The 60,948-nt window shown below is 40.4% G+C and overlaps 2 protein-coding genes across 2 annotated transcripts; one reads left to right on the forward strand and one right to left on the reverse strand.

The window, feature by feature from the left end:
• The first annotated feature begins 18,360 nt into the window (after positions 1-18,360).
• LOC114096693 (ciliary microtubule-associated protein 3-like) lies at positions 18,361-26,145 on the forward strand. Its single transcript, XM_071618638.1, has 6 exons — positions 18,361-18,427; positions 18,614-18,753; positions 19,744-19,842; positions 20,577-20,704; positions 22,754-22,871; positions 23,883-26,145. Exons 1-6 carry the CDS (start codon positions 18,361-18,363, stop codon positions 23,928-23,930), a joined length of 600 nt encoding a protein of 199 aa, XP_071474739.1. The 3' UTR covers positions 23,931-26,145.
• A 23,664-nt stretch (positions 26,146-49,809) lies between these two features.
• On the reverse strand, positions 49,810-60,387 carry Ovgp1 (oviductal glycoprotein 1). Its single transcript, XM_027940243.2, is given in 14 exon segments — positions 49,810-50,090; positions 50,092-50,151; positions 50,153-50,508; positions 50,511-50,635; positions 51,409-51,544; positions 52,743-52,859; positions 53,996-54,181; positions 54,280-54,388; positions 56,141-56,265; positions 56,721-56,886; positions 58,154-58,210; positions 59,178-59,382; positions 59,749-59,778; positions 60,363-60,387. Coding segments are annotated over 14 exon segments (1,773 nt in total). The 3' UTR covers positions 49,810-50,014.
• Positions 60,388-60,948: the final 561 nt, after the last annotated feature.

The following is a 60,948-nucleotide window of genomic DNA, read 5'->3' on the forward strand; positions in this document are numbered from 1 at the left end:
AGGGTGGGCAGGGGCGTGCCAGGGGCGTTGAGCTGAGATCTAGTTCCTTGCCAGGTCCCTCTTAGGCCCTTTTACCTATTTTCAGCCCCTTCCAATTAGGTTGCCCCTCCTACCTTCCTGGGGTGGGAGGAGAAGGAGGTTGGGGATCCAGTGAAGTGAGGTGGGGTGGAGAAGATGGAGACCAGCATGAGTCTTTTTTTTTTAAAGATTGGTGGCTCTGAGTGGAACAGTTAGAGTGCAGTGGAATCATACAAATGCTTAATATTTTTTTTAAAAAATCCTGGGCAGTCCTTTAATTTGAAACCCCCTTTTGCTTATCTCTATTACCTTTTTGTAGGGATACTGAAAGGATTAAGGTAATAGAATCATATCAATGCATTGCCTGGTACTTTGTAGTTGATCACACAAGAGGTGGTCATTACTGAAGATAATGTCCATCTAGCTTATGAGCACACCATCCATCTTAACCCAAGAAAAAACATCAGTCTGTTTGTTGTTGACTTCTTCACCTTGTCTTGGATGTTAACACTAACTTGTTTCACTGGATTTTAAGTTGGCCTTAGGAGTTATCCAGGTGTGGGAGGTAACAGGAGACATAATGTAACCAGTTCATACTGCCCTTTGGCCCCTTAAAGATGACTTGGGATCCACATACACTCTGGGTTAGCAGTATCTTCATTAATTAATTATTTTTAAAAATATTTTTAATTGTAGATGGAGATAATACCTTTATTTTATATATTTATTTTTATGTGGTGCTAAGGATTGAACCCATAGCCTCACACATGGTAGGCGAGCTCTCTACCACTGAGCCACAACCCCAGCCCCTTCATTAATTTATAATCTATAAAATTCTGAATTTTATATATCTAATAAAAATTCCCCCCCAAAGTGATACTGAGGCCTAAAGTATATTTTGGAAAATTGTGGAAGCACTTATTTTTGGTTTGCATTTAAAATATTTTTTTATGTTTTAAATAGGCACATAATAATTCTGCATATTTATGGATTACCATGTGATGTTTCAGCATGTGTTTACATAGTGTAATATGCAAATCAGGGTAAGCATATCTTTGGCCTCAAACATTTATCACCTCTTTATAATTAGAACAGTCAGAATCCTTTCTTTCAACCATGGCATCCACCTTTAATCCCACCAGCTTGGGATGCTGAGGCAGGAAGACTGTGAGTTCAAAGCCAGCCTCAACAACTTAGTGAGGCCCTAAGCAACTTAACAAGACCCTATATCTCTGGGGATGTGGCTCATTGGTTAAGTGCTCCTGGGTTCAATCCCTGGTACAAAAAAAATCATTCCTTCCAGTTGGGGAAAGCATTTTTGTTTAAAAATTATTAAGGTGATGCTTCTGGTCAACTGGTCACAGAGGCTAAACATCCTGCAATGCATTGTCCAGTTATATAATGAATTGTTTCATGTACCATATAACATTCAAATGTCCTGCAAAACTGGAAGTACTTATATTTATTAGTACTAATTTTTTTCCCAAGAGATAATGTAGAAAGCCCAGTAATATAGAAAGTTGTTAGGAGGAGCCAAGCTTAAAAGGAATAAAGATAGAATCTCAAAGTCATTGTTCAGTTTACTCCAAGCATTCTGCTACTCAAATTATGATTATGGCAATACCAATGGTAAATAGAATGTAAAGAGATGTTGATACTGATTTTATAACTTATCACTTTCATTAATATTTTAGGTAATTTTAACATTTGTAAGTTCTCAGATTGAATTTGAATTTGGATGAAAGAGTGTTTTTTAAAAATAGCATTTGCATTAGTATGAGATGTCAAGAGACATCTCATAAAGTGTGCTGAAGATATGGCAACCAATTTCTACATCGATAGACTGATCTACTTCAGACTAATCTCCTAGCCAAGAAAACCTGGGTAGAAAAGCTGGACATAATAAATAAATATGTTTCAAGTTATCAGAGATATTAAGGAAGAAAAAAAAATGCAGGGACTAAATCCCAGAGATTTACAAAAACAAGATCAAACTCCACCGAGGGGTGAGTCCAACAGTTGGTGTGTTGTTCTCTTTGGACATTTGCTAATTAAAAAGCTGGCTGAGAAGTAGAGTATTTGAGCAGAGCTTTAGACAGATGGTTTGAGAACTGGGGAAAAATTAGGCTGGCTATGAAGAGGGGGAGATTGGAAAACACCCTAGAATTCTAGTTAGGTCTCTAAAGAGATAAACCCTGGAAATGAGAGTAAAGATGAGCTCTCAAAAGCCTCTGAAATCCAACTTTGCATCAACTCAATTCCCAATTGCACTAAAATAATTTGCTTCTCCCCTTATTGCATGCAAGAGACAGAAGTAAATTATCTTTGAAGATAATAACATTGAGACCCTGAACTGATATTTTTCCATGCACATGTTTGACTTTCAATATAAAATAACTGCTCATACTAAAATAAATCAGTAAGAGTAGTAGAAATAGACCCCAAGGAAATTCAAATTCCATTAAATGTGGAATTTAAAATAACCATGCTTGGCTTGAGATTTTGGAGACAGCAACAGGACTAGTCGCCTGGCAAACATTTGGAAGCAAAAGAAAACAAGGAAATGTGTGACCATGAAGTAAATGCATGGCTTCTGAGGTAAGAGGCTAAAAGAAAATAAACCAGACCCTAAAAACAAAGTCAATAAAATTTCCATTGTATTAAAAGGAAAGAGAAATTCCTCATTAATTTCCTGTTCACGTGTCAAAATGGGCCCACCTACATCCAGATTGATGGCAAATTTATCAATTGTTCATTAGTGTTGGCGAGGATATAGGGAAAAAGGCATACTCATACATTGCTGGTGGGACTGCAGATTGGTGCAGCCAATATGGAAAGCAGTATGGAGATTTCTTGGAAAACTGGGAATGGAACCTCCATTTGACCCAGCTATTCCTTTTAAAGGACTTAAAAACAGCAATCTACAGGGACACAGCCACATCAATGTTTATAGCAGCACAATTCACAATAGCTAAACTGTGGAACCAAACTAGACGCCCTTCACTAGATAAATGGATTTTTAAAATGTGGCATATATATATACACAATGGAATATTACTCAGCAATAAAACAGAATAAAATCATGGCATTTGCAGGCAAATGGATGGAGTTGGAGAAGAGAATGCTAAGTGAAGTTAGCCAATCCCAAAAAATCAAATGCCAAATGTTTTCTCTGATATAAGGAGGCTGATTCATAATGGGATAGGGAGAGGGAGTATGGGACAAATAGATGAACTCTAGATAGGGCAGAGGGGTGGGAGGGGAAGGAAGGGGGCAGGCTAGCAATGATGTTGGAATGTGATGTACATCATTATCCAAAGTACATATATGAAGACAAGAATTGGTGTGAACATACTTATGAAAAATTGTGCTCTAATGTGTAATAAGAATTGTGATGCATTCTCCTCTCATGTATTTAAAAAATAAAATCAATTAAAAAAAGAATAAATGAAATGGATAATGGATCCGACAAAAGTATCCACACTTAAGCTTGGAGAAGCAAAAGGGTAGAAAATACATAAAATAGTGTAAGAGTAAGTACAATGATAGTACGATGAGTAACAATGAAAAGTTTGGATACATTTTTATTTGGAATTCCATAAAAGATGGAGACAGAGAGTGTGGTAGATGCAAGAGTTGAAGAGATAATGGCAGATAATGAAATTGAATGAATTTCAGCAAATATAGACCTTTACGAAGGTGAAAATCAATATACGATGAAAAAAATCATAAAAATCAAAAGTCAAGTGTGGACTATTATTTGAGCAGTCCCAGCTACTCAAGAGGCAGAGGCAGAAACTGATGAAGAAATCGGAAACAAAAATGCCTATAAACAATAGAATGGAAAGAACAAATTGTGGAATACTTATATAAATGACTATTTTATAGCAATGAACTTGAACAAAATCCTGCACAGGCAGTAATATGATCTCACAATGTTGTATGGAGTAATTCAGACATGGACGTCTGCACACTGCATAAATCAATTTATATAAAATTTAAAGATATATTAAAAATAATCTATGAATTAGAAAGCAACATGGGGAGACATTTGGTGGAGCAGGCTGATAATGAATACGAATAGGACTCTTTTGCCTGGAATATTTCACCAATGTGTTCAGTTATGATTTAGACTCTTTTGATATATATTATAAAACAATAAAATAATTTATTTTTTAAAATTTGGCAGGCCTAGCCAATTCACAGTTTCCTCAAGAATAATAAGTTCACATCCCTCCTCTCCTTTTTGACTTCAGTGGTTTATGATTTGTCTAGGTACTGTCCCTGTTTCTGCTAAAGCTTCAGTTAAAGCTTTTGGCTTTTTTTCTGTTATCAGAAACCAGTAAGTCGAAGGGTTCTTGTTCTTTAACTCTAGCTTTTGTTTTGGTGTCCACTGAAAACTAGGCTCTTCTATTTCCTTGAACAGCTTGTGTGAAATGACTTTGGATCTTCTTAATTGTAGACATAGTCATTGTGCAGTATGTTGGGCAGCAGCCTGATGACTTCACTGTCCTCCACAGTTGGTATGTCTGAGCACTGATAAGCTGAAACACATAGTGTCTTCTGAGTTTTTCTCCTCTATATTACAATCATGGCATCCCATTGGGTTGTGTGTGAAATTATGTGAGGTAGGTTACATTCTCTATGAAGTCAATTATAGATTAACAAAGGCTGTATTATATCATATTTTTTCCACCTTAAAACAGGCCTTGGATCTGAATAAGGCTGAGAACACTTGGTCCAGGGAATACAAACCCTGGATAGGTGGGTCTGGACAAGGGAGACAGAGGGAAGAAAAATTGACTTGCTCAATCCCACCTTCCAGACCTTCTTACATCCCAGACTCTCCCACCTGGGGGTAGAGTGAACTTTGAAGCCCCTTGAACTGAGTACTAATAAGTTGGTCTGTTGTTTACTAGCTGTCTGATCTTTTGAAAGTTACTTAAGCTACCTAAGCCTTGGTCTGTCTATAAAATGGCACCACTCATTTCTTTCTTCCTCTGGCTGCCTTGAGAATTGAGGAGTGAACTCAGGGCCAAAGCTGGCACAACAGATGATTGACCTATAATTGTCACCTCACCAACGTTAATGCACTTCCCGTCTCCCACCCCTGTGCCAGGCCTGCAACACCTCTAAGGGTCTCTTCATTCAAATAATAATAAAAACATGCTTCCTCCTGTCCCAACCCGGACCAGGCTCCTTGGGGAATCCTGCGTATGTGCCACCTCTTTCCAATTAGACCCCAATACTGAAGGGATGAATTTTCATTAAGGTACTAGACAAAAATGAGATTACCATGACCAAATTTCCAACCGAATGGCGGGCTGGTCTGTAGCAGGGATTTGAATATCACATTCCCAGGTTGCTCCTCTAACTTAAAATTTGTTGATTTCCGAGGTCTGGAAAAGAAAAAATCATCTGGGAGATTTTCAAGAAGCGTGGCTCTGTCATACTCTATCTCCATGAATTCACCCTCTCCTGGGTAGACTTTAACCAAGAAAATGAGGGTGTGTCAGACTGGCTGCTAGGCAACAGCCCCACCCTGGAAGTTCCCCTTCCAGGCATTGTGACATGGCTTTCTACAGGGCAGCCCTGTGGTATAAAGGGAGCTGGAAAGGCAAGTTATTATCTCTGCAAAATCTTGTTTCTTTACTCTGCAGCAGAGGGACCATATTCACCATGTAGGAGATGGCCTATTAAGTACCTTGTCCATGGCTTGGAACACTCAGCTGGCTAATTCCTAACTACCTTCAAACAGTCATTCCTGTAGTCGTTCAGTAAGTACTTATTAAACTCTTAATGATGTGCCAGGCACTACTGTGGGACATTGCATTAACAGTGGGAATCCACCGGTGAACAGCCATTCTTGTCCTTGTGGAGCTTAATTTTGGTGGGAGATATAGACACACACACACACACACACACACATAAGCCAGATAGCACTGAGAGGGTTCAGAGGATGTTGGGGCTGTGGCCTGGTGAACAAAGGACAGGAATGCAGCTGTTGCTTTGGAGGAGCATCTTGGAACAACAGTATGAACTCACAGACCTTTTTATTATGAGCCAGGCGTCCTTCTAGTAATTGAAGCCACAGTGGTAGAAAAGATAAAAACTCCCCTTCCGTGGGAATTAGATTTTGCTAGTGGCAGTGCTAGACAAAAATTAAACAGGGAAACCAGTTAGATAAAACTGCCGGAAAGTGCCCAGGGGAAGACCCTACTTTGGTTCAGGAAGTCACAGATGGACCCTCTGGGGAGGACCTGTATGTGATGACCTTGCCCAGCAAGGAGAGCCCCCCATTTTGAGATCTGGGAAAAGTGCTTTTCAGGCAGAGGACCAGCAAGGGCAGAGTCCTTGGAATCTGAGATAAAAGAAGACGGAGTTGCCGTGAGATAGTGTGCATGCACAGGGAGGAAATGGGCAGGAATCAAATCATGCAAGGTCTCGGAACACGGTTAGGAGTGTGGCTTTGTTGTCAGTAAGCTGGGAAGCCACTGGAAGGTGATAGTAGGGACAGTGGTGACATGATCTTCATTCATCATTCGTGAGCGGGGGCTGGAATATGGAATATAGCCCTCGTGGTGACTAGAGGATGGATTAGTCCTGAGGCTTATGCAACAAGCCTTGGAAATCAAAAGACACAGAGCAGGTGAAGGGGAAAATGGGTAAGAGTGTGTATTGTTATTAAAAGAATGACATTTCTATTCAAAAAGTGAAATTTGTCAGAAAATAGAGCATAGGAATTTGTGCAAGCCATTTTAGAAGGAATTTCCTGTTTAGGTCGCTAATAAGCCAAATAGCACTGAGAGGGTTCAGAGGACTTGGGGGCTGTGGCCTTGTGAACCAGGACAGGAATGCAGCTGTTGCCTTGGAGGAGCATCTTTAAACAATATAGTAGCCATGTGCTTCCACATGAACACCTTTCCTAGTAACATCATTCCCCCACAATTTATAGAATGAGGACTGAAAACTAAATCCCTTTATTTTCCTCCTATTTTACAAAACAATTCTGGTTTAAACAAATGACTCTGTGTAAATCTACTGTGTGCAAGAAGAAGATGAGTATGATCTAGCCACCATGACGGATCTGACATCATCCCCTGCAATTCTCTCTCACTTTATTTCAACTGAGTCACTTCTTTGCTGTTTCTTAAGTATTCCAGTTAACTTACCACCTCAGGGCCTTTGCATGAGCTAGAACACTCTTTCCTCAGGTTTTCATTTGACTCTCTCTCAAACTTCTTTCAAACCTCCCTTGAAGTTACCTTCTCAGTGAGGATTTTGCTGGTTTCTCAACCTAAGACTGAAATGCCCTTTATTGTTCTCTCCCTGCCATGCTTACTTTGTCCTTCTGAACACTTGTCACTACCTGACATACCGTGTGTGTGTGTGTGTGTGTGTGTGTGTGTGTGTGTCTGTCGGTCTGTCTGTCTGTCTGTCTATATTTCCCACCAAAATTAAGCTCCACAAGGACAAGAATGGCTGTTCACCGGTGGATTCCCACTGTTAATGCAATGTCCCACAGTAGTGCCTGGCACATCATTAAGAGTTTAATAAGTACTTACTGAACGACTACAGGAATGACTGTTTGAAGGTAGTTAGGAATTAGCCAGCTGAGTGTTCCAAGCCATGGACAAGGTACTTAATAGGCCATCTCCTACATGGTGAATATGGTCCCTCTGCTGCAGAGTAAAGAAACAAGATTTTGCAGAGATAATAACTTGCCTTTCCAGCTCCCTTTATACCACAGGGCTGCCCTGTAGAAAGCCATGTCACAATGCCTGGAAGGGGAACTTCCAGGGTGGGGCTGTTGCCTAGCAGCCAGTCTGACACACACTCATTTTCATGGTTAAAGTCCGCCCAGGAGGGTGAGAACTCATGGAGATAGAGTATGAGAGAGCCACGCTTCTTGAAAATCTCCCAGATGATTTTTTCTTTTCCAGACCTCGGAAATCAACAAATTTTAAGTTAGAGGAGCAACCTGGGAATGTGATATTCAAATCCCTGCTACAGACCAGCCCACCATTCGGTTGGAAATTTGGTCATGGTAATCTCATTTTTGTCTAGTACATTAATGAAAATTCATCCCTTCAGTATTGGGGTCTAATTGGAAAGAGGTGGCACATACGCAGGATTCCCCAAGGAGCCTGGTCCGGGCAGGGACCGGAGGAAGCATGTTTTTATTATTATTATTTGAATGAAGAGACCCTTAGAGGTGTTGCAGGCCTGGCACAGGGGTGGGAGACGGGAAGTGCATTAACGTTGGTGAGGTGACAATTATAGGTCAATCATCTGTTGTGCCAGCTTTGGCCCTGAGTTCACTCCCCAATTCTCAAGGCAGCCAGAGGAAGAAAGAAATGAGTGGTGCCATTTTATAGACAGACCAAGGCTTAGGTAGCTTAAGTAACTTTCAAAAGATCAGACGGCTAGTAAACAACAGACCAACTTATTAGTACTCAGTTCAAGGGGCTTCAAAGTTCACTCTACCCCCAGGTGGGAGAGTCTGGGATGTAAGAAGGTCTGGAAGGTGGGATTGAGCAAGTCAATTTTTCTTCCCTCTGTCTCCCTTGTCCAGACCCACCTATCCAGGGTTTGTATTCCCTGGACCAGGTGTTCTCAGCCTTATTCAGATCCAAAGCATGTTTTAAGGTGGAAAAAATATGATATAATACAGCCTTTGTTAATCTATAATTGACTTCATAGAGAATGTAACCTACCTCACATAATTTCACACACAACCCAATGGGATGCCATGATTGTAATATAGAGGAGAAGAACTCAGAAGACACTATGTGTTTCAGCTTATCAGTGCTCAGACATACCAACTGTGGAGGACAGTGAAGTCGTCAGGCTGCTGCCCAACATACTGCACAATGACTATGTCTACAATTAAGAAGATCCAAAGTCATTTCACACAAGCTGTTCAAGGAAATAGAAGAGCCTAGTTTTCAGTGGACACCAAAACAAAAGCTAGAGTTAAAGAACAAGAACCCTTCCGGCTTACTGGTTTCTGATAACAGAAAACAAGCCAACAGCTTTAACTGAAGCTTTAGCAGAAACAGGGACAGTACCTAGACAAATCATAAACCACTGAAGTCAAAAAGGAGAGGAGGGATGTGAACTTATTGTTCTTGAGGAAACTGTGAATTGGCTAGGCCTGCCAAATTTTAAAAAATAAATTATTGTTTTATAATGTATATATACCAAAAGAGTCTAAATCATAACTGAACACATTGGTGAAATATTCCAGGCAAAAGAGTCCTATTCGTATTCATTATCAGCCTGCTCCACCAAATGTCTCCCCATGTTGCTTTCTAATTCATAGATTATTTTTAATATATCTTTAAATTTTATATAAATTGATTTATGCAGTGTGCAGACGTCCATGTCTGAATTACTCCATACAACATTGTGAGATTATATTACTACCTGTGCAGGATTTTGTTCAAGTTCATTGCTATAAAATAGTCATTTATATAAGTAGTCCACAATTTGTTTTTTCCATTCTATTGTTTACAGGCATTTTTGTTTTTAATTAAGGGGTATTTTGATTAATGTTCCTTTTAATATTCTTGTACATCTCTTTTGGGACACAGTGTATGCTTTCCTGCTGAGGAAATACCAAGGGTAGAACTTAGTAGGTCACAGAGATGTTTATGTTCAGCCCTAATAAAGACTGCCAGACAGATTTCCAAAGTGAGCACATTGATTGATTTACAATTCCATTGCTATGGTTTGGATCTGGAATATTCCCCAAAGGCTCATGTGTTGAAGGCTTTGTCCCCAGTGCAGCAATGTTTAGAGGTGGGGCTTTTGGAAAGTGGATCGTGAAGGTTCTAACCTCATCCAAATTACCATTCTGAAACATTCAAGCCCAAGGAAAAGTGGTAAAAAGAATGAAAAGAAAATTCTTATCCTCTTCACCCAAATTCCTCTATTGAAAAACATTGCTTTGAACTCTATTTCTCTCTTCCTTTTTATATACTTTTTCTGACATGTTGCCTCATTTTTCCTAACAACTTCAATGTCGCCCTCTGTGACACTCTCCTGCATTGTACCCACAGAACTCTACCAAGTGAAATTCAGCATCAATACAATTGTGCCATTAATCGCTCTGTTTCAAATGCCAATAGTGGGGGTTTCCTGTCTCATCTAGGATGCCACCCAGGAGTAATGCCACTTTCTATTATCGTGTTCCATCCATATCCTTTAATACTGTTTCAATCAGCTTTTTCTCTGCAATGACTAAAAGATCCGACTAGAGCAATTGTAGAGGAGGAAAAGTTTATTGGGAGGCTTGTGGTTTCCATAGACAGCTAGGTCCATTCCTCAGGGCTCAAGGTGAGGTTGAACATCATGGCAGAAGAGTATGGCAGAGAGAAGCAGTTCACATGAGGGTCAGAAAGGGGAGGGAGGGAGGGAGAGGGAGAGGGAGAGAGAGAGGTCTCCTCTTGCCACATACAAACATATACCCCAAAGCCACACCCTAATTCCCACCTCCTCCAACCACATTCACTCTATCACTTAGTTACTACTCAGTTAATCCCTAGTAGGGGATTAATTCACTGATTGGGTTAAGACTCTCACAACCCAATCATTTCTCCTCTGAACCTTCTTGCATTGTCTCACACGTGAGCTTTTGGGGGACACCTCACATCCACACCATAACAGATACAAAGTATTTTCTCAGCCTTTCTTTTCCTTCCTATCTTAAAGAACTATCAGTAGAAGGATCAGATTGTGGGGCCTGGCTGAATCAATCCAAAATCCAGGCAGGCAACCAGAAAGGGAAGACCAAGGGTAGGCTGAGTCCCTCCACAGGCTAAAATTGTAGTCAAGGGTGGAACCTATTCTTCTCCACCTCTGCTGTCTCTTCAGCACTAGTTTGAAAGCCTTCCTATTGTTGAAATCATGCCATCCAGATTGTATACAAAGTAATATCCTTAAAGTCAAGTAACGAAGTTACTTGATTATGTACACAGAAATCTCTTCACAGTAAGACCTGGATCAGTGTTTGAATAATTAGCCTAGCTAGCTCAACACATCAAAAAAGCTATCACAGAAAATGTCCCTATATTACACCAATGACACAGTAATGTCCCTCATTACATCCCTACTCAGCTACCTTGGTAGCTCTCCATAACTTCTTTTTGTCCCAACAACCAATATATTAGCTTCGAAATGATTAGCTAATTATATTTCTTAATTATTAGCTCTGTATGTAATTTCCCTTCTTATTTTTTAAAATATTAGCATGGACTTGTTTATTCCTGTTTTATTCAATGGGTTATTTTATAGAGATAGTGGCCATCCTTCTCTTGACTTCAATCTCAGAAAATTTTTCCGCTTTTCGTCATTAAGCATATTCTGCATAAGTTTTTCATAGATAATATTTATTAGGGGCAGGAAGATATTCCTAGTTCACTAAGAGATGCATTTTTTAAATTATGAGTGGATATTGTAGGCTTTTTTAATCCATTGAGATAATCCCTTTTTTCTTTGTTGGTATAGGAAATTATATTAATTTTATTTTCAAATGTTATATCAACCTTCTATTCCTGCTTTAAATACAACTTCATCTTGAAATTACAACCTGTATTTAGTTTGCTAAATTTTGTTTAGGATTTTTTCCCTTTATATCATAAGACAGATTCTTGTTTCTTGTAATATCCCTTATTTTTCTAGTCTTACATAATAAAGTGGTTATGGCATCTCTCTTTATTTATTTATTTACTAGTTTGTACTTATGGAATTTGTATTCCATTCTTTTTTTAAAAAAATGTTCTTTTCAGTTACACATGACAGTAGTATGTATTTTAACATATTATATATTTATGGAGTATAACTTCCTATTCTTGTGGTTGTGCCGCAGTCCAGCTGCAGCAAAATAACCGGGGGGTGACGAACAACTTGTGTACGTTGATACAGCAGGAATGGGAGCCGTTTATTGCAGGACAGGAGCAGTATTTATACATTCCACACAGCTTATCTAATTAGCATAAACTAGATACATCAGTCAACCAATAAGGAATCTCCACACTTAATGGCTCCCTGGTGTCACTTCACAAACCACTCCCTCTGGCATTTTGCCAGGCACCATCCAGACTTGTTTACAGACTCTAACATTCCCCTGGCAAAATGCCAGGAGCCATCCTGACTTGTTTACAGACTCTAACATGGTTGTGCGTGATGTGGAGTTACACTAGTGTATTCCATTCTTTGTTTATCTCAGCACTTAAAGACACTATTCCATTGTCTCCTGGATTCTGTTGTTCCTGTCCAAAAAAGTCAGTTAAATAAGAAGTCTGGCAAGGCCCTTTAATTTTATGATTTTCTTTGTGAGAAAGTCTTAAGTCATAAATTCTATTTCTTAGCTTGGACATGATAATTTCCTGAAAATATATCAATTTTATCTGTTTTTAAAATTGTTAAATATTTTATCATTTCCATCGATTTAAAAATGTCAATTTTTAATGTTTATAAAATCAGTAAAAATGTCTCCCTTGTCCTTTCTTATATTGGAATTTTGTGCTTTCTCTTATTTTCTCCCTAAACATTATTACCAATGATTTATCAATTCTATTTGTGTTATTTTTAAAATGCTTTTATCTATATATCATAGTTATACATAATAGTGGGGCTCATTATGACATATTCATAACTACCCATAACCTTGTTGGCTCAATTTCAGTTCCCATCTATTTGTGTTCTTATAGAACCAACTTTGGGATTTGTTTGTTTGTTTACCTTCTTTGATTTGGGGGTCTCACTATGTTACCCAGGCTGGCCTCAAACTCCTGAAGTCAAGTGATCCTCCTGCCTCTGCCTCTTGAGTAGCTGGGACTACTCAAGTAATAGTCCACACTTGACTTTTGATTTTAATGATTTTTTTGTCATTATATATTTATCTTCACCTTCATGAAGGTCTATACTTACTGAAATTTGTTAAATATTTGTAACCCAGCCCTTGGGCAGTTTTGATAAATGTTTCCAAGGACTTAAAAATAATATGCATTCTTCAGTTATCAAAGCTGTGTCAATTCAGTCAAGTTTGACAGTAGTGTTGATCAAACCTTTCACGTACTTACTGATAGTTTCTGTCTGCTCACATTATCAATTACTGAGAGTAGTGTATTCAAATCCTCTGTTATGAGTGTAGAATGATCTCATTTTCATTGTATTCCGTCAATTTTTCTTTATAGATTCTGAGGGTATGTTGTGAGATGGATGCATAGACATTTTCAAATGTTACAGGTTCTAGGGGTGTTGACTTTTCATTAACTTAAAAATCTCTTTTATCTTTATCAATGCCTCTTGCTTTATTTTGTCTGATACTAGTAGACATACGTTCACTTTTTTTTCCTTTCGGTTGAGGATGAACATAATACCTTTATTTTATCTATTTATTTTTTTAATGTGGTGCTGAGAATGGAACCCAGCCTCACACATGCGAGGCAAGTACTCTATCTCTGAGCTACAACCCCAGCCCTACATTCACTTTTTATTAATTTTCTTATGGAATTTGTATTCCATTCTCCCTCTCTTTTTAAATTTGTTCTTTTCAGTTACACATGACAGTAGTATGTATTTTGACATATTATATATTTATGGAGTATAACTTCCCATTCTTGTGGTTGTGCATGATGTGGAGTTACACTAGTGTATTCCATTCTTTTTTTTGTTTGTTTATCTCAGCACTTAAAGACACGATTCCATTGTCTCCTGGATTCTGTTGTTCCTGTCCAAAAAAGTCAGTTATTAGGCTTACTTTTGCTTCTTTGAAAGTAACATACCTTTTGTATCTGCTTTCAAGGTTTTCTTTTCTTTTTTTTTTTTTTTATATTTTTAGCTGTAGATGGACACAATATCTCTATTTTTTTTATTGGTGCTGAGAATTGAACAGTGTCCTGCACATACTATGCAAGTGCTCTACCACTGAGCCACAACCCCAGCCCTCAAAGTTTTCTCTTTAGTTTTTTTGGCTGTACTATGATATGACGATGCGGTTTGCTTTTTATTTGTTTTACTTGAGGTTGCAACATTTGGTTCAATTTTTTCATCAGTTCCTGCCTCAGCCTCTTGAGTAGCTGGGACTGCTGCTCAATTAATAGTTCACTCTTGACATTTGGTTTTAATGATTTTTTCATCATGTATTTATTGTCACCTTCATAAAGGTCTATATTTGCTGAAATTCATTCAATTTCATTATCTGCCATTATCTCTTCAACTCTTGCATCTACCACACTCTCTGTCTCCATCCCTTGTGGAACTCCAAATAAAAATGTATCCAAACATTTCATTGTTTTTCATTGTACTATCATTGTACTTTCTCTTACAATATTGTATGTATTTTTTACCCTTTTGCTTCTCCAAGCTTAAGTGTAGATACTTTCTTCTGACCCATTTTCCATTTCATTCATTCGCTTGTTCAGTTTTTCTAATCTGCTATTAAACTCATGCATTGAATTCCTACTTTCTTTCATTGATGGTAATTTTTTTTATTTCTACAGTTTTTCCTTTCTTGTTGCTTCTAAAATTCTCCTCTTGTCACTTAATTTCTTGACTACATATCATATAATCATTTTTTTGTACTCTGGGCTGGACTGATTATTGTTTAACTCAATAAATTTTAAAAACATATTTATTATATTTTTTAGGTGTAGATGGACACAACACAATGCCTTTATTTTCATGTGGTGCTGAGGATGGAACCCATGTCCCACCCATGCTAAGCGAGCGTTCTACCGCTGAGCCACAATCCCAGCCCCTCAATAAATTTTTTAATGAGACAATCTATTGAAAATATTATACCAAGGGCTGGGGATGTGGCTCAAGCGGTAGTGCGCTCGCCTGGCATGTGTGCGGCCCGGGTTCGATCCTCAGCACCACATACAAACAAAGATCTTGTGTCCACCGAAAACTAAAAAATAAGTATTTGAAAAAAAAAGAAAGAAAATATTATACCAAAATTTACATCTACTTATTCACATTCTTATTCTTAGACTTATGCAACAAAGCAAGTGATTCCCTGGAATAATAATTCTTATGCTGGCCTCAGAAATATTCAAATGAGGAAAGCAGTAGGCAGTCTCATAAAACTATGACAGAGTCCCCATAAAATATCTGGCATTTTCTTAATGCTCTAACTATAATTAGAAATGTACCTGATGGAACCTGCTTAACCTTAAGGTCTTCATCAAAAGCCGCCACAAAATAGAACTTTGTCTTCTGTATTCCTCAGTACTAAGTAGTCACCTACATAGAAGTTACTTTGTGAATACTTATCATGCAAACATTGGATCCTTGATACTCCTTAGCAATACCTAAAATTCTGCATTAACTTCTCAATTTTGTCATTACTCAGTGGGTTATACAGGGGACAAACAAGGTGCATAGACAGTCCATCCTTGCACTGTGCTCAGATTGGCTCTAATGAACAACTGATAAATTTGGCATCAATCTGGATGTAGGTGAGCCCATATTGACAACATGAATAGGAAATTAATGAGGAAATTCTCTTTCCTAATACCTCAGAATTCCTCTTACCTCAGAAGCCTTGCATTTACTTCATGGTCACACATTTCCTTGTTTTCTTTTGCTTCCAAATGTTTGCCATGTGACTAGTCCTGTTGCTGTCTCCAAAATCTCAAGCCAAGCATGGTTTATTTTAAATTCCACATTTAATGGAATTTGAATTTCCTTGGGGTCTATTTCTACTACTCTTACTGATTTATTTTAGTATGAGCAGTTATTCTGTATTGAAAGTCAAACATTGTGCATGGAAAAATATCAGTTCATGGTCTCAATGTTATTATCTTCAAAGATGATTTACTTCTGTCTCTTGCATGCAATAAGGGGAGAAGCAAATTATTTTAGTGCAATTGGGAATTGATTTGATGCAAAGCTGGATTTCAGAGGCTTTTGAGAGCTCATCTATTTCTTGTTTACTCTCATTTCCAGGGTTTATCTCTTTAGAGTTCTAACTAGAATTCTAGGGTGTTTTCCAATCTCCCCCTCTCCATAGCCAGCCTGATTTTTTTTCCCAAGTCTCAAACCGTCTGTCCAAAGCTCTGCTCAAGTACTCTACTTCTCAGCCAGCTTTTTAATTAGCAAATGTCCAGAGAGAGCAACACACCAACTGTTGGACTCACCCCTCAATGAAGTTTGATATGGTTTTTGATTTAGGCCCTGCATTTTTTTCTTCCTTAATATCTCTGATAACTTGAAACATGTTTATTTATATTGTCCAGCTTTTCTACCCAGGTTTTCTTGGCTAGGACATTAGTCTGAAGTAGATCAGTCTATCAATGTAGAAATTGGTTACCATATATATCTTCAGAATACTTTATGTCTCCTGTCATTAATAATGAAAACACTACTTTTAAGAAACACTGAGAACCTAGAAATGTTAATATTACTTAAAATATTAATGAAAGTGAAAATTATAAAATCAATATAAACATCTCTTTACATTCTATTTACCATTGGTATTGCCATAATCATAATTTGAGTAGCAGAATGCTTGGAGTAAACTGAACAACGGCTTTGAGATTCTATCTTTATTCCTTTTAAGCTTGGCTCCTCCTAACAATTTTCTATATTACTGGTCTCTCTATATTATCTCTTGAAAAAATTGTGTACTAATATATATAAGTACTTCCCAAAGGTTTTGTAGAGACCAGCAGGACATTTTAAATGTTATATGGTATATGAAACAATTCATATATATAACTAGACTGTGCATTGCAGGATGTTTAGCTCCTTGACCTTGATAATTCTTAAACAAAAATTCTTTCTCCAACTGGAAGAAATGTTTTTTTTTTTTTTTTTTTTTTTGTACCAGGGATTGAACCCAGGAGCATTCAACCACTGAGCCACATACCCAGAGAGATAGGGTCTTGTTAAGTTGTTTAGGGCCTCACTAAGTTGCTGAGGCTGGATCTGAACTCACAGTCTTCCTGCTTCAGCCTCCCACTGCTAGGATTAAAGGTGGATATCATGGTTGAAAGAAAGGATTTTGACTGTTCTAATTACAAAGAGATGATAAATGTTTGAGGCCAAAGATATGCTTATTCTGATTTGCATATTACACTATGTAAAAATGTACTGAAACATCACATGGTAATCCATAAATATGCAGAATTATTTTTTGCCTATTTAAAACTTAAAAAAAATATTTTAAATGCAAACCATAAATTAGTGCTTCCACAATTTTCCAAAATATACTTTAGGTATCACTTTGGGGGGGAACCTTTATTAGATCTATAAAATTCAGAATTTTATAGATTATAAATTAATGAAGATACTGCTAACCCAGAGTGTGTGTGGATCCCAGGTCATCCTTAAGGGGCCAAAGGGCAGTATGAACTGGTTACATTATGTCTCCTGTTACCTCCCACACCTGGATAACTCCTAAGGCCAACTTAAAATCCACTGAAACAAGTTAGTGTTAATATCCAAGACAAGATAAAGAAGTCAACAACAAACAGACTGAGTTTTTTCTTGGGTTAGGATGGATGGTGTGCTCATAAGCTAGATGGACATTATCTTCAGTAATGACCACCTCTTGTGTGATCAACTACAAAGTACCAGGCAATGCATTGTTTTGATCCTATCACCTTAATCCTTTCAGTATCCCTACAAAAAGGTAATATCAGTCCCAATTTAGAGATAAGCAAAGGGGGTTTCAAATTAAAGGAATGCCCAAGATTTTTAAAAAAATATTAAGCATTTCTATGATTCCACTGCACTCTAACTGTTCCACTCAAAGCCACCAGTCTTTAAAAAAAGACTCATGCTGGTCTCCATCTTCTCCACCCCACCTCACTTCACAGGATCCCCAACCTCCTCCTCTCCTCCCACCCCAGGAAGGTAGGAGGGGCAACCTGATTGGAAAGGGCTGAAAATAGGAAAAAGGGCCTAAGAGGGACCTGGCAAGGAACTATATCTCAGCTCAACTCCCCCGGGCACGCCCCTGCCCACCCTCCTACCCCAACCTTGAACTTCCTTCCATCCTTGAAGTTCAGACTTCAGGTACTGAACCCCCTCTCTACCTCTTCAGCAGTGCATTCCTCCTGGTGGTTTCCAAACCCTTTGCCACCCCCCTTGCGCACTCAGCCCCTCCAGCTGGGCGTCTAACAGACCTCCTACCCCTGGCCCAGCTGCTGAACTCACTGCCCTCTGGGTTCTCTGCCCAGAGGTGAGGACTCTCACCTCCTGCTCAGCACTGCCACTTGCTGGCAGCCAGGATCCTGCACCTCCCCTCAACTCCCCCAGCTGGGGCCAGGCAAGAGCCTCTGTTCCCTTGACTACACAGTACACAGAGCTACAGGAGTGTGGGAGATGTGCTCCAGCAGAGCTGGTGAGGAGGCATGCAGAGGAGTCCAGAGCACAGGGAAGGAAAAGGCTGGTGAGGCTGGGAAGGCTGGAGGGGAGGGAAGTGCAGTTGGCCCCTAGGCGGAGTTTGGTCTGTTTTTTGTGAGAACTCCTTGGGGCCCAGGCCTCTGTTCTACCTGTGTGGACTCTCCTCTCCTCCAACAGCTTGCAGAGATCCAGTGCCTTCCCTAACCTGGAGTTTGTCTTTCTTGATTTTCAGAGAGGCCCAATAAAAACTCCTTTGGATCATGCCAACCCAGGAGGCTCTTTCCTGACTTCTATCCCTCAAACCGGATGGGGAACAACTTTCTCCCTCTTAGGGGATTTCCTCATACAGGGCCTGGAAGTTACATGACAGATGTGAGTATTCACTTTACCTTACAAGGATCTGTTTTCTGGATGTGGAAGGGAGACCCAAGTCCCCTGGAAAACAAACGCTAGGCTTTCTGATCTTCTGGGTCAGAGCATGAGAAAGTGCCCAGTGGGCAACCAGCTGTCCCAGCCAATACAGAGAGTAAAGGACCATGTTTCCACCCAAGGCAAGCAAGCCTTGTCTCCATATGGTCCCACTCCATTCCCACCTCAAAGGCTCTGAGACAAGGCCAGCACCTTCCCACTGGGCCTACCTTCAGGCTGCCAGGTGCAACTGGAACAAGTTCAGACCTATGAGATTCAGAGGATGGAATTTATTAGAATGCACAAAGATGTCATTTATTCTACCTGTCCAACCACATCCCTCTTTTAATCAGCTTTTGCCTTGCTGCTACCAAAAGACTTGATAAGAACAATTTTAAGGAGGAAAAGTTTATTTCAGGGGTCATGGTTCAGAGGTCTCAGTCCATCGATGGCCAGCTTCATTCCTTGGGGCCTGAGGGGAGGCAGAACATCTGGTGCAAGAAAGCAGCTCAGAACATGAGGGTCAGGAAGCAGAGAGAAAGCTCTGCTCATAAGAACATAACATGAACCCCAAAGCACATCCCAGGGACCCACTTCCTCTAGGCACACCCTATCTGCCTAGAGTTATCACAAGTTAATCTCTATGCTGGGGAGGGGAATTTAAGCGCTGATTAATCAGCTCAAAGATGTTGGAATAAAATCATTTCACCTCTCAACTTTCTTGCATTGTCTCATACATGAGCTTTTGGGGGACATCTCACATCTAAACTACGACACAACCCCTTGCAAAATTACATGTATTATTTATGTGATTATTGTGTGGTATTGACCTTGAAGGAGTCAAGAGAGAAAGAGCAATGTCTTACAGAGTAGTTCAGATGAAGGCTATTCACTGTGGTATTGATGTTTTTCTTTACTCCTTCTCTCTTTTTATTCATATATTACTACTTGAAGTCCTATGGCTTGGCATACAACTTAACCAAGATTCCAACCAGTACAAAAGGATATACTCTTGGAGCCAGAACAGCTATGAGGTTTAAGCCAGTCAACAAGGTAAAATGCTGGGATTTTATGATGATCCATATGACTGCATGAAATGTTTGGGCATTAGCTTTGCAGAAATGTGTGTATATTGGGAAGAGCAAAAACAGTTCACTGAGAAAACAGTCCCAACAAAGGATTTTAGTGCTGAGATGCATGAGGTCAAAATACATTTATATATATCATATTATCCTGTCAGTTAAAAAAACAGGTTCCAACTTTTCTATCCTTTTGTGAGATTGGATTTTAAGTCTGGATTTTTAGTAAAGGATCCTAATCAATCTCTCTCTCTCTTTCTCTCTCTCTCTCTCTCTCTCTCTCTCTCTCTCTCTCTCTCAGTGGGTGGGGATGGAATCCAGGGACTCACTAGGCAAGTACACCACCACTGAGCTACATCCTTGGACCAAGGATCCTAATCTATGATTGGATGTTTACTTCCATGGAAACTCAAGGGACACTGGCTCTCAAAATTTCTCAGTGGTCCAGACCATGGGCATAGTGACTGCAAAAGTTGTCTTGGTTCTCTGCTCATCCTAGGTTTATTACTATAACCTATACATCCAGCATGACAGACTCACATCTATAGGTTGGTTTTCTATCCACATAAGCCTATTTGTATATCTTGAAATGGCTGAACCATAGCTGATTTATAAATAGGAAAAGGACAGTTGAGACTTTTTGAAACGGAAGCATTTGTATGTAGGTATGTCTCCTTTTAACACATTGAATTTTTTTCTTGGTAATAGGAATCGACACTGCACCCAGGCAAGTACCAGAGAGTAGAGAATTGGAAGGAAAAAACAAAGCAAAGTTTTGTTCCATTTAATGCCTTGATGCCTCGATCTCAGAGCTATTCAAAAGACAATTTCCCTGGGTATGTCTCCTCTTTTCTCTAGTATAGTTCATCAATAAGCAATAGGAAAAGAAGTCCATAAATCAGTGATTATAACAAAACCATCCCACTAAATATAAAACCACCCAACTTTAAAGATTTACCCTCTTAACTCCTAGGTCTCTGGCCTTGTGTAATTGCAAAATCACAGTTATTCATTAGTCAATATTTACTAATATACCAAAGAGTTTGGGTTCGTTTGTTTGTTTATTTTTGTTTGTTTTGTTTTCCCAGTACTGGAGCCCCATTTACTTTTTTATTTTGAGACAGAATTTCACTAAGTCACCTAGGCTGTCCTCAGACCCGCAGTCCTCCTGCCTCAGCCTCCTGAGTCCCTGATAGGACAGATCTGTGCCATGACACCTGGCTACTTTGTTGGTTGTACTTTGTAGGTTGCAGAGTTCTTGCAGTAAACCCACCTCACGAGGCTCTGAGCTTGGACTCTAGAGTTCAAATAGATGAGAAGTAAATACACAAGGAAATACCAATAGTAGTAAAGATGGTGACCATGTAATTTATCTGTCCAACTGTGACACTTCTGAGAGTGAAAGGGAAGCAACCATGAATTGGGGCTGTTGTGGACAAACCAGGAAGTAGAGTGACCGGGAAAGGTGTTATGAGGAAACTTTAAACAGGACCATGATGTGAAGGCAGTGGGTGGTTAAGAAAGGACGCTCTGAGCACATCCACTTGATCTGATTTTTGAGTGACAAGATTGAGCCAGCCCTGGGAAGATCTGGAGACAGAGCACTCCAGGCAGAAGAGGTCGGAAGTACAATGGCTGTAAATTGGGAAAGAACTTGGTGTGAGGGAAAGAAGAAGAAGGCTCCTATGGCGAGAGGGCAGTGAGCAAGAAGGAAGAGAAGAGAGGGAGGGGCAGGTAGAGTAGAGAGGACTTTGGGGGTCAAGGGGCTTATTCTTAAAGTGTTCGGAAACGACTGGGAATGTATGAAATTGCACAGCAAAGGGTCAGGGTCTTTCTTTTACTGATGAGAAGTCCAAAGATCATACAGTGAAAGTAACTTTTTCAAGTTTGTGTTAAGAAAGTTGAAGTGTTGAATCTTGACCCCCATGTCCACTACAGTAGAATTAACACCCGAAGATAATTTTTTTTAAATTTTGTATTTGTTCTTTTCAGTTATACATAACTGTAGAATATATTTTGACATATCATAGATACATGGAGCATAACTTCCCATTCTTGTGGTTGTACATGATATGGAGTTACAAAAGTTCATTCTTCTTGATGGCTGAGACATATTACATATGTATATATACCAGATTTTCTTTATCCATTCATCCGGTGAAGGGCATCTAGGTTGGCTGCATAGCTTAGTTATTGTGAAGTGAGCTGCTATAAACATTGATGAGTCCATGTCACTATATTATGCTGATTTTAAGTCTTTGAGGTATATGCCATGAGTGGGATAACTGGGTCGAATGGTGTTCCATTCCAAGTTTTCTGAGAAATCTCCATACTGCTTTCCAACTTTCAGTGCCACCAGCAATGTATGAGTGTACCTTTCCCCCCACATCCTCGCCAATATTTATTATTACTTGTATTCTTGATAATTGCCATTCTGACTAGAGCGAGAAGAAATCTCAGTGTAGTTTTCAAAAGACAAAGTTTGAGGAACCAAGGCAATTCTAAAATAATCCATGGCCAAGAAATTTAATTGGTTCTGCTTTGATATCCCTAGATTGCAGATAGATTGTTTCAGCATTTTAACCACCAGCTTCAAATCAAAGAACTAATTTACCATTATCATGGATCTCTTCTATCAACACCTCTTTTGAGATCTTCTGGTGTCCCGGCTCAGAACACTGAATTGTAGAAATATTACCTTAGCTAATAAGAAATACATTAACAAGCAAAAGAACCCACGCTTGCCCAGCATTAAAAAGTTAATCAGTCCATGCCTTCTCCCAAGAGGTTAAACCTACTTCAGTGATGGCCATGCTACCTACTAGTGGAGTTCGTCCTATGCCACTGACTCATTAGACATGATGTATGTATTTTTTTATTTCTAGCCCTGGTGCATACAACCCAGAGAAGAAACCACTTCCAAAAATTACTTGGCCAATGAAATTTGGATCTCCAGACTGGGCTCAGGTTCCAAGTCTACAGAAAAGAACTCTAAAAGCTGAGGTAATAAGATTGGATTTCTGTAGATCGCTCTGTCCAATATGTTCATATATATCAAGGGTTAGTAACCAGAAGCTTGTAAATGAAGTTCATGGTCCCCTGAAATTATATGCACAATTTTGTGTGCATAGAAATATGAGGATCCTTTTGAGAGAGTTACATAGTTTCATTAGATTTTTAACAGTGTATAGGACTGATTTAAAGTCATGTTATCTTATTTGTTCCTCAAGTCATCTTTTGGAGTAGGTTAAATATCCCTTTAAGACAATGGATGATACTGGAACCCAGGAAGATTGATTCATACAGGTCCTACAACTGGAATCCAGATCTTTTGACTCCTAATGCAGTGCTCTTTCTGACATAAAGTTGAGTGTTAAATGATTGGAGGGTTATAGAGCACTCTGGTTAAGAGCACAGACTCTGGGGATAATACTGCCTGAGTTCAAATACCAGCTCCTGTGTAGACTTGCTATGTGATCTTAGGCAAGTCCTTGAACTTTTCTAAGCATCTGTTTTTCCTACCTTTAAAATGAAATAACAACAGAGTTGATCTGATATGGTTGTAAAGATTAATAATGGAGAGAATGTATAAAAGCATTTAACACAGTAATGATAACAAAGGCTTTTGTCCATGCTAGCTATCATACTTCTTGAAATATACTTCTTTCCTAGTGGAATTTAGGATTAATTCCACAAATATTTACTAAATGCCTAACATATTAATACAATTGTGCTAAGGCATATAGGTAACATTCAAGAATTAGACATATAATCTGTGTCTTCAAGAAGCCAAGCAACTTTTTTTTTTATCATAGTGAGATGATAAATGTAGATGTGCACAAATGTTGAAAAAAATGACTAAGGCTGGATTACTAGAAACTGGGGTTTACCTGGGCCGCACAGCTAGAATGTATGCTTCTATTTTGCATGCAAGGTCCTGGGTTCAATTCCCAGTGCCACACACAGACACAGGAAGGCAGAGGATTCTCATTAGAACATTGTCTTTCATTGCAGCTGTCCACAAAGAATTTAGAAAGCATCGGAACCGAGTTGCTTACTTAAGCCTGTTTTACGATTGAGAAGTGATCACTTCCTTCACATGCTTCTCCTGATCACAGACTCTTCAGAATAGAGGACAGACCTGCTCTTGGTCTACATCACCATGGCCCTCATGTCTTTCAGCCCCGGATCCAGAACGTGTTAAGGGGCTCACAACTGAGATTTGTGAGCATAATAACTGGTTCCAAGTGTTCTGTCTCCTGCTGCTGGTTTATGATCTGGGGGTTCCTGGTGGGTGTTCAGGTGGATGGTCTCATTTGAGTGAAATACTCTTGGGCCCTTGCCCTTTACTCACAATTCCCAGGGACCAGCCTTATATGTTCTACAACTAGCTCTGGTAATATATAGCTGTTGGCCTACATGTATTAAGATTTTGGATGGGATGTGGGCTTGCTAGACATGGAGGATGCTTAAAAGTGGGTTAAAACATTCCTGATTTAAGAGCTCTTTCAAACTTTAGTATGGAGTTGGAAGGCCCTGAGTTGGTTGCCTTTCCCAGACTAACATAAAACACAGAGAACCAAAAATTCCCCCCTCCGACTACATCATCTATTTAATCTGCTAGTCAACATATATATTGAGGTCATGACTCCATGTCAGTCAGTGTTAGGCACTAGAACATATTGGGATTCAACTTACACTAAGTTGATTATACAGTGAAAGTAACTTTTCAAGTTTGTGTTGAGAAAGTTGAAGTGTTGAAACTTGATGCCCCTAGTTCCTTGAGGCTGGCCAGAAGTCTGAGACCTCCCCAGGTTGACTGCCCTTCAGTCTGAATGACCTCTGGAACCTTATAGCTAGCCCAAGGGTATAAAGATCACAAAGCAGCAGCCATGTATAAAGTACTTACCCAGACACTCTGGTCTGGTAGATAGCCTTCTTAATTTTCAACATTAACTCTCAAGAATGTAATTTTTTCATGATTGGCCTTAAGTGTGGCCTATTTTATCTTTTATTTTTCTGCAGTGTACAGTGCTGGGGATTGAACCTATGGACACTTTACCAGTGAGCTACATCCCCCGCCCTTTTTGTTTTTATTTTGAGACAAGTTCTCACAAAGTTGCTGAGGCTGGCCTTGAACTTGCAATCTTCCTGCCTCAGCCCTCCCAAGTCACTGGGATTACAGATGTGTGCCACCATACACCCAGATTTCTAGCTTATTTTTTAATGTGTAGGTCCTTTTGTACCCACTTAGACCTCTTAGTAATTATCCCCAAAACTCTGAAAGGGTCTGGATTTCAAAGAGTGAGAAGCTGATAGTGGCCACCGAAAAGTTCCAGCCCACTACAACCCTGAGAGCCACCCCACAGCAAGGGTTAGCTGGAGAAAAGGATAGACAAAAACCTCCTGGATGAATGACCTTGGATAAGACTAATTCCAGAAGTGTGGGAGACCAACCTTACAGGTGACTTAGTCACACTCCCTGGCTGGGTGCTGAGGCACTCAGTTGCAGAAATGTGGCAGATCTTTCCCCACCCTTCTTGGGTCCCAGGATTGGTGTCTCATGTATGGGTGTGTCTTGCTACAGCCCCATGGGTGGAGCTATGCTCACCTGTTCCTTTGTAATATAACCCCTTGCCCTGTTTAGGATATAATCTTCCATGGAAGTGCCTTATGTGTGTCCCCTTCTCTTATTGTGCCATTGGGTGTGGCCTACCCAGGTGTCAGTCAACCTGCTGACAGTGGACATCATGAAGATAGACTCAGCCCCCTGAAACCTGACCCCTTGCCTCATTTAAATAACTTCTCCTCAATAGCTATTCCCCTTCTCGGACTATACCCAAAAGACCTAAAAAGAGCATACTATAGGGACATAGTCTCATCAATGTTTATAGCAGCATAATTCACAATAGCTAGACTGTGGAACCAACCTAGATGCTCTTCAATAGATGAATGTATAAGAAAAATGTGGCATTTATACCCTAAAAAGTAACAAGATCATGGCATTTGCAGGGAAATGGATGGCATTAGAGCAGATTACACTAAGTGAAGTTAGCCACTCCCTAAAAAACAAATGCTGAATGTCTTCTCTGATATAAGGGGGGTGACTCAAGATGGGATAGGGAGGAAGAGCATGAGAAGAAGATTACCACTAAATAAGGAAGTGAGGTGGGAGGGAAAAGGAGGGAGAAGGGGAATTGCACAGAAGATGGAAGGAGACCCTCATCGTTATACAGAATACATGTATGATGTTGTGAGGAGGGAAAAAAAAAAGAAGTGTGTCACATTACATTGGGTAGAGAGAGGGGAGGGGAGGGGCAGGGGGGATAGGAAGGGCAACAGAATAAAATAGACATTATTATGGCTGTATGTATATAGGTGACTGTATGATCAATGTGATTCTGCAACCTGTACAATCAGAAAAATGAGAAATTATACCCCATTTGATTCAAATGTATGAATTGTCAAGATCATTGTATTGTCATGTGTAGCTAATAAATAAATAAATAAATAAATAAATAAAAGGGGTCAGTGCGTGCTCTCGCTCTCTCTCTTCCTGCGGAACCTTAAGGTCAGAGGAGCTGTCACAGCGACCCCAAAGAAAAAGGTATTTGTGTCTCTTGTGTGGTTATTTAAAGCAGCCCAATTAGCCCAGTTTAACTGGAGTGACCCCTGAGCCTTTTAGTCACAAGAACAGAAACCTGGCAATTGGTGTCCAAGGTGGGCAGAAAGGTCTGTGTCTAAGCTGCCAGGACAAAAGCGACAAATGCTGGCTCTTAAGGGGACTCCAATTTAAATATTAAAAGTTTAATGAAGTTGAAAGTTCTCTCCAGAAGTTAAGCATGCTTAGGATTGCAGAGTATTGTGGGCTGAATTGTAGAAAGTAAGTGAATTAGACAAAAGGAAAATTTTAATATTGGGGTATAATTCTAGAGACTCTAAATTCAGATGATTAATGGGCTGTGTTGTTGAGTTGAGTCCTCTCCATGGAAAGAGTGCTTTTGTGGATTTTTTAAAATTGTTTTTATAAATCTTTATAAAATATTTTGGGGGGGCTGGGATTGTGGCTCAGCGGTAATGCTCGCCTAGCACGGGCAGGACCCAAGTTCAATCCTCAGCACCACATAAAAATAAAGGCATTGTGTTATGTCCATCTACACCTAAAAAATAAATATTAAAAAAAATGCTTTTTTAAAAAAAAAAAAAAAAGATTTTTTAGCCCTTATGTTCTAGAAGTTTGCACTAGGAGAATGAGAAAAAGGGAGAGAAAATGTTGTGATGTTTACCTGGAAAGAAATAAATTTCAGTCTTCTATTGTTTTTGTCAATACTCAGAAAGTTTGTACTGACTTCTTTGCTACATGATTGTTCTATGAATCAGAATGGCTGTGACTCAGTCGCTGGGGATGAGACTTGAGCTTGCTGCTTGCTATGGGGTCCTAGCCCCAGCGGCCAGCAGTGCTCTTAACCCTTAAATGACTTGACCTTAATGCTGAACACAGACTAGCTTAAAATCTGATGGTAACACTGGCATCTGCCGCTAAAAAATTTTGGAGCACCCATGAGCCACAAAAAAAAGTGCAGGATGCAGGAGTACATGCTCTGCAACTGCAGGTCGCAGAGACAAAGCAAGCTGCTACCCTAGTAGGATCTTGGCCAGGCGGGGAAAAATGCAGACAAAATCAAACGAAATACAATCGGCTAGGAAAACTCAGAAAACTTTTGACCCAACAATGGGCAGCAGACTCCATGTTGTTTGCGTCACCATGGTAACCATGTGGTACCTGGCCAGAGGAGCGGGCTTCCTGGTCCCACCTCCCGCACTTTCGCAGGCTTCCGATTGGTTCTTCCACAGTCACTCAGACAGGACTTCTAGTCCCGCCTTCTAGCCACTAACCTGTACTTGCTGATTCAGATTGCTATGGGAGCTGCTGGAGCCTGTATTTTTAAGAATGCCTACTTGTAAATGCTAACAAAAGATATCTTTTTCAGACAAAATTTAATTCCACAGGTTTCTATGTTGCAGCCCTAAATTTAAGTTAGTTCTGAGTTAAATAACCTGACTTTTCTTATAGTTGTGTTACTAAATAATGTTCTAATAATAAGAGATATCAAACATGCTTCTTTATATTTAACTTTAATTTTGGAGGTTATGAGGATGCATTTGCTCGCCACAGGAACAAAGCCGGCAATGTTCCTGTGATGACCAAAAAATCCTTATTCTCATTCCTGACTATAAGAAATAAATATGTATACACAAAAATCTTATTTCAGTTACATCAAGTGACGTTACATAAAAGAGTGCACTCCTAGGTAAAAATAAATTAAAATGGATCCAAGTATTATAAGAACCACATAGTTACATAAAGTTAATACAATTATAAGTTATGTCCTTATTCTTTTTTTTTTTAAGAGAGAGAGAGAGAATTTTTAATATTTAGTTTTCAGTGGACACAACATCTTTGTTTGTATGTGGTGCTGAGGATAGAACCTGGGCCGCACGCATGCCAGGTAAGCGCCCTACCGCTTGAGCCACATCCCCAGCCCATGTCCTTATTCTTAATATATATATTTTCTAGGTATTCAGATAACCTATATTTGTTAATCTATAAAATAATTAGCACATGTCTAATTGTTTAGTTAATATATATTTGTCTAATTGTTTTTTTTCAACAGAAAACCCATAATTTATGTTTTATATGTACATTTTTCGGATACTCTGCCTTTTCAGTTACAGATATTTGAGATAAATATATTTACTATAAATTTGCTTTTAAGTGAAAATACAATCTTCAAGTAGTTTCTAATTCTCAAAGTTATTGTTCAAACTCATAAGATAATAAAAAATTATAATTATGTCTACAAAATATCTAAGGATTTTAACTATATTTTCATTGATATTTGTTATCAAAGTACAATAATTTGTTTATAAATTCTAAGTTTTTCAGAAATTGTTCCAAAGTATAACCAGAAAAAAATTCTAAAAGAAAAAGATGCTTCAACAAATAGAAAACACACATTGGATGCTGAAAAGAAGAAAAAAATCATCCTTGGGTAAAACAAGGTCTTTATATTCTAGATTTTAATGATAAAAATATTTTCCTAAATAAAAAGATTTTTATATTATTATCTAAACAGATGATGTAAAAAGTTAGAACAATTTAAAAAGATATTTATATATACTGGACTGACTATAAAAATTTTAACTGATTAATTCAAGGATATTTCAGGCTATTTTCCTAATTTAACTATACTGATGTGAGCTAAGATTTTGTCCATATTTTGACATGATAAGCACCTATTAAAATGTTAAGTTTATTTCCTTAAAAAACGATCTTTATTGCCTAATAATTCTTGCTGCTTAAGACAAAGATTAATTTTGGTAAATAAATTCACATTGTTGATTAAACATTAAGTATATTAAACTGCTAACTTAGATCCCAATTTTGACAATTGTCCTTTAAGATTAAATTTGATTGATTCTAGACACTAAGATACTGTTACTTTTTACATATTTGTTTACTAAATAATTATAAAAATTAAAAAATATATATTTTATTAGAACTGAGGTTCTCCAAATTAAAGTCATTTGTTAATTTTAAACAATAAAGGTTACAAACTTTAAAAGTTCATTGATATTATGTAAGTTCTCTGACTGGACCTATTATCTATGAAAATATGTTAAGATTTATAAAATGCTCCCTACACTAAAAAATAACCTTAATCATACTTTTTTAAATGCAATTAAGAGATACCTATTTAAGGGATAATATTCTAAAATATAGAGATATTTTGAGACCTTCTTTCAAAGAGATTGAGGGTTCTTTCTAAATTGTTAGGATGGATCGACTAGTCTATACTGGAAAATTATAATAATCAATAAAAAGTAAATCTATTCTTATCATTTAAATACTTGGACTATTATCTATAACTTAAACTAATGATACTATGACCGACGCCAAACCTTTACTCAATTTTATTAAATAAAGAAAAGGGCGAATACAGGGCCCCAGAGACACACACTAGATTTTACAAATATTTTAAAGTTTTTTCTTAAATTGTAATATTGAGAGTCTTAATGTTACTGAACATGATTCAGTAAATTAAGTCAGATATCAAAGGAGAGTTTAAACCAGTCATCATGATAATGACTGAGAAACCTGGCCCAGGAAGGTCAATTTCCAGCTACAGAGTTTATAGCCATGCAGCTTCACGAGCTTGTCAGGTAAATAAAAATTATGAAAAGACTTCTATGGACCCATTTCCCAGGTCCACCTTTAATGTGTCTTGCTTTGTGGACTGGAAAGTCTACCCATGAAACTAGATTAATTGTCCTGACAGTAATGGTCAGTTATACCTATATATTGATTCTATGGTAAAAGGCTGTCTGTTGAAATAACGGATTCTTCTGCATCCATATGGATGGCGGCTATGGATATAAGTAACACCAAGAGCCAGTTCTCTATGAGGGATCGAGTCTTAGCACTGCTCTCCTCTTCATCTATCTGTGTCTCTTGGCTTTGTCACAATATTACTGTTTGTCTGTCTATGGCCTTTCTCCTTCCTTCCTGAACACAGCCTCACCAGCCCAGTGCTGTGAGCTGGGCCCTCCACGGAGAAGAAACCTGAGTTTGCTGATCTTAAGGTAAATGCTGGTGTGAAGGCCACAGGGGCATTATCTACCAAGGAGACAGAGAGCCCTCTTGGGGACAATGCCTTGCACACTCCACATCACCCTGTTTGGCCCCGGAGGATGGCTGATCAGTCAATAATGGGTAACATTCCTCAAGGGAGGGACAACCTAAGACAGGCACAGTTGCAGAGGGGCCATCAGGAGAAAACTTGGGGGCCAACAGAGGTGAGGCACAGAATCTCACCCCCCCCCCCAACTGTGCAAAGGCCTAATTCTTCTCCCCTTCTGAGAGAGGTCTCCTGCCCCATGACTGCTTTGCTCCCCACATCCAGCTCAGATCAGAACCCAAGTGAATGACAGGCCTAGTCAACAGAGACTGCCTGCTCACCACAGCAGGAAACAACTGCAGCTACAAAAATGGGCCATGTCTGGATGCTTTTCTCTTTCTTGTTTTTTTCTACTCTTTTTTTTCCTATGCTTTTCCCTTTTCCTTTCTTCTATCATCAGGGTTCTCCTTTGACAATAAATTTAATAAAGGGGAGGAAATGTTAGAATAGCCTTCAGTTGCAACTAACAGCTACGAGCATTTAGAGTTTCCTCACAGTGTGATTACATTAGGCAGAAGATGATTGGCTTATGGATATTATCTTGCTTATGAATGATTGACAGGCACGCCCACTTGTGTGCATTCCAAAACGAAACTGAGCTACTGAACATTGACTTGAGGTTTGTCACCTCAGCTCCCGTGACTGAGGTAGCCAAAGTAGCCGAGCAACAAATTGACCACACCAGTGACAGAAACATATGCGAGACAGCAGATAAAAAAAACCCAAGCCAGCCAATTATGCTGGACTTTAGTGACTAAGACTACATTTACCTATATGGACAATTGTTGCAAAGATTATTAAAATAGATTTTTCCAAGAGTATTTATATTTCTGACAGACCTAATTAACTCATTAAATGTGAGAGTTAAGAAAAAAATGATAAATACCCTGTAGCCTGTAAGAATACAACTTATTGCATCATTAGTTATTGCCAGCTAATATTTCAGAACTATAATATGCAAAAGTTAATATTCAGGCTTTAAAACAGGTGTATGTCAATTAACCAGACCTAGGCAAACTGCTGGTCTCATAATCCCTGAAGTGACTACTTTAAATATTATTCCTTGCTTATTCAATTGCAGCCTTTGTGGCTATGTCTTAAAACTTACAATGTATGGATTTTCTTAATGTTTGACTTAAATTACTTCCAAAATCCTTCATGGTCAGATAAGTTGTTGATGGAAGGATGAGAACTAAGTAATGATGTTCTAGAAGACAATGTAATAAAAATGTGAGTGACCCTTTGCTCTATGGTTTATAGAGAGACAAATAGATAATGTGAGTGATCCCTTTGCTCTATGGTTTATGGAGAGGCCTAAATACCATGGCAATGAAAATGTCTGTTACTATAGCCAAACATAATGCATCCCAATAAAATTGGGAAAAGATTAAAAATCTTCTGATGAGTGTTTGGCAAAGAAATAATATTCCGGATTACTATGTTGATTGTGTTATGAAGATGATATGTTTTCTACTAATTGTGTGGTGAAGATGATATGTTTTCTACTAATTCTTTTTGTGTTTCAATAGCAGATCGTGATGACCTTGGACCAAGAGTCAAGTGACTGAAAGATAGAATTTCCCAGTTGTATTCTTTATATATATATATATATATATATATATATATATATATATAGAGAGAGAGAGAGAGAGAGAGAGAGAGAGAGAGAGAGAGAGAGAGATATTCTATATATATTCTAATATATATATTAGAATATATATATTAATATATATATATATATATAGAAAGGGGGAATATGTGGGAGGCCAACCTTACATGTGACTGAGTCACACTCCCTGGCTGGGTGCTGAGGCACTCAGTTGCAGAAATGTGGCAGAGGTTTCCCCACCCTTCTTGGGTGCAAGGGTCTGTGTCTCCTGCATGGGTGTGAGCTATGCTCACCTGTTCCTTTGTAGTATAACCCCTTGCCTTGTTTAGGATAGAATCTTCCATGTAAGTGCCTTGTGTGTGTCCCCTTCTCTTATTATGCCCTTGGGTGTGGCCTACCCAGGTATCAGTCAACCTGCTGACAGTGGACATCATGAAGATAGACTCAGCCCCCTGAAACCTGACCCCTTGCCTCATTTAAATAACTTCTCCTCAATAAAAGGGGTCACCGTGTGCTCTCAAGCTCTCTCTTCCTGCAGACCCTTAAGGTCAGAGGAGCCGTCACAGCAACCCCAAAGAAAAAGGCATTTGTGTTTCTTGTGTGGTTATTTCATGCAGCCCAATTAGCCCAGTTTAACTGGAGTGACCCCTAAGCCTTTTGGTCTCCAGAACAGAAACCCGGCACAGAAGAGCCAAGGTCTTCTGAAATCATAATGGTAAGAGTCAGAAAAGTATCTATAGGAAACCAAATTGGAATGTTAAGGATACCTGAGGCTTAGAACTTACCCAGTACTTAGACATCTTTCAATCTGATGGTTGAATGGTTTCTGTTAACCTGTGGAGAAGAGTTGATGACTTGAGAGTCAGGATGAACTCTTACCACCCCTCCCACATACTTCCCTCCCTTTTCTCCTGTGCATCCATATATTTACATGCAGGTGGATTCAGAGACAATAATTTAGCACTTGTCATTGTTTCTGATCCAAGATCTTTTGCCCCTTCTTAGGAATTGATTGACAGCAGGATGGAACATCTTTCCCACTGCTTGGTCCATATGCTCAAAGTTTTTCCCAGGGAAGGAAACTCTCATTCCTAAAATAGTAATCTAGGGCTGGGGGTGTAGTTCAGTGGTGGAGCACTTGCCTAGCATGGCAAGGCCCTGGGTTTAATCCCCAGCACCACACACACATACAAAGAAAGAAAGAAAGTAGGAAACACATCCTATTAAATAATAAAATAGTAATCTGACTTGATCAAAAATAAATTGTAATAGAACCTCAGTTAATATTCAGGGTCTTCTAAAATGCTAAACTGTTAACAAGTGGAACAAATACTTAAGGAAAAATATCATGAGACCTGGAAGTGTAGCTCAGTAGGAGAGTGCTTACCTAGCATGTGCAAGTGTGGGGATCTCCAGGACCCCAAAAGGAAATAAATAAATAAATAAAACCAGTACCAAAGACAAAACGTAGTGGGCCATATGCATTTTATACCTGGATTTGTTCAAGAGGCTTACAAGATTTTGGGGGGTTCATTTAGTAAAATCATAGTACTTAGTGAAGTAGGGTTTCCAATATAACAGAGATTGATATAACATTGAGACTGCATGAAATCCTGGAGGATGTAGCTTGATGTGCAGCACAAGAGAATCTGTGACAAAGTGCAGTTTAATGGCCAATTGCAGCAGGATTATAACCATGCACATGTACTAGGAGAGATTCATACTCAGCAAAAATTTGGAAATTGATTTAAATCACATTAAAGTCTTCCAGTGTGTTTCACTGTGCTCCGTGACATTTTAAACAGTATATTATTAAATAATAAATTACATTTAATCATATTTTTGTGGCTTGAGGAAAAAGTAAGTAATAATGAGGTTAGTCTGCCCTTCTTCTGTGCATATTTAAAAGCTCAAAACCGCAGGTCTTATCCCTGCGGAATGCAGGCGTCAGAGCCAGAATTGTAATTTATTCAGTCTTCGTACCTCATAGTGTAGTCCTCTGCATTGTCCTGGCCAAGCCACTCAGTGCCTTCATCAGCCTGGGGGACTTTTGGTCTTCCATCCAGGCATTTGTGTTCCACTTCAGAATGTGTGGCTCTGTAGGTGTGGGGTGAAGAAGGGAAAGAGCACGTCACCGACCAATGTCACATTGGAAGAGAAAGAACTGAAATGGGCGGAAAACTAGGAAGAAATGGGAAGGAGATGGAGAAGAGGACATCATGGAAACGACATTAATCTCACATGTTCTTTAGAGAAAATCTCGTCTCATAAAGTGAAGAGACAAATTTATGAGACAAGACAAATTTACAAATTGATGTCAGGCTACAGATGTGTGCCATTCTGGCTAACCTGTACCCAGAGGTTATTTGGGGAAAACAGCGCACCCAGATGCGCTCAGGTGGTTCTTCCCTCTGGGCCTTTGGCAAACACTGCTTGCCAGTCATTCTGCTTTCAGCACAGGATTCAAGTAAGCACAATCAATTCAAGTTGGAAGGGAGATCAGATTATTTGAAATTCTTCTCTAGCTATTTATGAGAGCTGAATAGAATTTAGTATTACTTTGCAAGTATGGAAAAGATGATGTTTTAAAACCTGAAAGGGAAATGCAGATCATTTTTTATTTCCTAAGTAAATATTCTATAGACATCGATCTGCTTATGCTCCCAGCAATGAGAAACCAGGGTTTAGGGGCTCCAGAGAAGAGTAGCACAGTGACTTAGAGCATGAAAGAATCTCCCCTGGGGATATAGCTCAGTTGGTACAGTACCTGCCTCACATGTACAAGGACCTGGGTTTGATCCCCAGCACCAAAAAAATAAAATAATTTCCCCTGATGCATTTTAAGCCCCATTAGTTAATTTATGGTAAGCCTAGGAGTTGCCTCACACGTGAAAGGGCCAGATGACTCTGCTTCAGAGACTGGGGCACCAGCTGAGGTGTTAGAACCACTTAGGTGAAAGGCTCTCCACAGGTGGGGAAGCCCATAACCAACCTTTCTGCAGGGACCCCCTTGTCTTTCCAGTGGTCCATGGCACATTCCTGGGGAAGGCAACACACCTTGGTGCATCAACAGTGTCTGATGCATTTGATGACCAAAGTCTAGCAATTGTCCCCCCAAAGAAAGCCTTAATCCATAAGCAAGACTCTCCCCAAACCCTACCACCTCCCCTCTGCCTAAGACTCAAGGCTTTCCTTTCTTACATGATTGAACTAATGCTTGTCACCTTGATCTGTGAATCCTAAGTGCAGTCATTCACCTATCAGCACAGGATTCAAGTAAACACAGTCAATTCAGGTTGTAAGGGAGATCCAATTATTTGAAATCCTAGACTATTGAATTCCTTCTCTAGATATTATAAGAGTATAATAGAATTTACTATTGCTTTGGGGCTATGTGCAGAGGACTGTTGTGTCCTGTGGATGAGTCCCAGCTACCAAGGTAGTTATAGGTGACATGCTAGTGAAGTTGAGGAGCCCAGAACAAGAGCCAACAGAATCACCAGGGCATTTCCTCATGGATAACTAAGGAATAAGATATGATAACGGTGGGAAATCCATGATGCCAAGTAGAGCCATATGGTCCTGCTTCCTGGAGAAAAAGACTAACTGTGGGTTGTTAGATCATGAGGGTCTCAGAAACAGGGACCTGTAGGACCACAGGAATCAGGTGAGTAGTTCTGCTGTTTTGTCAATAATAGTTTCCATGATCATACAGTTTTATTTTTTTCAAAATAAATTGCTAATAATGAGGTTGCCATTATAAGGATTTTCTATGGTCTTGAGTCTCATTCTTCCCCACAGTGACCATAGTCTCACCATAGTGACAATTTAAAGGGACCATAACCATATGCCAGGACCACCAAGTTCCCAAACCTCTTTGTCATTGAAGGTTAACTTCCCTAATGTTATATCCACTTAACTATTTGGGATGCTCTTCACCAAATAGTCTAGGAATCTCTGCTCTAGGACTTGGAGATTCCAAGGGACCCAGTGCACTCCCCAGTGTCTATAGTTTCATGGGCTGTAGTGCTCCCTCTGCTGGCAGATGCTATGAGAAGCATCCTGGGGTGTCCTATTTTTTAGCTGCTTCTTCAAACCCCTCCAGCATTTCCTGGTAGATTCCAGTGGTTGTCTTCATTGTCTGTTTCCTATAGTAAGTAACTTTTGCACTATTTTCAGCACCCAGAAATCCTCCCTATTTTATAAAAATACCCCCCGGTATACAAATATTACAGGTTTTGATAAAGCATAACTTGGAACAAAGAGGTACCAAGAGTCAAGTCAGAATTAATGGTAATCCCCAAAGAAGAGGGGACCAGGAACTTCAGGCAGAATTCCTTTTCCTGCTAAGCCCTTGTGTGTAGCAGGACTAAGGTCTTTCCTGCCTCAGGGCCTTTGCTGATGTGGTTTCAACTTCCTCAGAACACCCTTCTCCTTGCTGTCTGTGTGGTTGGTTCCTTTTCATTCATATCACAACTTAAATATCACTTCCCCTGTTGGGAGTCGCCCTGGCTCCAAAGACTAACTTCCCCATCCCCCAAGACGAGCCGTCCAATGGTGAGCCCTATGGCTCACATGATCCTTACCCACCAATCAGACTACCCTGCTGGCTCACATGATCCTTACCCACCAATCAGAAAGCACCCCATGCCAACTGTCAAACTGTTCAACCATTAAACTCTCATAATTGTCAAACCGCCCCGGGCTCTATAAATATGCAGAGCTGTTCCTCAATAAACGGGCATTTTCTCCTGTGGCAAGCCTTGTTCGTTTTTTCATCCCCTGAGAAGACGTCCCTGACCATCTTATTTGCTTCCATCCTAGCTCTTATCACAATTTGAAAATACTTGAGACTCTTTTGAGGTTTTTTTGGTCTGTATCCTTGTTATACTGTAAGGTCCATAAGGGTAGAGAGCACGTTTGTCTAGTTCACTGTTCTGTCTACAGTGTGTGCACAGTTCTTGGACTGGATCATGGTAGGTACTCAGGAAGGACTTTCTCCAGGGATTGATTAACATAATGAATGGTTTCTTCTTTCCAACCCAAGGATATCTTCCTTGGTGTTATGCTTTAGATGTGAGGTGTCCCCCAAAAGCTCCTATGTGAGACAATGCAAGAAGGTTTAGAGGTGAAATGATTGGGTTATGAGGGCTTTAATCCAGTCAGTGCATTAATCTCCTGATAGGGATTAACTGGGTGGTAACTGTAGGCAGGTAGGGTGTGGCTAGAGGAACTGGGTTCCTGGGGGCATGGCTTTTGGGTTTATATTTGTCCTTGTTGAGTAGAGCACATGCTTGTGCTCGCTCTCTCTCTCTCTCTCTCTCCTTCTCCCCACCCCCTTCCTGGTGCCACGTCCCCAACTGCTTTCCTCTGCCACATTCTTCCACCACAATGTTCTGCCTCACCTCTGGCCCTAAGATTGGAGTCAGCCATCTATGGGCTAAGACCTCTGAAACTGTGAGCTTCCAAATAACTTTTCCTCTTTTAATTGTTCTTGTCAGGTCTTTTAGTCACTGCAGCAACATAGCGGACTAAAATACTTGGGTGCCTGCAGATACTTGTGTACTTCCAATAAATTCTCCTGGGACTTAGAGCTAAGAGAGTGAGTTTCTGTTGCTAGCAACTTCCATATACGTTAACCAGTGCGCTGTCTGAAGGCAACACCCTTCACCATCACCAGGAAACTCACCTCTCAGAAAATCCACTAAGCCTCAAGCTTCTCAACACATCTCACAGAGCTGGGGCTCCATCCTCAAGTTACTCAGGATGGCAAATTGCTGCTTGTCTTCAGTTGGACTTCCCCAGAACTCTGAATGTTCAATGTCCAGGTTCATGCCATCAAATCCATCTTGATGAAGGAAGTCAATGGCAGAGCTGATGACAGTCTTGCAGTCGGCAGTGATGGAGACTATGCTGGTGAATCCAGGCAAAGGTGGTCTGTGTTAACATCAGCAAACCCCAGAATCCTCCCACACCAGGTCTGATATTCATTTTTATTATGTATTTTATAGTCCCTCCTGGATTTTTGCAGTTAAAATAAAGGAATTCAAAAGTATTAATGTAAATCAATCTATATGTGGTTATAGTTTTAAAATTTTAGCAGTATTTTTGACATTTATTTATAGCATCAAAGAATCATGTACTAAAGTCAATACATCCCTAAAAGTGATATGTGTCAGGGGCCCATGAGTCAGGTATTGTATTTCTTTGATTCTTAGTATACATTTTTATACAACTGTTTCCAAAATTAATATGCAACTTGCAACCTATACATACATTTAATGAAGAACTCTTGCCCCCAAAGAATAAACTATTCAATTTATCCTGAATCCTATATCCAAAGGTGTCTTAATATCTAGAAATTTAGTTCCTCTGACATAATCAACAATTTTATAGCCTGCAAACACATATTTAAGCATAGTAAATCTGTGATGGATGTTTTGCAAACTTGGTCACAACCTCCTTAATTTATCCCTTTTTTTATAAGCTCATGTATTTAGTAACTAGTAAGCATTTTCTTTTTACATATAAACAAACTGACCAGTACAAATGGGGTAACTTAAAAAGAGTGGAAAAGATGCTATTTGGAGTTTGGGACAATTAACTGGCAAAGATTTTCTTATGTGATGGAAAAGATGACAAAAAGCTATGCTGATAAAGTAGAGAAGTCTTCAGGTAGAAAAAAATGCAGATACCATAGATGAGAATCAGCTGCTTAGCTTAGTGGGCACTGCCAGGAAGTTCACTTGGCTATTACAGTGAGCCTTTAGAAGACTCAGCTGCAACTTGTTTTAACATCACATTGCTACCTCTGGAGAACTAGGGAGGAGAAGAGGAAGAAGAGCAAGTTAGGTTTTTATATCAAAGAATTTCATGCTCTCTGATTTTAGAATAATTATGGGAATGCATTACTTCAATAATTTTTTAAAATATTTTTTAGTTGTCAATGGGTCTTTTTTACTTATTTATTTATTCATTCATTTATTTATTTATATTTGGTGCTGAAGATTGAACCCAGGCCTCACACATGCCAGGCAAGCACTTTACTACTGAGCCACAACCCCAGCCCCTACTTTAATAATTTTTTTTTAATTTTTTTTTTTAGTTGTTGATGGACTTTTATTTTTATTTATTTGTACATGGTGCTGAGAATTGAACCCAGTGCCTCACACATGCTAGGCAAGTGAGCTACCGCTGAGCCACCACCCCAGCCTCACTTTAATAATTTTTAAAGTAACTTCCCAGGAGGATCACAAGTTCAAAGCCAGCCTCAGCAACGGTGAGGCCCTAAGCTACTCAGTAAGACCCTGTCTCTAAATAAAATATAAAATAGAGCTGGGGATGTGGCTCAGTGGTTGAGTGCCCCTGAGTTCAATCCCCAGTACCCCCCCCCAATAAAAAGATACTTTGGTGTACAGAAATGCAGATAATCCATCCCAAGATCTTCCTGGGAAATTAATAGTCTGACCAAGTATATAAAATTAGTCCTCAAGATCCAAAATATTCTCATGTCTTACTACTTGTTTAACACCTAAGATAAGGTTGTTTATTCCCTTAGAGAAAGCCTTCCATGCCCCCTTCATTTCACAGTAGACCAAAAATTGGCCTAGAAACCTCTTTGATCTCCTGAAAGAGAATTTATCATTCATCTCCTCCTTCCATCACTGTGAGAACCCAGTAGCCTGACTGGCATGAGCTCACATACCTATTGACATAATGGGAAAAGGAAAATAGAATACCATTTAAGGAAATCCAATAGGTTGAAAAAAGAAAAACAGTCAGGCATGATGGCATATACCTATAATCCCAGCAACTCAGGAGGCTGAGGCAGGAGTATCACAAGTTCCAATCCAGACTCAGCAACTTGGCAAGATCCTCAGCAACTTAGCAACTTGGTCTCAAAACGAAGAGTATAAAGAACTGGGAATGTACCTCAGTGGTTAAGCAACCCTGGGTTCAATCCCCAGTACCAAAGTAAATAATGAATAAATATTAAAATTAAAAATAAATAAAAATTTTAATATATATATTTTCCTTGCTGTTTTCACTAATATATTTTTCTTGAAGAGCCTTAACATCAATTTGTTAAATTAAAATACATGTACATGAATATATCTACATCCACACCCTATATTTGTCTGTTTTCTGTTACTATAGCAAAATATTTGAAGCTGGATATTTACAAAGAAAAGAACTTTGTTTTGCTCACCTATCCAGAGGCTGAAAGTCCAAGATAGAGTGGCCACATTGAATAAGCCTCTGGTTAGGGGCCTAATGGAGAATGGTATCATGACAGGAATATAGGCAAGAGAGAACAGTCTCTTGATGAGACAGGAAGTGAAGGAGAGGCTAGTATCCCAAAAGAAATATGTTAATATTTTCCAAAGACTGCCCACCAGTGACCTAAGTTCTCCTGCTAGGTCTCACCTCTTAAAAAGATTTCACCACCTCTTAACATTACCACACTGAGGACCATAAAACCCTGGGCAACATAATTAAACCATATTCAAAACATAGGACATCCCTTTGAGATTTTTTAATATATTAGTGTTTAATATATAAGAGCTGACATATTTATAATATTGAGTTTTCTCACCCAGAGACAAATTTTTTTATGAATTGTAAAATCCACAAAGAAAAGAAATTTATGTATCTTATTGACCTCTGATCCCAGAATGTAGAGAACGCCTGGGAAATAATGGATCCTCAAAAAAAATTTGCTGATTCCTTACCAGGCTTAGGATAAAGGTTTATGAATCAAGAAAACATTTCTATGTTCTGAAAATATTTATTTGCTTCCAAATGTTTGATAAGGCCAACTGACTCTGCTTGTTCTGGGGGACTGGACACAGGGTCTCTCACATGCTAGGCAAGTGCTCTACCACTGAGCCACATCCTCAGCCCTAAGGGGAAATTATTTTTAATAGAACTTTCAATTTCTTCCGTGGTTATCAGTCTGGTTAGAATTTCTATCCCTTCTTGTGTCAATTTGTTTAGTTCATATTTTCCTAGAACCTGTTTCTTCTAGATCTTTTAGGGTATTTACATATAATTTTTTAGTGTTTGCTTATAATTTGAATCACTTCTGTATTGAAATAATCTCTGTAAAGAAAACCACAGACTAATTTCACATCCAAGTATGGCTTGAGTGAGTTCGTCACTGGAAGAGTATAGACCACAAATACTTTGAAAATCAAACTGCTCAAGGAGATAAAGGTACTTCCTGACTCAAAACAGAAAGAGTGAATCATGGCAGAGATGCTGAAATTGGAATCAGATAAGTGTGTATTTAAATATTTTCTATCACATATTAGATATGTGACCTTAGCCAAGTTATTTAACCTCTTCAGTTTTCTCATGTATAATAATACCTTTTTTACAAGGTTGTTGTGAAAATCAAATGTACTAACATGTAAAATGGTGTATAGTTATATAGATACAGGAAAAACAAAGTGCTCAGTAACTTATTATTATTAAGTTACATCATTAGAAGATTTCTGGATTTACTGAGATAATAGAAAGAGTTATTTTTTAAAAAAAATTATTCTTATAGCCAAGAGCAGTGGCACAGACCTATAATCCCAGATACTTGGGAGGCTGAGGCAAAAGAATCACAGGTTCATGGTCAGATTGGGTACTTCAGTGAGACTCTGTCTCAAAATTAACAAAAGGGCTGGGAATATAACTTCAGTGGTAGAGCACCCCAGGTTCAACCCCCAGTATTGAAAAAAGAAATTGTACTTGCAGGCTCAAAATGAAGGTATTTGACCATGCAAAGGCTCTAGAAGCTACTTCTCAAGGCAGCAAATCAGCATGAACTTGCTGTGTGGCAAGAGAAGTAGATTCCAGTAGCCCTAGAAATGAAGATGGGAGAGCACATTGTACAAGAATAAAATAATGTTTACTGCAGTTGCTCTATATGTAGATTTTTTTAATTGTTAGTTGAGTCTGTCAGTAGAAATTGAGAAGTATGGGAAAGCATTTATAAAATGACATTAGGCAGTTCTAGTGTTAATAACTAGAGCCAATATTAACATGGTTGAGGATAGGTCAGTATTCTCATGAAAAACCTTGTACAAAGGCAAAGAACATGATCAATGAGCTTGGATCTTAAGTATTCTCAGTGCATGCACACGCACATATACACACTCCCCTATAGAGGTTAAGTTCAGGGTGCTCAGAGACGAGCTGACTGGCTCTTTGGGAGGCCTGCAGTGGACAGCTTCTTTCTTCCTTTGCTCATCATGCTCTCTAAGGGTTGGGATTCACAATGAAGCTGAATCCAATACACACTTTCCACAGCCTCTGAGAGGCGGAGACTATCCAAGACCAAGCCCAGGATCTTCATGGTGCCGACTTTCAACTACCAATCAACATGGAGGACACAGCGGGAGAGTCAAGGATTGGGGCACACAGAGGAAGAGTGAGTGTCATTCTCTACCCTACTGTTCCTGCATTTTTCCAGCTGTGGGGGCATTCCTACCTTTGTATCAGCTTGTGCTTCTACATATCCATGGGTTCTGGTTTTTTTCCTCTGATATACATCAAGAATTTTCACATCCACTGTGTAGTAAATTTACAAAGCAATAAAAGCTGATGGGCTCTAACAACTAGAGTTTGTTAACAAACATAAAATGCGCGAAAGACAGATTCATGGGGTTCGAGCCTATACAGAAATGGGTGCTGGCAGAAGCTGCCAGAAGGATGGAGAACCACATGCACTTTGGCTTCAAAAGATAGGTGCTTTTTTTTGAGATCTACAGTTGACTCTTAACTTCTTCCTCTCCTCCTCTCTCTTCCTCTGATCATAGCCCCCCAAGATCACACAGTTAATGAAAGGTGGAACGAGGATTTCAAGTCTGGTTTGTTTGAACTTGGAACCTCTATCTAACCACGGCCTCCTCCAGGCCTGGTGTGCTGAAGCTGTCTTTGCTTTGATCTGTATGAAGGGATAAACTTCAATGATAATGAGAAAGAGATTTACATTTGATTTAATTTTTTACAGAAATGTATTCTAATTGCTTTTCTCACAGTTTTCCTTCCTGCCTGCCTAAAGAATTGTAACCCTGTATGCTGCTACCACCTGCTGGTAATATTCCTAACTTACAAAAACATGATTTTGAAAACTTGAAATCAGTCTTTTTATGCAACTCTTTAATGTTCAAGCCAGAAAATGACAATAGCTCATAACTTCTCCACGACTATTTCCTAGACAGATACCACCTGAGCTTGTTCATGGGTCTGTTTGAGCCTGCGCCCTGTCCCCTTTTCCACCCAGGTCAAAACAACCAAACCATCATCTTTCCAGCGGTTCTAAAGACATCCCCCACCTGACATTTTTTTAACACTCCAGGCTCTCTTACTACACTTAAAAAAAATCTTGCTTTCAGCATCATATTATAAATAGCTCCCTAAGCCTGTTTACTTGCATGAGATGAAATAACATATAAAGTTCAAAGCAACCACTGAGTTCTCTCAAATACATCATTGGAATACTTGTCTTTATCTCTTATTAGTTTTCAAATTCTTGAAGGAGGCTGGTTCTGATTTATCATTCATTGTATTTCATAGTGTATTTCCAGGTAGTAGATGTACAAAAAACTTATATACAACTATATGGAATGAGCCATGAATCTTTTAGTTCTACTTCGGTATTTTGCATTTGATAACTTTGCATTAATAGCAACGACAGAGCCAGCTACATAGATAGGAGAGGGCAGACTGACTTTGGAGTCTCCTGTTAAAATATACATATTTTGCCTGTTTAGGTTCATTAAGGAGTTCCCATTCTCTTGCCTGCAGTTTATGTTTTCAAATAACTGGAAATGGAGTGATTAAGCTGCACACATTTTCAATGAGAATGAAAGGAGGTAGGGACAAAGTTCTAAGCAACTGATGATACTGGGAAGATCAGCAGGGCACCTATCATGGGGTCACAGGAAAGAAGGTGACAGAGTGTAAACGCTAACTTTCTAGAAATGAGGAGAAGCCTAAGCCCCTTGCTATGAGTTTGACATTACACTACATTGATTTAAACGTTTCCACATATGAACTGACATCTTGCCTTACCTCTTTCCTGAATAATTAAGTTTCTCTTGTTCTGCTCTGCCATTAGTCCTTTCCCATGACCTGACGGTAACCAGCATTCCTGGTTACAACCCAACAGCATTGCAAAAATAATATGGGCCAGAGTGTTTCCATACCGGTTGCAGAATTGTCAGGCATCTTTATGTGGGAGGCTGAAAAAGCAAATTTCTACACTAAGAATTACCGCCTGATAGGCATCTTATCAAATATTTTTACCAGAAGAACCCACTGTCCTCCCATGAGCATCCGGTACAATAAAAATTCTGTTCCTGCACAGATTAGAATGGGCAGAAGTTACTCAAGGAAATTCCTCTCTTCTCATAGGATAAATCAATGGATAAGTTACTAAGAAGGGGCACATCAGGTGTCTGAGCACTGTTTTTCCACCAAGATTATCATGAGCAGAGTCACCCCTGTCTTCGCTCCATGTCGATATTGGTAAGGTTAATTGTAATGTTTCTTCTTAAACATTTTCGCCAACTCCGCTTTGAGCAGGAACCCATAAGCAGACTTGGTAAGCAATGATTAATTTTACTAGAAAATATTCCCTAAGGGAAATGAGAAACAAGGAGAAACCCACACTTTTAGCTGGGTGTGATGGTGTACACCTGTAATCCAAGCAACAAAGGAGTCTGAGGCAGGAGGATGGCAAGTTTCAGGTCAGCCTCAGCAACTCAGCAAGACCCATTTTCAAAATTTAAAAATAGAAAGGACTGGGGATATAACTCAGTAAAGTGTCCCTGGGTTCAATTCCCAGGGAGGGAAGGAAGAAGAAGGAGGAGGAGAAGGAGGAGGAGGAGGAGGAGGAGGAAGAGGAGAGGAGGAGGAGGAAGAGAAAAAATCTGCCATGAGCAAGCTATGGCATTAACATAGACCAAACACATTCTGTGTTTTGACAATGTCAGATTTAGTGAATACCAATAAATTTATAGGCTATACCACTTTCAGGTCACCTGGTAGTCAGAAGGTGAGCAAACACAAGTTCTTTTATTTAATATTAATTTCCAATATCTATATTCCAGTCACACATCATACTTGACCCAATATATTACATGCATACATACATACACATATATACCCTGTGGCTGTTTATTTTATATATATATATATATATATATATATATATATATATATATATATACTTATATATATATATATACTAATATATATATATATATACTATATATATACTTATATCTAGTGCATATAAAGATGGTGATGAAGTAGGGATGTGGTGGTATGGAAAAGTAAGAGAAGAAAATAGTAACACTTTTAAAGATCCTTTCCATCATCTATTTTGTCTGATTTCTTTCTTTATTTTCTTCGACATAATCATAGTTATTTTAAGGTCTATTTGCATGTAGACCTTGCATCTATTTGCTAGGATTTCAGTCACCTATAGTCTATTTCCGTTGTGTGCTTTCTTGATCTCTTCCATCTCACTTTTGATACGCAATATCCCAGGATACAACTTCTCCCTCTACACACTCCACACATACACATACACACACACAACTCTCCTGTCCACAACAGCCTTCTGCCTCATAAGTTCTTCCTCCTTATCATTTCCGCAGCTTAGAATCAGCTCACATGCCTTCCTCTTATCTATTCATAAATGCTCCCACCAAGGAGGAGTGCAATTTATAGCTGTTATGATTTGGATATGAGGTGCCTCCCCAAAGCTCCTGTGTTACTGCAGGAATGTTCAGGGATGAAATGATTAGTTTATGAGAGCTGTAGCCTAATCAGCGGGTTAATCATTTGAATGGACTAATGGGGTACTAACTGTAGACAGGTAGGCGTGGCTGCAGGAAGCAGGGCACTGAGTTTATATTTCCCTGGCCCTTCACGTGCTCTTTCTCTGCTTCACAGTTGCCAGTTTTTCCTCTGCCACACCCTTTGTCCATGATGCTCTGCTCACCTTCAGCCCAGAGCAATGGAGTTGGCTGACCATGGACTGAACCTCTGATACCGTGGTCCCAAAATAAATCGACCATACATTGTCTAAGTTGGTCTCTTCAGGTTTTTTGGTCACAGCAATGAACACCTAACACACACAATAGTTATAAAAGAAGCAACATTGCCTTGGAGGAGTCAGCCCCAAATTCACAGGCAATGCTTCTCAGGAGTAAGTAACTCCTATATTTTTAAAGAGAAGAATTTGTTATGTAACTAGCATTCTAGAAGTATCCTTGTGCTCCTTTCTACAGACATGCCCCAGGAGCAAGCACTATACTAACTTATTGGTTTTGTCTGGCTTTGTACTTTGTAAAAATGGTATCATGCAGGTGGGCATGGTGGCACACACCTATAATCCCAGCTATTCAGGAGGCTGAGGCTGGAAGATCTCAAGTTCAAAGCCAGCCTCAGCAACTTGATAACAATGTGTCTCAAAATTTAAAACAAAAAAAACAAACAAAAAATCCATAGAAAGGGCTGGGGATGTAGCTCAGTGGTTAAGCACCCCTGGATTCAATCCCTGCTACCAAAGAAAAGGAAAAAAATGGCATCATATATGTACTCTATTGCATTAGTCTTCTCTGAATCAATGTCATGTTTTCAAATTCATCCACATAGTAGTTGTCAATGATTTGTTCTTTTTGCTGTGTAATATTTCACAATGAAAGTACACTATAATTTGTTTATTCATTATACTATACATTGTCATTTGGGAAGTCTTAGGTTTTCAAGTATTAATAATAGTGTTGCTATTCTAGTGTGTGTGGTCCAATATGGTAGCCTCTAAACATTGTGGCCATTGAAATTTTAACTTTAGTGAATCAAAATTAAATAAAACTTAAAATTCATCTCCTTGAAGTTTCATTAGCCACATTTCAAGTACTGTTTATGAAACATCACCATGGCAGAAACTTCTATGAGCTAGCATCATTCTAGTGCCTGTCTTTTATTGAACACATGAAATTCAGTTCATTTTTTACAGATTTTAATTCTAGGGTAAAATTCTCAATTCTATCTATTTTGTTGATCTCTTCCTCTGTTTTCTTTAACATAAGAATCATTGGTATTCTAAGGTCTATTTATATGCAATGCTATGATTCCAGTCACCTATAGTCTGTTCCCACTGGATGTTTCTTTTCTTAATTCTTAACAATACTCTCTTGCCTCTTCACATGTCTTGTCATTTTTAAGTGTATATAAGTGAATATTTGACTTTTAACTAGAAACCTGTTATACAAATAGGACAACAGCCAGCTAATCCCAACCTATTTATTTATTTTTAAATTTATTTATTTATTTTAATTAGGTCTATATGAGAGCAGAATGCATTTTGATTCATAGTACACAATTACAGCACAACTTTTTATTTTTCTGGTTGTACACAATGTAGCATCACACCATATGTGCAGTCATACATGTACCTAGGGTTATGATGTCCATCTCATTCCACCATCTTTCCTGCTCCCATGCCCCCTTCCCAATCTATTTAGGGATTGACCTGGGTCGAGGTTAAGTTCATCTATTTCTAATTTGCCCCTGTAATTTTGATGTGACTCCCTCGGGATTTTGTTTGAGAACTGGTAATATCAATCTTGTAAGTCTTAAAAGATGGAAGGGAATTCAACTCTCCCCATGAGAAGTTCCCAGACCCACTCTCCATCTTCCTGACCCATGCAACTTCAGATCCTGAAGGAAGCGCTTGTTTCGAGTAGATCCCTTCCCATGACATGTCTTTTGTTCCCTTAACATCACGAGACTATTAAAAGAATTCACTCTGCCTTTCAAAAACTTTTGGTGAGCTTTGCCAACCTCCTGCAGAACTCCTAAGTCTTGCAAATACTTTTGAAAATTGGCCATGTATCTGGGGTCTTTTAAGTTTTCCATGCCATTTTATTTTCATGTGACCTTTAAATATTTTGCTGACCTCTTTCCTTATCTATCATTTTTTCATTAGCTACATCCCAGCCCATGTGCAGAACTGGTAAGTACTTGCAGAGAATAAAGATGACTGCCCATGTTCATCTTACCTCAGAAAAGTTCTATCCTCTCGGGGATTTTATTGGTTTACCTTGTCCTGGTCATTTCCACAGCTCTCAGATACATTTAACATATGGTTGTTGTAATTTAGCTGACTTTTGCTAGTTGTAGCAAGAACAATCATTCCTTATATGTGCTCAGAATGGAAACTCATCTCTAGTAGGGTTTTTTTTTTTTTGCCTTAAAATTTATTTTAATCATATCATGTAGTTCAAATATTTTATTTTTGTTAATACTGTAATAGTATATTTTCCCATTCATTTTACATTCAACTTTTCTGTATCTTTACATTTGAGGCCCTTGTAAATAATAAAATGGACATGAGTTACTAGAGACCAGGGGGTGGAACACTATGATTTGAATATAGTTCATCTTCTCTAACACTAGTGTTGGAATTTAATTCCCCATTATGAGGTTTTAAGAGGGTGTAAACTAAATCTGACCACGGTGTTTAGAAGTGGGTCCTTTAGGAGGGATTAGGATCTGATAAGGTACAAGCCCCATGGTTGAATACTGGGTAGCTTATAAGAGAGAGAATTCAAAAGATACATACACATACATATATGCACACATCTTGTCTCTCACCATGTGATACCCTGTGCTACCTTGGGACTGCCAGCAAGGAGGCCATCATCAAATGTGGCCTTTTGAACTTGGTCCAGAACTATGATGCAAAATAAACCTCTTTTCTTGATACCTCACCCAGTTTGTGGCATTGTTATCAGGAACAGAAAATGAACTAATATGTAACATCAGTAAGAGAAATTACACCCTCTCTGTGAGGCACTGGCTCCTAAAAGTGAAGAGCTAGAACATGGTCCATTTCTATAGTAATTTTGAAGAGTCGGTCACACCCAGGAGAATGCTCCAGAGGCAAACTGCAGTGCTTAAAGTGTGGGAATCGGTGTCTCTGGAGGAGACCTAGGAGCAATGTACTAGTCACACTATAAAACAGATTAAAAGTTTTTGTTTTGCACTCTCAATCACTTTTTTTTTTTTGAAGAGAGAGGAGAGAGAGAGAGAATTTTTAATATTTATTTTTTAGTTATTGGCGGACATAACATCTTTGTATGTGGTGCTGAGGATCGAACCCGGGCCGCACGCATGGCAGGCCAGCGCGCTACCGCTTGAGCCACAACCCCAGCCCCTCTCAATCACTTCTCAATGAGAGATTAGATAAGGGTATTTTTCCACGGACAACTGAGATTTGACCAAGCAGAAAAGATAATTGGAAGCCTCCATTTCCCCCTCCTCTCCCAACTCTTCTTGAGGATTGTGGAAAACCCACAATCTCCTAAGGAACTTCTGGCTCTGACCAACAGTGAAGTGAGCAGTTGCTAATGGAAGAAGGAAGTCCAAAATCAACACTGGAAAGCACCATTATAGACTAGACACAACCCCCTTCCAAAAATAATACTAGGGGAAACCACACTGAGAGGAGGAAGCTGCACCGGTCATTTTAAGGAACGAATCTCAGAGACCTCAGTTGGATTCTTGTGTTTCTAGTTTATTCAACAGAAAAAAATATTGACCCACTGTGGCTTTGGTGCCTACTTCACCCTATGAGCAACCAGGATCAAGCAGCTTCTATCATATCACACAGAGAAGAAGAAAAGACAAGGGCTTGCTCCAGTTTGCCATCCACAGAGCTTAGGCTCCTTGATCCACAGGAGTGTTTTCTTCTTTCATAGAGAGAGCACTTGTTGGAAGGGTTGTTAGTTGACATAGGAATGGTTCCCTTCAGTGGGCATAAAGGGGTTGTCAGAAGTAAGAGGAGTGTGTGTTGGGAGGCATCTTATTTTCAACTTCCCTCTTCAGACCAATTTCACCCGCCCTGGGGCAGTTCCCATACAGAACTCAAATTCACCCCTTGTTGAGTCACAGTTTGCCCATTATAGGTGACTGACATCTTTCTGGTGGGGACAGTAACTTTCTCAGGGAACACAGACTTCATATTAGGGGCCATTATCTTACTGAGGGTCTCTGTCTGAAAATGCTCAAGGGCTTCTGTTGTCCCTGCAGTGGTCACAGACTGATGGTCCACTGAAGTCATAGTCCTTGCCCCAGGGACCTCAGTGCCCCGTAGAGCTACAGTGTGATTTCCAAAGGATACTGTTTCCCTCCCAAGGGTCATGACTCCACCTCCAGGAACTGAAGTTATATTTTTATGCTTTCCATGGACTTCAGGAGCCTCAGCTTTTCTTCCTGGGGTTGGGGGGGAATGTTAATAATATCAGTGCTCAATGCTTTTGTCACAGCCAGCCTTTCAGAATCAGATACTGAAGAATTCATAGCAGATGAGAACCCAAACTGTGGTAAAGGAGTTGAGCTGACCTCTAGAGAAAATCATCAGCAAAGCATGAGATCCCTACCTCTCCCTTCCTTTCCTGCTAATTACAGGAAGGACTAGAACCCCTCCAGTGCAGAAGGACCTTGCTCCAAAAATCCAGAATTGGACTTCTGACTGCACCCCCAGCAAGTCCTGTCCCTCAAGGCCTTATTCCTTACTAGTTGAATCCTTAAGCAGAAACCTCCTGCATCTGTACAGGCACCAGGAACAACTCTGAGGACAAGGAGCTCTAGATAGCATGTTGTAGACAATGAGGTTGGAGCCCACCTGAAGACCTGACCTGCCTGAGCTCCAATCTTGTCCTTAAAAGGAGGATTGTAAACCATCTCTAAGTATTTTCAGCTCTCGCACGCTGGGTTCCGTTTCCTAACCGCCAGGGAAACCTCTACTTTTAAAAAAGAGATAGCAAAAGAAACCAAATTCCCTTTTCTAGCCCTTGCCCATGAAAGTAGAAGGAAACAGAGAAATAAACTAACATATATTGAGTGCTAACAATGAGCTAGTGCAGTTTTGGTTCCATATCTTATTTAGTTCTCATAAGGATGAGTGTAAGAGTTATTTCCATTTTACAGATAGGGCAAAGGAAGCTCAAGAAAGTCAAATAAGGTTCAAGATTACAGAATACACTAGCTGACATCAAAGTTTGTCTTTCTTCAGTTTCATGTCACCTCATCAAAGAATTTAGACCTAGCAGAATGGACCCTCCCAGTGCCTGGTTATACAAATTCCAATCATAGTTCCTGGGTCCTTACTACTTACCGTCTTGCAGCAGGAGGTAATTCAATGTGTATAAAAGGGGAAAAGGGCCACTGCCACAGAAAGCTCCCTTGACGTCATCCATGTCCACTGTCCACACCATGGCCCCCCCAAAAAGCTCTGCCTTCACAAACTTTGCCTGTAAAAGTAATGGTCAGTCAACATGCTGTACTGCCCATCCTCCAGACTGGGTACAACAGCAAAACTAGAAGATGAACTGTCAAGAGGCAACGCAGCAGGTGGTTTAGGGTGTAACCTGCATTTAACTCTAGCCTCTATCACTTGTTGGCTATGGGATGTCGGATAAGTTACTAAATTCCTATGTGTCCCAGTTGCCTCATTTGTAAAAAACTAAAAATGAATAATAACAATTTTAGGATAAAAAGAATTCCTACATGCACATACAACATGGAAAAAACCTGCAGCGGGCACCGTGGTACAAGCCTGTAATCCCAGCAACTCAGGAGGCTGAGGCAAGAGGATTGAAAGTTCAAAGCCAGCCTCAGCAAAAGCAAGGCACTAAGCAACTCAGTGAGACCCTGTCTCTAAATAAAATATAAAATAGGGCTTGGGATGTGGCTCAGTGGGCGAGTGCCCCTGAGTTCAATTCCCAGTACTGGAAAGAAAAAAAAAAAAAAAAGAAGGATGAAAACTTGAAGACATATGCTAGTGAAATAAGCCAGACCAAAAAAAAAAAAAAAAATGAAATAAAATAAATAACAAATACTGTCTTGTTCTACTTATATGAGTAGACTTAGAGGAGTCAAATTCATAGAAACTTACAAATCATAGATCTGCTCAAAAAATTCCCCTTAAAATGCCCACAGATTAAAGACTAAATTCCTTCACCAGCACTTACATCTTCATTAAAAAAAAAAAAAAAACCCTCTATTTCGCCTACATTCTTTAAACCTGTGACAAACTTTCTACCCCACCAAGTCTTGCCCCACCTCAGGAAACCCTCCCTGACTTCCCCATCCCTGCCACGTGTCAGTAATTTCAATGGAGCGCTTAGGATGATCTACCCTGTATTGGTATTTATCTGTTGTACAATCACCTGGTCCGAACTGAAAACAGAAGATTGTCACTAAAAAGCTGTGTGACTGAGAAATATGTACTCCCTCAGAACTGAGATTGCTTATTTTCAAAATTAGAGAATTGGACTCGATGGGATTATGAGATGCTGCACATATACTTCTCATTCATATTCTCATTCTCTCCTCTCTCTCTCTCTCTCTCTCTCTCTCTCTCTCTCTCTCTATCTATCTATCTAAATGAGTGTCCATAGAAGCCAATGAGAATCTATATGCTGGAGCAAGAAAGAAGTCAGGTCTCACCTTCTCCTGGAAGCTCCTGATGTCGTCATAGCCAACCCACTCCTTCCCTTTGTAGGCATACGGGACATGCTGATAGCCAATCCAGTCCTTTCTTGCTTTCTCAAGAAAGGAGCAAATCTGCCAAGAGGACCACAGGTGAGGTCCATGAAGTGCCATGGAGAGAAGCACCATGCCCTGGGACAGAGAATGCCAGAGACCTCCCCAGGAAATGAGGATGTAGGCTTTCCCACCGCTCACAAAGGACCTCTTTTTTCCCCCCTCTCTCTCTCCCAAGTAAGTTTCTCCCTTTACCTGTTTCTTCCTTGGTATTCATGATGGAAAAAGAGAGAGAACAAGGACTGCATGAGCTGCCTAAGAGGCCAAGCCAGGGTCTGGTAAATAATACCAGCATCAAAGTTCTAAGAGGGTCATACCTAACCCTTGACCAGACCTGTACCTTTTTCAGAGTATTTTCATAAACAAGTCTCTCCTCAGTTCATTTGCTCTCAATACAAACTTGCCCACATAGGCAGTAATTAAACTAGCCTTGCTCCTCTAGAGATTTAAAGGTCCTGAAGGCCGGGACAACCAGGTTGCTACAATCCATCAAGTATGGTGCCCACTGGATGCTCGACATTGTGCTGGAAACTATACTGCAAGGAAGTAAAGGGGTTCAAGTTGTGCTACAGGGTTAATGTCTAAGCCATTCTTTTTTCTTCAGAGCTTTAAATATTCTATTAAAGTCTCTTTGACACATGATGTCCTTCCAAAACAGTATTTCAACTATGCCACCATTCATAACCATGCTTCACTGAATTAACAGAAAAATACCTCCAGCCATCCAGCATAGAGCAGGGTTTGGAGGGACACTCAGCACTTCCACTACTCCCTATGGGAAGGTTCTAGTTCTGCATCTGGTGCCCTCCACATCTGTGTCTTTGCACGCCAGTCCTATACCTGTGCATCAGGATTCTCCTGTGCTTTGAATCTGCTCAGAGTCCACCTGCTCCATAAGACTTTTCCAGATCTCTATTGCCACACACTCAATTGCCTCTTATCATCTCCTCTCATGTCTTACATTCCCTTGGGTACATGTCTATTAAGGGGGGCATTGGAGTAGAGGAAAAAGAACCAGTAATAAAAGATATATTGGAATTGCCTCAAAATAACCTTGTTAGTGGGAAAGCAGGAGGCAGAGAACAGAGAAGAAATAGGATTGGCCATGGATTAATAACTGAGGTTGGGAGCTACACAGAAGTCCCTAACCCCATCACCTCATAATAAGCCAAGATGCCAGCTTGCTTGGTGTACTTCCCTGGAGATGCTGGTCCTGTTGCTATAGCCTGCAACCCATTGTCAGAGGGTTCGAGGAGGTGAAAGGTGCGCCCATAGGTGGGGAACCCCATCATGAGCTTCTCTGAAGGTGCCCCAAGGTTCCGCCAGTAATTCATAGCATATGCCTAAAGGTAGAAGAACATAACCCTCCCTGTTACTAAGTGCCAATGTTCTGGGCTCAGTGAAAGATGTCTGGGCCACTTGAGATCTTCCCTTCTCTTACCGAAGATTTCGGGTCCTCAGGAAAAGAGTACAGGGGGCTATTGTGTCCTGTGAACTTTTCCCAGCTTCCATGAAAGTCATAAGACAAGACATTGATAAAATCCAGGAGTCTGAAAGACAAGGCACAGAAAAGGAGATGCAAAGGTTGGGCCGGGCAAAGTTTTAATTCAGATCTTCATAGTGCTAACTAGCTACAGAGGTGCACGTTGGTCACCTGGGCGTCCCTGCTCTTCCTGCCTATGGGGCCTGTCCGGGCTGTGCCAGACACTGAGAGACGGAAAAAACTGCTGGTTAGGGATAGCTGTGCGTCAGGGTCTATGAATCCTGAGAGTATCTGAGGAGGTAGCCAGGAATCAGACAAGAAAGCAAATACATACAGGCCTTACTTGTGCTATCAGAGGTCTGCAGAAATCACCACGAGTAAGAGCAGCACTGTCCTATAGCAGTAGAAACGCTTTTGTCCTTCTACCCCTCAAGGAGCCACTGGAACCCACCCCTCCAGAAGACTTTCATAATGATCAGGTGGACATGAGCATGTGCCAGGTCAGAGGTGTAAGGATTTACACTGATCACCTAATTTAATTTTATCTGGCCAATTCCCTAAGTACCATGCCTTTTTCTATTTTCAAGCGGAAGAATTTGAAACTCAGATGGTGTAACTAATTTGCCTAATGTCACCCAGTTATGTGAAGGCAGGACTCTCAATCCTGCCTAGCTACAAGATTCACACTAACCTAGAATGAATGAATGAATGAATAAAAGATTCCCACAAACCAACTCCGTTCTCATTGGGTCCCTTGCCTTTCCTCCCACACTGAAACAGCTCTCTCTAGTGCAATCACAATCAGAAACCCCACATCCTCTCTTTTTTCTGAATCTGTTTCCTCATTTGTAAATACATTATTGTTGAGATTCAAGAAAATTTGCACACAGCCAGCTTGTTCAGAAAGATTTATGTGCTGTTCATGTTTACCTTTTTAACTTTTGCCATGGAGATCTGATCTGAAAACTCTGTGTGACTAGGAATTCCTGTTTGGGGCTTTGTGGCTCATGGCTGTCAGCTCTTCTGCCCTCTGCTGCCAGCATTTGCTCTGCTCTGGGGAGGATGGGGTGGGGTCCATGGCATTCTCTCCTGTGAGATCCAGCAATGGGCCATGCAGAAGATTCTACCGATGATAATGTTGTCGTGGGCCAGTACTACAGCATCTCCCCGTGATCTTCTAAAGAAAGCCCAAGGTATGTGTAATGGAGCTGACTCTTGTCCTCACCTATGCTCCTCAGCCCACCCCAAACCTCACAGACACCAGGGCAGGTACATGGCAAGCTCAGGGACAGTGCTTGTTATGATGTAGATATTAGGTGTTCCCTCTAAAGATCTTGTGTGAGACAATACAAGAAAGCATAGAGATACAATGATTGGGTTATAAAAGGTTTAACCTAATCAGTGCATTAATCCCCAGATAGGGATTAACTTGGTGGTGACAGGGTATGGCTGCAGGAAGTGGGTCCCTGGGGGTATGTCTTTGGGGTTTATATTTTTTCCTGGCGAGGAGCACGCTCTATCTCTCTGCTCCCCAGTGTGATGTCTTACGCTGCTTTCCTCCACCACACCTTTCCACCATGATATTCTGCCTCACTTTGAGCCCGAAAAAAAAATGGAGCCAGCTGTCTATAAATTAAGACCTCTGAAACCATGAGCCCTGAAATAAACATTTCCTCCTCTATTGTTCTTGTCAGGTCTTTTTGGTCACAGCAGCAAAAAAAAAAAAAAAATGCTGACTGAAACAGTGTTTGAGCAGCACTGGGGTCTGGGCTCAAGATGCCCCCTTCCCTCTAATGTCTTTCCCACGACACCCACTCACCTCCCTAGAAGGTTTACATCATAAGATGTTTGGATGATGTGTGGGGCACCAGACACTGCAGCAGAGAGCAGCAGCCTCGGACGATTGGTGAGCAGGGCCTCCTTCTGGAAGGCACTGAGGAGCTCCTGGCAAGAAAGAACCACACAGAAGAGTCCCGTAAAGAAAGCATCATCCAGGAAACTTTGACTGAGCTCCTTAAGCACCATCTGGGGACACCAAGGTGAGGCAGAAACAGGCCCTGCCCACAGCGTGTGAGGAAGACAGATGAGCCAGCAAGTAGGGATTTGCCAGAGGGAGGCAAATAAACTGCCTGAGGGAGACCAGGAGACTGCACCAAGAAGGCATCACCTAGAATAGAGGACTGGAGCAAGAACCCCACACAGACAGAGAAAAGAGCAACCACAGGACCCCTGCTCAGCAGCAAGTTGGCCCAGTAGCTCCAGTGTGATGGCAATAGAAGAACATTCTGGTTCTTCTCTCCTGCCCCTGGCCCGGCCTTGTGCTCCCCCTCTGCCATGAGCCCAAATATGATCAAAAGTAGAACCATTTCTGGATTCTGGAGCTTCCAAACTAGACTTACTTCAATTAAGAAAAGAAACTTCCATCGGTCATGCGTGGGGCTGTTCCTCAGTCCAGGGTATAAGAAGAAAAGGTCGAGACCATCAAAGTTGTGTGTCCTCAGGAGGGATATAGCTGAATTAATAAACTTTTCACGGTTGCCGAATGTGTGCAGCATAGAGGTGAACCTGCAGGGAGAGCAGGGCTGAGGCGACACAGCCACCTTCAGGGCCCCTTGCAAGTTTGCCTGCTGCCAAGGCGCTTGGCCTCTCCCTCCTGTCTCCCCAGTAACTACTCCAGTCCCTGTGCTGGACCTAGCACTGACATTCTTTCTCGGACTGGACTGGGGAGGAAACATAAGCCAATGGCCCACACTTCCAGAAGGATCAGTGAGCTCTTTTGGGCCTGGGCTACATAAATTGGCACAAGAGGTCAGGGATCTAATAAGGGGTTTCTGGTCCTTGGCCCTTTTCTTCATTTACTTAATTGATTTTTTTTTTTCTATTTCAGTTTGTTTTCTCTTCCAAAGTGAAGATACTTTGGGGAAAAATTAGAACTACTTAAGCTGAATTTCAAGCAATTCTAGGAGTGCTCTGTGGATAATGATTAGAAAATAGCCAGACTCAGAGATAGATGGGCCTGGATTTCATTGTCTGCTTGCCACCTCTCAGCTGGGTGCTCTCTGACAGACACTTGGGAGAAATATGGCAAGTTCCTTAATACCTGGGCCTCTTCTTTTTCTGCTGTCTTGGAATACCAACAACCATTTAATAAGTTTCTCCCCAGTGGCCACAGGTAATGTGTACAGTTCTCAGCCCAGCATCTGGCATGTGGCACGTGTTCGAGTAGGAAAGGAGAAGCCTGGTTTCAGGCTGAGCCAGTTGTTAGCTCACACCTGAAATCCTTTCTCCTTCATATCTGAATATTCCTAGCAAGGGGCAACCTCACACATTCCAGGCCACCAGCTCTCTCTCTAAAAGTACTGCCCCCAGGCCTGAGCCATCTCCACATTGCCTCATGGAGGGTGCAGGGTCGACCAGAGCACTAAGACGGGCGCTTTATTTGTTTCTTTTTCTCAAACACTGCCCTTTGTGGTGGATACCACTGGCTCCATTTATAAAGTGAGGAACCCCAGGCCCTGGGAGGGTTGGGTTTATACTTCTTGTCCTGAACAAAACTCCTCTCCTCAGAAACAAGCAAGACCCCTGCTTCTTATGGAGGCTGAGGGTTCTTTGTGAGTACCCTTTTTGCCTCTCATTTCCTTTCACTCCCTTTCTCACCAACTGCTGGAACTTCCAGCAATTAACCCTCCATGGGTCCTTGAATCCAAGGCCAGATCAGGACTTGGGGAGGTGTCTGCAGTAGCTTTCCTGTCCTCGCAGCCAAGCTGGCTCCCGCGCACGTCTAGCCTCTTGGCTCCACCTTCCAGAGAAGATGATGACAGCAGGGTCTCACCTCAATGTGCCAAAGTTCCACCCTCCGATGGACAGCAGTGTTTTCAGCTCCCTGTTCCTAGGATGTGAAAGAGAGGGTTACTACGCTGGGTCCTCACACCAGCAGGAAGCTACAGTCATATTGGTTTTTCTTCACTCAATGGAATAACAACAGGAAATGAGGGATGGGAGACAGGGACAGGAAAGGGAGAAGGCTGGTGAAGGGAAGGAGAAAGAAGAGCACAGGATCAGGGAGGAAAGGAAAAGAGGGATTTGCAATTAACCCAAGGGTCATCACAGCCTCACAACTCCAAGGCCACACAAAGTTCACCAAAATCCCTATGTCCCATAATGTTTCCAGAACAAAAAGAAAGAGTAGTCTGAAATGTTTCTCTTCACTTATTTTCTTACCTGACAAATATTTATTGAGCAATGACTTTGTGCCACTGACTGAAAGCTCCTTACTTTCAGGGAGATTGCAACCCTGCCCATCTATGGCCATCGGTGCAGTAACAAACCTTCCCTTGGGCAGGGAAAGAACCCAGAAGTTTTGGGAGGGGAGTACTTAAGCAAGCACTTACTGAGCACCAACTCAGTGCAGGTACTGACCTAACTGACTGACTGGGAGACCTAGAGATAAAGGAGGCACTGTCCCTACCCTTGAAGAGCTTGCAGCTTGGGGTTTACAGGTGACAAATGGTAATAAAGACACTAAACATTTGTTGAGCATTTGCAATGTCCATGCCCGCTTTGAATCACCTTAACAACATTAATATCTGAAATCCTCACATGGACTCAAAGGGTGAGTCGGGGTTTGCTAGGCAGAGAGGAGAGAGATCATGTTCCAGGGGGAGACAACAGCAACTAGCAAGGCAAGGAGGCCAGAAGGAGCTCAAGGTCTTCCGGTAACAGGGAATTCTTAAATTAGGAATGCTTGAGGATAGGGCTGGAACAACCAGAAGAAAGAGAGCAACTGGAAGAATGGGCTTAATTCCCTTATATCTATAAAGTCTGAAAATACAACCCCACCTCCAATATGAACATACCTCTCCTTGAGTTTGTTGAACTGTGGGTAGAGAATTTTTTCATCTTGGAGAGTCTCGGGAACAATCTGATTGTTGCTCATTGAGGCAAAGGCAAATATCAGGTGGGTGCAGAGAAAGGGGTCCAGGTCAAGGGGGAAGATGGAGGCAGATTCAGGGCGTCCAGGTGCCCAGTTGGTGAAATAACATACCAGCTTGTAGGCAGCACCTGATCAGGGACAGCATGCATTAGTTGGCAGAGATCAAGGGAGGGGGCAGGGCCAAGAGGCCACTCTCCCCATCCACATGCCCCAAAGCTTTTTGAGGTCCGGTCCCTTCCCCACTACTGAAGTTCTGGGAGTGGGGAGATGAGTTGTGAAGTCCTGTTCTGAATGGACCCTCAGGTCTGGATCCTGACACAACAGTGAGCAACACAAACTGCAGGTGATCAAACTTCCTCTGCAGAGCTGCATGGAATCAGTAATCCCCCATCTAGGCACCTGGGCAGGATGGGGCTGCAAGGGACACTCAGTGCAGATGACTTAACAGCCAGAGAATCTCCTTGGCTCTGGAGGGGAGAACACAATTTTCTTACCTTCCTGGTGTTTCAGTACAAGAAACAGAGCTGCAGGAAAGAAAGAAAGAGTCACACACAGATTTGTGTACACATTCAGAGTGGGATGCCCTACATACCATCCAGTTAGCAAGTGCCCCCACCAACGGGGCACCATGTCCAGATGCAGATGCACACATGGGGACACACACACCATTCACACATTTCCTCTCCTCTGAAGTTGAGCCAGTGGATCTAGATCTACATTCCTCTTCTCTCTAATAAAAAGTACTGTACACACACACTTTGCACAGGGACAAGGAGTTAGACGTCCCAGTGAAAGCTCTAAGCCAGTGGATGGAAAGTAGAAGGTACTGGTATCCTGGCTCTTCCCTCGGAGATTCTGATTTAATTGAGCCAAAGTGGAACTCAGGTTTTAAAATGCCAAATATGCAACCAGGTTGGAGAACCACTACTTCCATCCTCCCCCCTCCCGGTTATCTGTGACCCTTCACTATATTCCAACCCATCTCTATCTAATCCAGACCCCCCAGAGTCCCAGGCTGGCTGTTCTACTGAGCACTGAAGAGACAACAAACACATGAAGGCTGGTAACTCCCGACTGAGTGACATTGCTGGAAACTGTCAATACTCACCAACCCATAGCCACAACTTCCCCATCTCGGTGGTTTAACAGCTGTGAGGCCAAAGTTTGGGCCCATTTATAGGAGCTAGCTGTAGCCCTGAATAGGCCAACTACACACACACACACACACACACGCCAGGATCAATGATTTATGAGAGTCACAGTGACCCCAGAACCTCCTGTCCTCCCTCTCCAGAATAGCTGTAGATCTTGGAGCCAACAAAGTCGCAGCCCTTGGCTGACACAAACTGAGCGTCCACCATGCACAATGGCAAGGGTAGGGCAGCATTCCTGAGCTCTTCCTGGTTCTCAGTCTCACTTCCTGGTATTCAGCACCAAGTGGACCGAGTATGGTGGAGAAACACTGTATGAAAATAGTTAAGTCTTTTTTTTTTTTTTTTTCAAAAAAAGAGTGAGAGACAGAGAGTAAAGAGAGAATTTTTAAATATTTATTTTTAGTTATCGGCGGGCCCAACATCTTTGTTTGTATGTGGTGCTGAGGATCGAACCCGGGCTGCACGCATGCCAGGCGATCGCGCTACCGCTTGAGCCACATCCCCAGCCCCGAAAATAGTTAAGTCTACTGTTACAAGTTT

Source organism: Marmota flaviventris, chromosome 10, assembly GCF_047511675.1.
Source record: "Marmota flaviventris isolate mMarFla1 chromosome 10, mMarFla1.hap1, whole genome shotgun sequence".
Classification (NCBI taxonomy): domain Eukaryota; kingdom Metazoa; phylum Chordata; class Mammalia; order Rodentia; family Sciuridae; genus Marmota; species Marmota flaviventris.

Bases quoted from the DNA above. Each gene is read 5' to 3' on its own strand.
- LOC114096693 (XM_071618638.1), top strand. From the start codon at position 18,361: ATGTGCTCCAGCAGAGCTGGTGAGGAGGCATGCAGAGGAGTCCAGAGC. The intron at 18,428-18,613 runs GTGAGGCTGGGA...CTTGATTTTCAG, and splicing joins CACAGGGAAGGAAAAGGCTG to AGAGGCCCAATAAAAACTCC. The intron at 20,705-22,753 runs GTATGTCTCCTC...TTTTATTTCTAG, and splicing joins TCAAAAGACAATTTCCCTGG to CCCTGGTGCATACAACCCAG.